This window comes from Xenopus laevis, chromosome 2L (assembly GCF_017654675.1).
Source record: "Xenopus laevis strain J_2021 chromosome 2L, Xenopus_laevis_v10.1, whole genome shotgun sequence".
Classification (NCBI taxonomy): domain Eukaryota; kingdom Metazoa; phylum Chordata; class Amphibia; order Anura; family Pipidae; genus Xenopus; species Xenopus laevis.
In genome coordinates, this window is record NC_054373.1 from 114,599,710 (window position 1) to 114,671,798 (window position 72,089).

The window sequence follows — 72,089 nt, forward strand, 5'->3', positions numbered from 1 at the left end:
GAAGTTAGTGAGGAATTGAATATATGAGTAAGTACTGGAGTGAGGACAGGAGCACACTGTAGAGGTGATGGGATAGGATCAAGTGAGCGAGTTGTTGATGGAGAGGATAGGAGACGTTTAGAGACTTCGGGCTTAGATATACAATCAAAAGAGTTGAAAATGGAAGTAGAAGCTTTAGGGGGAATGAGAAGGGGAGGGGGGAGGGAAAATTGTCTTGTGGGGTATGTTCAGGTGTTAGAGCAGTGATCCCCAACCAGTAGCTCGTGAGCAACATGTTACTCTCCAACTCCTTGGATGTTGCTCCCAGTGGCCTCAAAGCAGGAGCTCATTTTTGAATTTCAGGCTTGGAGGCAAGTTTTGGTTTCATAAAAACCAAGTGCACTGCCAAACAGAGTCTCAATGTAGTTTGACAATCCACATAGGGACTACCATATGGCCAATCACAGCACTTATTTGGCATCCCAAGAACATTTTTCATGCTAGTGTTGCTCCCCAACTCCTTTCACTTCTCAATGTTGCTCACAGCTTCAAAAGGGATCCCTGTGTTAGAGTATCATTTGTAGAGGGATGAAGTAGCGAGTTGAATATTGAAAACAAGCGTTGTGGGTTGGATTTGTTGTTATTTATGAGTGAATTGTAGTGAAATTTTTTCCAGTGTCTTATACTTTATTTGTTGTTATTTATGAGTGTATTGTAGTGAAATGTTTCCAGTGTCTTATACTTTATAACCCCCTTCAAAAGTTTGCCCACATATAGAGGCACAATTATCAATGGTCGAATTTCAAATTCATGTTTCATGAATTAATTTGAAATTCAACTTGGGGAAACTTATTGATAAAATCTAATTTTTTAAACGAAAAAAAAACGTAATTGTCAGGAAGGCTGCAAACATCTCCAAATTGATCCCTGGACCACTTCCATTGACTTAAACAGTAATTTGGCAGGTTTTAGATGTTGAATAGTCAGATTCTTAAAGGGCTAGAGTATGATAAATCTCAAAAATATAATTAAATTTTTTTTAAAATCACATTGAGTTTGGATAATTCCCTATTCGAATTTGAGAGTTTTGACCATTAAAACAATTCGAATTTTCAATTTGACCCTTAATAAATCTGCCCCATAGATTTCAGGATGAGAATGACATCCCTATGTCACCACTTTAGCAATTCACCACCCTTTTGGCACCAAGCCAGATATCAGAGAATCCTGGAAAATTAAGTAAAGCAGTTTGGCAATCACAGCACTGAGCTCTTTTAGTACTTTGGGGTAAATGCTGTTTGTTTATTTTTGTAAGTAGACAGGTGCACAGTACCATGTGCTTACTGACTGTTATAACAGCTGCAAAGGACAGGGATGTCTCGCATGGGTTCAGTGTGGTCAGAACGATCGTAACTTTTACAACAGTTTGCACCCCATCAATAACTAGAAAATGTTACTGGATTGTGCTGGTCAGTCATTTCACTCTGAAATCTTCCCATGTAGGGCCACCTTTACCCTTCTAATTTGGCACAAGGCGCAGATGGTGGCAAGAACCCAGGTGTAATTGCTTTTTGAATTAACAGGGCACACTTTAAATCTTTAATAACACAAATTTATAGTTTGTATGAAAGGGTTAACTGGAATGATATGATTAGGTAGTTACCATCTCCTGTTAAGTCTCTGCACTCATGGGTTCTTGCCACCATCTGCGCCTTGCGCCTTGAACCTCTTTTAACTCTTTTGATACAGTGAACTGGACTATCTACATACAGCTTCCTCCTTGGTCCTAACTACCTACCATACATCAGCTGCTGGGCTCTGAAAACTATTCAAGTAAAATTATGGGGCCGATTCATCAAGGGTCGAATATCGAGGGTTAATTAACCCTCGATATTCGACTAGGAATTTAAATCCTTCGACTTCAAATATCGAAGTCGAAGGATTTAGCGCAAATTCTGCGATCGTACGATTGTAAATCTGACTCTGCATAAGTTCATGCTGTTCCAGACCTGAAACTGTAAACAATATCTCTTTGAGGATGCCTTTCATTCGTTTATTCACCTTCCTGCCCTGGTGCTTTGCCTGTTTCTAGACTTCAGCCACTGTCATTAGTTTATGCAAAGATAAAAGGGCAATTTATGAATGCAGTGCAATATACAAAGTGCAACATTTTGACCTGCAACACACAATTGGATATAGTCAGCCGTCACACATTAATGTCCCATATATGTACTCACTAGGTATCATGCATATAACTAGCTGTATGTCAATGGCTTTATGATTTTTTTGAGCATCCTAAGTTTGTTAAATGGCTAATGAAATCTGCTAGTAGCCTGGAGTCAGGACATTGTATTTTAATATTACATGTATGTAATTTAAAAAAAAAATGTATACAGAGGTAAATTAATATAAACTGTAAAAATATTGTACCGTCATTTCTATGCCCGAGATATGTATTATTGTCTGTTCATCAATGTTTTATAAAAGACATCTGCTAGTAGACCTATTGCAAAAAACTGTTCAGTAATTGGTGGATTGATGTATCCATCCTTCTATATGCGGATGTTACCCTAACTCATTGTTTGTAGTCCAACAATGGTAGCAAGCAGTGGGGGGGGGGGTTGGCACCGGCGAGTGACAAAACCTCCAGAGTAGCCCACTGAAAATCCATTGAATTGCCACTGAACCCATTTAACAAACATCTTGCTTACTCATCTGTGTGTACATGGTAGCCCACTGATCCTGTGCAATAATCATGTACTATGGATATTGGTTTGTTAGGGATTGGGAAAAGTTTGAATATTTTTTTCTGCTTATGCACCATGTCGACCAGTTCATACAATTAATTGATTAGTATTTTGAAATTAATGATTATTTATCTAAGCCTCTATTTTATAAGAAAGACAATTTTGTTTTATTCAGAAATGTTAAACTTTATATGGGAATGTTAAAACCTCCTAACATGAAAAATTACTGCCAAACCTTTTCCCCACCAAAAATATTGACCACTGTAAGAGATGTGTTTGAAAAGGGCACAGTTTTGTGTATATATCACTAGTATTTGGTGAATATAAAACTCCAGGGAAATATGTATAGCATTGCAGCAAGCATGGCTGTATTTGTGTACCGGCTCAGAAAAAGCCGGATGAATAGGTCCCTGAAGTTAATGAGAGCAGGGTGGGCCCATTCCATACTCCATTTATGGTTTTTCAGCTGCGCAACCAGAGGTAGCTATCTGATAAGGCTGCAGGTGAGCTGCAGACAAAAAGATGCGTGGGACTACACCTCAGCGCACCCTGGATACCTCCATGTGCTGGAGGGAGGTGTGTGTGAGTAGCTGGGAAGGAATCTGTGTTTATTCCCATGCTGAGCTGAAGTGTTGGTGACTGGAGAGAGGAACCAAACACCCCCCAAGAGACTGCGTTAAGTCACAAGTTCCAGAGGATTCTGGGACTTGTGATGTCCAAGGCTGTACACCAATGTGGGTGTTGAATTGGGACTGCTAGTCCTATGTGAAGCAAGTATTCTGAATCAGTTGAGTTTGTTCCTAATAAAAGCCAGCCAAGCTGCATTAAACTTTTATAGGCGTTGTCAGACTCCATTTTGCGCTAAAATTGTGCTGTGGCTATCATCTCAGCCTTAATGTCACACTACCAAGAATGTTCCAGCAATAATATTTATTTTTCAACAGATTACTTAGTAGAGTTTACCAGAATCTGCCATATTATTAAACAATTCTTCCTGTATTATATACTGTATATGGCGACTCTAAATTAAATGACATACTGTGAACTCGCTCAATTTGTTTCTCGTAAAGCACCCACTTTGGCCAATAAACTTGCCCCGAGTATGGTAAATTCACCCTCCGGCCAATTGCAGTCTAACTGGCCACAAAAGGTTGAAACATATCCATGTAGATTGAGTACATGCAAAACATGTGAAGTTATATCAAAAGGTGCAGATTTCAAGTCCAATGTCACGCAAAAGCAATACAGACATTATGGAAATTGTAATATACGTAGGGATTAGTATATTAGTATATACTAATAAGGGGCAGATTTATCACTGGTCAAATTTCGGAGTAATGGGAGGTTTTTTTTTAACTCCCATAACTATGAAATTCGAATTAAAAAAGACCAACTGAAAATTATTTATTTTTTCTGCGGGTGAATAGACTGTATTCGAATCGTTCAAATTGAAGTAAGATCATATTCGATTGAATTAAATTCAAGTATCTTCAAAAAATACGTTGATTTTTCAAAGTCCTCCAATTTACTCTAAATAGGTTCTAGGAGGTCCCCCATAGGCTTAAACAGCAATTCGGCAGGTTTTAGATGGTGAATGGTCGAAGTTTTAAAGAAACAGTACATGATAAATTTAGATATTCAAATTTTCTAATTCGATTCAAATTTGGACTATTCCCTAGTCGAAGTACACTAAAATAGCTCAAACTTTTGACCCTTGATAAATCTGGAACTAAGGGATTAGTATATTTATTTGAATGTCTAAATTGCCATTAACAATATGTAGGTCGCACTACACGTTCCTTAAATAATAGAATAAGAAAACGTATTTACTCTCTTGATAAGGAAAGTTCTAATTCCCCTACCGGTAAACTTTTCAAAAGTTGTACTTCGAGAGGCTCATAGGACTTAAAAGTCCAAATAATATATAAGGTGACAATTTCCTAAGACCTTTGAATTCTAGAAAAGCCTTCTGGATACTTGAGTTAAATACATGTGCCCCTTTGGGTCTGAACTCTAGATGGGATATTTCTTATATTATTTGATATGCAATGTATAATTTGATTTTTTGATTGCATGAGCCCCCCTTTTTGCTGCTGTTTTTACTTTTAGGGGATATTTGACACATATAAATGGACAAGCTGTGCACAATTGTCTTTACATATACGTAATTTTACATAGTCCCCTTTTTTCCACCTCTGTCACTGAATATGTATATGTTTTTAACGCAATGGTGTATTTCATATCAGGTTGTGCTCCGTTTATTGTTTTTAATACTACTGTCCAGTAGAGGGCACTGTTACTAAGTGTATAAATGAACGTCTTGATGTCATCTTGTTTAGCCTATGATTAATGGGTGTTTCCGAAATGCGTTAGGCGTCCATTCCACAGCAGCCACCTGTGTTTTTTTTAATGTAACAAATAAACGGGTTTTTATTTTATGAAGAGGTGTGCTCTACATTTTTTTCTTCCTTTTTTTTGTCCTGCATTAACAAACAATACTGGCCCGTGTAGAGGGTCCTCCTACAAGCCTGTTGGATAGATATCTGGTTGAAAATCATGCAGCTATCCATAGGGTGGGCTAGGAAATCCTGATGAATGAGGATTGATGCGACCCTCTCCCAACAGGTCTATATAAGATTCTATATTAGGATCTGTGGACCTCGCCAAATGGGAGTATCTACTGTGTCTGGCCATCTAAGGGACACACTGATTGAAATCCCTCATCGAAAACCTATTGGGTCAGAGGGCCTTGGCAGCCATCTACAAATGAATCCTTAGAGGTCTAGGAATGGTTTTCATCTTATATTCCTTTATATTACTTTGGTATCTGAAATTTTGGCACTAGAATGTTGTCTTATTTTCCCATTTCCTTCTATCTTTTTTAGTCTTGTGTATTTTATCTTTGAGATGACAACTTATTTTTCTATTTATTTAGAAGATATACAAAATATAACAAACAAAAATGTAGCAATTATTCAAAAAAATATGTTCTGTTTTTGCTTCTGTTTTTACTCTGAACAGCATAAAATACTATATAGCAAGACTAAGAATATTCACAGTCTTATTCTTGCTAGTTCCTAGTTGAAAAAAAAATACATTTCACTCACTCCAAGCTAGAGGCCCAATTCAGATCTCATGAAATAGGTCAAGCAGAACTACATTTCTGTTATTTATAATGAGACTAGGGTTAACAGGATGCACATAACAAGCGCCTCAGGAGGATAACCACATGAACTTAGATCACATAATATTACTGCACGACTCCAGTAGCTTTGGGCTCTGACTAAATGGCATCCCAGTGTGCTCTATCACGCATGAAAACAGCTTGAGAACTGTTTCAATACGATCTCTCCTCAGCTGACTTCATGTGACTTCATAACCAAAGATTTTTACTACACAGAATATCATCCCTGCATGAACACACCTGTAGATTAAAATGGGTAGGAATTAATTTTATATCTACTGACACTGTAAAGGAATAACGACTCAATACAAAAGGAATCTTGATGAAGTAAAATGTTAGGACACAGTATGGTCAGTATTACAGTATAAATAAAACTTGGACTGAATTGCAGCATCCTTTATCACCAGTTTAGCCAGAAGGCAAATCTCTTCCTTGGGATGCAAAAGGACAGTGCAGTGGATAGGACCCAAAAATCGGTCTGTTTCATTTTTTTCACAAAGTATTTAGTATAATTAATACACAGTATAGCTATGGTGCTGTCAGGAGCGCCTGTTGGTGCTCCCGTCTCCGGTGGCATCCTTCCCAAAATGGCGGCACCCATGATCCACGTGGACCGACGCCGGCGTGATGACGTCACACGCACGGCGTGAACTTTGAAAATAAAAGAACTTCCAGGTCACGGGTTTGTTGCCCGATTATAGGAATTGCTGAATCGTGTTCCTGGGTTTCCTGAATTCTTGGTTCCTGGCTTCCTGACCCTCGGCTTGACCCTGATTCTGATTCTTGCTGTCTTGCCTGAACTTGACTATGTTTAGGCCTGACCCCTTTTAGATACCGCAAACTTGGACTTTAACCCTAAGCTTCCTCCTTGGTCCGGACTTCTCCCGCTGGGAGCCGATAGGCCCCTGACAGGTACCGATCAGAGGGTGTTAAAGTGGTTGTTCACCTTAGCCAAAAAATGTTTGAGGACTTACTCAATGGTAACAGTTTGTATTGACTGTCGCCACCCTGCAGTCCTCCAGTTAACCAGTTCAGGTGTTTTCAGAAATACACAAGTAACTAAAATTCCATTTTTATTTCACTCATTTTAAAAAAGCAGACCACGCTGCCAACTACACACCACACAACACTGAAAATCCATTTCAGGGAAGCTGGACCATGTCCATAAAATACACACACTTAAAAACATAGAATGGACGTCTGGGGATATTCCAGCACAAATAATGTATCAACCTCAGACTTCCAAAGTGAAGTACCAATAGGTCCAAATGACTGCCAGCCAAGTTTAAATTAAAGAGTTTAGAGTTGCCTATTTTCAGCCATTCTTGTGGCTCTGAGATTGCTATAAACCCCACACCTCCCTTCCGTAATTTTCCCAAGAACACTACCTGGCTACGTAGGGAGCGTGTAGGGGCTGGTCCCCTAACGTCCACCTATGCCTCCCGACGCGTTTCACCGGTTACCCGGCTTCTTCAGGGGCATAAGTGAGTTGCGCGTGTCCAAATCTGGTTTAAATAGGGTTCCGGTTTCTTTGTTGGGCTGGATGCGTCTCCATTTCCGCATACGTCACCAAGTAACGTTGAATCTCCGCCCACCGCATGAGACAGCGCTGCTCCCCATGGAATGTGCATGCGCGGCGCTGCCTACAGATCAGCGTCGCTTCTGTGTCAGATGCGCATGCGTTCAGACAACTCTTCATGAGATATCAAGCCGCTTCATTATAGGTGCGCATGCGTTACCTTGTATGCCTCAGAATGAGCACCCCTGCGTTCCTAACAGTCTCGCTGCTGTCCCAGATGCGCATGCGCCATCTAACTAAATAATACAATTATATGTAATTGAAAGGTGGGCGTTTTGCCTAATGTAAATAGATAAAGCGATAAAGGAGGGAATATCGTTATCCAGGATAGACACCTGTACGTACAAGAATGCCTACGGCAACTAAAGGACACCAGTTGCTATACACTTTTATCCGGAGATCCCACTAAAACATTTCTAATAGATTTAGCATCAATCTTACAAAATGCAAGGGATATGCAATTAATAAGCAAGGATGAATTTGAGTTCATGAAAGTAAAGACACCAATAATTCCCACATTTTACACCATACCAAAGGTTCATAAAAATCCCAATTCACCTCCTGGCCGTCCCATAGTATCGGGTATAGGCAGTCTATCTGAACCCAGTAGCATTTATCTAGATAAAATTTTACAACCTTTTGTAACAAGCCTACCATCATTCATACAAGACTCCATGGATGCACTGAGACATTTGGAAGGTATCACCCTTCAGGAGGATCAATTTTTAGCATGTCTGGATGTTGAATCCCTCTATACAAGCATCATACATGATGTCGGTCTGAGAGCAATAAGTGACACTCTCAAACAAAGAGGCCAACAGTATAGTAAACACAACCAGTTCGTATTAGAACTATTAGAATTCATTCTCAAACATAATTACTTCACTTTCAGTGGGAAATACTACCACCAAGTAAGGGGGACCGCCATGGGGAGTACCTGCGCCCCCACTTATGCTAATCTATATCTGGGATGGTGGGAAAGTAATTTTGTCTTTAGTGATGACCTAATTGAATATTCACAATACATCACGCTCTGGCTGCGCTACATAGACGATGTAGTGTTCATTTGGAGCGGAACCACTGTTAAATTTAATGAATTCGTTCAAAAACTTAACATTAATAAAATCAATCTACGAGTCACGTCAGAAATTAGCCACGACTCAGTAAATTTTCTGGATATCCATATATATCGAGATGAACACAATAACTTACAAACCTCGGTCTATAGGAAAAACACCGCTACCAACAACTTACTACACGCCAAAAGCCAACATCCGAGCAATCTAATCAAAGGAATACCCACGGGACAATATCTCCGTATTAGAAGGATATGCAGCACCTTAGACAGTTTCAAAATAGAAGCAAAAAAACTTTATGATAGGTTTAAACAGAGGATATAGCCACAATTGTTTAAAAAGAGCGTACAAAAGAGCTCTTGAATCTGACCGTAGCAACCTACTCATCCCTAAAAAATACAATACCACTAAAAAAACTAAAAAATCAGAAGAGGGGTTAAATGGTAAACAACAAATAAGACTGATAGGTGACTACAGCAGTCAACAAAAAGAAATTTTCAGTATTTTACAGAAACATTGGTATATCCTTGAACAAGATGCTGATCTCAAAGAGGTCATTGGTAACCATCCCCAAATTACTTATAGACGGAGCAAAAATTTAAATGACAGACTTATACGTAGCCATTACAGCAATCCGGTACAATCCACTTGGCTTACACACAATACTAAGGGATGCTACAGATGCGGACATTGTTTAGCATGCCCTTTTATATGCAAAAGCACTAAGGTCACTGGCAGACTTGATAATAATGAATACACTTTAAAACAATTTATGAACTGTAAGACCACGGGAGTCATATACATAATGGAATGTGTATGTGGTAAGAAATACGTTGGAAAGACAAAAAGAGAGTTCAGGAGACGCATATTAGAACACGTGGGCGATGTACGTAACAAAAGAAACACATCGGTTGCTAACCACGTAAACCTATACCACAATGGAGATCTTGCAGCAATGAAATTTACTGCTGTAGAACATATTAAGTCCACCGCCAGAGTTGGAGACTTAGATAACAAACTTCTTCAACGAGAAGCGGAATGGATTTATTGGTTGAACACCAAGGCACCGCAAGGTCTAAATGAGGGCTTCACGTTTAGCCCCTTTCTATGATACCTCCTCAAAAAATAACTTTTTCCCCAAAAATGTTCCTTAAAAATCATTTGATCTTTTTCTTTTTCCTGTATTTACTATTTGTTATCTACTTTCATTTCATTTTTTGTAAATTTCTTTAGTTTATTCACTTCTGTAATTCTGTAGATTTAATAACTTAAATGGGATCCGGTCCTCTATTTACATTAGGCAAAACGCCCACCTTTCAATTACATATAATTGTATTATTTAGTTAGATGGCGCATGCGCATCTGGGACAGCAGCGAGACTGTTAGGAACGCAGGGGTGCTCATTCTGAGGCATACAAGGTAACGCATGCGCACCTATAATGAAGCGGCTTGATATCTCATGAAGAGTTGTCTGAACGCATGCGCATCTGACACAGAAGCGACGCTGATCTGTAGGCAGCGCCGCGCATGCGCATTCCATGGGGAGCCGCGCTGTCTCATGCGGTGGGCGGAGATTCAACTTTACTTGGTGACGTATGTGGAAATGGAGACACATCCAGCCCAACAAAGAAACCGGAACCCTATTTAAACCAGATTTGGACACGCGCAACTCACTTATGCCCCTGAAGAAGCCGGGTAACCGGTGAAACGCGTCGGGAGGCATAGGTGGACGTTAGGGGACCAGCCCCTACACGCTCCCTACGTAGCCAGGTAGTGTTCTTGGGAAAATTACGGAAGGGAGGTGTGGGGTTTATAGCAATCTCAGAGCCACAAGAATGGCTGAAAATAGGCAACTCAAAACTCTTTAATTTAAACTTGGCTGGCAGTCATTTGGACCTATTGGTACTTCACTTTGGAAGTCTGAGGTTGATACATTATTTGTGCTGGAATATCCCCAGACGTCCATTCTATGTTTTTAAGTGTGTGTATTTTATTGACATGGAGAATGCTTGATAAAAGGCCACATGGCCTGAAACGTCGCGGGGGATGCCCACAAGAGCACAAATAAAGGCTTTTTAAACCACATCCAAATCGATGGTGCTGTTCATTTTCTACATTATTTTATTGACATGGTCCAGCTTCCCTGAAATGGATTTTCAGTGTTGTGTGGTGTATAGTTGGCAGCGTGGTCTGCTTTTTTAAAATGAGTGAAATAAAAATGGAATTTTAGTTACTTGTGTATTTCTGAAAACACCTGAACTGGTTAACTGGAGGACTGCAGGGTGGCGACAGTCAATACAAACTGTTACCATTGAGTAAGTCCTCAAACATTTTTTGGCTATTGATACATTATTTAACCTGCGGGTGTGTTGATACTTTGTAGTATTTGACTTCAGTTACTCAATTGAATCAATCATTTGGTTGTTCACCTTCCAACACTCTTTTCTGTCTAGTTGGTTTCAGATAGTTCACCAGAAATAAAACCATTTTCCAATTAATTTCTATTTTCAATGTGGGACTGTTTTTCTAATATTGAAGTGTAAAGTGCAATTTTTCACCTTCTAAAGCAGCTGTGGGAGGGGTGTTTGCCTTCCCAGTAAACTGTTCTAAATTGATACACTTAGTTGATTTTTTATCTTTGTCCCTGCTGAGCAGAATCCCTGGGTTTCATTAAAGGCAGCTTTTAGAATTGATTCAATAGTTGCTAATACTCCAGAGATGCTGCTGAGAAATGTATCAACTAAATGTTGCAAAATTGTAACAGTTTAGAGTCTGAACCTGAATTACTGAACTGCCAGACAAAAACCATAGACAGGGACATTAAACTTTAAACTTAGATTTTGGAAAAACGGTAAAAGATAAAAAATGGAAAGTATTTGAAAAAAGTCTTTATTTCTGGTGAACAATCTGAAAACATCTCAACTTAAAAAGTGTTTGGAAGCTGAACAATCCCTTTAATTTTAATTTATAGCTGCATTTATAGCACCTTTCATATGCAATATTTATATTTCATATGTACATTTAATATATTACATATTTTATATTTGTATGATGTCAACAAAATGTTAGCTTTACCTATTAAACCACCTTGGTCTCTAAAAATACTTTTGGCGTGGCCTCTGTATTGTTTCAATTGAGTCAATCCAAGATCATTAGTTTAACTTCAAACACTGACTATTTCATATGTCAGTTTACAATACTAGAGCTTCTTCATAACATTATTTGGTCTAGGCTTGCAATTTAAATTTCAGCTAAAATATCACACAGGACTTGAGACTACATGTAGCTTCTACATACTCTTGCCATGGCACACAAGGTTTATACCTGAGACACAAGTTTTGGATAATCTTGACCACGGATACCAATAGCAGACATTGTGGACTTCCTGATATAATCAGGAAGAATTATTGTGTATGGATGGTCACTAATTATGCATGGGCTGCCATACACCACATGTGATAATAAAGAACCATTTCATGTGAAGGCACAGACCTGTCAGAGTGACAATAACTTTATTTTACTGGGCTACCAGCAAAAATAAAAATTGGGCCCCCATTCTGCATACCACCGTCACTTGCTTTCAGCGTTATGCAGATCCTTTATTACTAAGCAATGACGGATCACTTTGGAAAAGCATCATCAAGAAGGCAGATTTTACAGTGTTCAGTTGTTTCCATGGACACTATAGATGGTTATATAAAATTTTGTGTATATTTAACACCATGGTAACATTAGACGTCAGAGCATGATAGTACACATGCAAATTATCATGTCAAAAGAAAGAGCTTCAGATGGGTCTGATGTTTTTGATGTTTATTACTTTCAGAGCAACATTGCTCACTGATATATGTCATTTGAATTCAATCTCTAGCCATACATTTATCTTCCACTTTTTGCCTTTAAAAAACTTAAAGGGCATGTCAACCCAACAAAATTTTATTTTATTTTAATTTATTATTTTTTGCCTAATAAAAGACAACAAACACTTCTTTCACTAACAATACAAATATACTGAAAAACCAAAGAAAATGTGTAATGAATATATATTGCAACCTTGCTTAGAATTGTTTTCATTTATTTAGCAAAAATAATTTTTTGGATTGACATGTCTTTTAAGGGTATGTCCCATGAACTTCAAGAGAGAAAAGTCTCCCTTTTCCCATATACACCTATTATCTGGTTTTCAGATGTATTTTCTTGAAAAGCATTCATTACGAAGCAGTTAAGGAAACCATTTCCAATTTGCCCAGCTCAAATGCTGATATTTTAACACAAATTAGAAACAATAATGGAAAATATAATGCTTTATCCAGTGGCAGAACATACTCTATAACAGAGAAAAGACAGATTTTAATAGCTGGCTTCTCTATTCCCTGTACAAGGCTAGCTAAATAGAAACAAACATTTTATCTTTTCTTTTACGCTTTATAGGAACGCAGGTTCTATTGCCTAAGCTCAGAGGTTACATCAACAGCAGGGACAAGTGTCAGCACTAATGCTTCCTCACTGTGCATTCATTAATTAAGACAATAGAAATTTGTAGTAACGGTTATGGGTTTACAGTTTATAATGTGTATCATTTATAGGTTTATCCACAGAAGAGTTTTGGCAGAGAGAAGAGAATGAATCCTGATGTCAAAGCTGTAAATTATATGTTCTGTAAATAACCGTGCGTAATCTACATATTATTTTTATTAAAACGACTTTTGTAAATGTTAAAAAAAAATCAGAATCATCATCTTAAAGTAATACAATTTCCCTGATATATTTTATGCTATTCAGTTGACAATGATAGCCCACTTGTACATGTGATTTCCCGTGTTGTTTACAAAATTGCCCCCATTTGCAATGTGTAGTAGATAATAAGAAAGAACCAAAGTTAAACACTTTAAAAACCAGACTGTCCAGTAAGGCAAATTCTATTTTGGGCCCCAAAAACATTGGTAAGTTTACCTATTCTACCAAGAATTGAAATTGATAATAACTTAGGGCTTTACTGGGCCCCTCTGCACTACTGTAGGTGAGGGAATGAAGTTATGTGGGTCACAGAAGGTAATGGCATAGTACAATAAACTCAGAAGTCCCCTGCCTTTCTCTGTTGGCCACAGGCAAGTTGAGGAAGCCCAAACCTTTTATACCTATAAGATAGTGATGTGTGGGTTGGGATTTCCCCAATCCACGCCCTCCCTTAGCCCGCACCCGCCACCATCTGACTTCCGGGTACCTTTTATAGACCTGTGCCGACACGCCCGGTCATCGAGCAGGCGCAGCATCTATAAAAGAAGAACCCGGAAGTCGGAATTTGACGGTGGCGGGCGGGGAGAGCAGGATTTGAAAATCTCAACCCGCACCCACCCGCCACCCGTGAAGAAGAGTGCAAGGTTGGCCCAAACCCGCCGACCCGCAGGTAAATCCTCAGGTCGTTTGGCAGGACACCTGGTTTTTATGCACCCCAAATTTGCCTCCAAACTAGGATTTTCAAAATGCACCTGCTTAAAGGCCACTGGGAGCAACACAGGAGCGGTTGGTGAGTAACATGTTCCTCAGCAGCCACTGTATGTGGATCACTGGCCTATAGCCTCTCCATATCTCTGATCATGTAACAGATAAGGGAGTGAGCAGGTGCCAGTGCTTCTTGTGGTATTTAGAGCAATGACAAGCTATTCAGTCCTGCTGCTTGGCTTTTTGTGACAGCAATTATTGTATGACTACGAACTCAGGCAATGGCCTTGTAATAAAACATTTAGCTTAAAAAATAAAAGTCCTTGAGAAACCTCCCAACATTTGCTGTGTTTCGCCTACTTGGATCAGCGCCTGGCTCCTCCCTCTCAGCACAGGAAAAAAAAGGTCACGTCTGTTTGAAGAATATGTAGGTCAGTGGAACATTTCCTGCACTTATTCTGAGGAGACCGGAGCTGTCTGGCTTCTATCCCAACCCAAGCAACACCCACCTACACTTTACTTCCCATTGCTTCCCCTGCTCCGTGCCATACTGGCATACGTGCCAACTATCAACCTGCCTCCAGCCACATACCCCTCCCCCACGCACCCAGCACCAACAGCCCCAACAGCCCAGAATAACAGAGTCAGGAGTTGTGATTGGGTCCCACCAGCTGAGCCCTTTTCTTGTCTCCGTACAACGACATGATGCCAGTCTGAACGTCCTAATGCGCTGCAGCTGTTTCTTGTAAGATGCCAACAGACCACTGTGTCACCGAGGAACTGCGTCTCAATCGGGCAACTCTCTCCCCTGAATGCGGTGCCCACTCGCACCATGAGAAAAGGAGGCAACAGAAAACCTCAGGGGCTTCCAGCCGGCTGCATTGTCTCTAACAAAACTTTGTCACCGGACGAGCCCAGCAGGAGCTGTAGTTCAGGGGTGGCCCAAGCCCCGCGCACCCAGCTCGCCTCAGCGGACAGCAGCACTCAGCGCTGGGAATACAGCCCGAATACTGGAAATCAACTTGGACAACCCACTCCCCCTCATCGCAGCAGGTAAGTTACATCGTTACTCTGCCCACCAGGTTAGACTACTACTGGCCATTCACCAGCCGCTCTTTACATAACAATGGCCGGGATTTTCATTGCTATACACATTCCTGCTGTTCTCAAACTTCCCTCACATTTCCACACTCACAGAACAATACAAATAGGTATTATTATTATTATTATTATTATTATTATTATTATTGTGGGGCCATTGCGTGACTGGACTATGTTTCAACTACTTGTGAGTGCACAACTGGAATTGTGTTTTAACCAGGGTATATCTTAAGAGACATATTGTTTCATAAGCTGACTGGAAGTAAATGTATATTGTAAATAGTTTTAGCCTCAACCCTGAGTGGTATTGATACCAGTACTCTGAACTCATTTTCATTCACATTGTTTTTCCATTGAATAATTACTATTGGTGGACCAATGAAGGACTGCAATTGGTATAGGTATTACATACACACATGCAGTTATTTATATATATTTATATATATATATATATATATATATATATATATATATATATATATATATATATATATAAATATATATATATATATATATATATAATAGGGATGCACCGAATCCAGGATTCAGTTTGGGATTCGGCCAGGATTCAGCCTTTTTCAACAGGATTCGGCCGAATCCTTCTGCCCTGCCGAACTGAATCCTAATCCTAATTTGTATATGCAAATTAGTGACGGAAAGGCAAATCGCGTGACTTTTTATCACAATACAGGGAAGTAAAAAATTTTTCCCCTTCCCAAATTTGCACAGGCAAATTAGGATTCAGTTCTGTGTTCAGCCGAATCTTTCGCAAAGGATTCTTGGGTTCGGCCGTATCCAAAATAGTGGATTGTGCTCATAGAAATAGGGAATGGCCATAAAGAGGTCAAAAGTTTAGCAGCATGAGGGTCCACTGACCCCTGGGCCCACTGGGAGTTTTCCTGGTATCCTGGTGGGCCAGTCTGACACTGTATATATATATATATATAATAATCAAACCCCCAACATTAATTTCTAAATATAATAGAAATCAGAGGAGTACCTTTAATGTAGAGTATTTACACATTTTACAAAGCAGTAGGGTGTATATTATTCAATCATAATTTACAGATATGAGGGGTCCGGGGGAGATTTCTATCCCCAATTCTCAACCAGCACAAGACCTGTGATCATGTGGTGCAGGTATGGGACAATGGACAGGAGGACCCAATGAGTGGTTTCACAAGAGTTTTGGGTTAGAGTGTCTCTCTTAGAAGCCTCCCACTGGCCCAATAGATAGTGACCATCTTTGACATCTTGGAGAAGCCTCTTGGGCATTTGCCAGATGCTACAGATTGCTGGACTAGGCTAGCAACAAGTTTTGAAAAGGATTTTTTCATGGAAGGCTTTTGTTTAGTGAGGAGCATGATCATCAGAATGTTTTATGCAAGAGTCCTCTTCATGACCAAGGTCTTCCAGTGGGCATTGCAGAAAATAATTTGGAGTCCATAATCTTTGCACCTTTTATTCTTGTGTACTGGACCTTTTTGTAGCAAAAGTATGTACTGTCTATGGATACTGTGTGAGTCTGATTTTGGTCTGTTCTTCTTGTGCATCTGGCAGGGTTGTTTTTCTTAAAAAAACTGGTCTTCCTATGTTTTTATCTGGCCCGGAATTAATAACATTGCCATTAAGTATACTTTTTACTGGCAATGCCATCCAGGTGGCAGCCATAGCATCTGGGCTGCTGCCTCCTGAGGAGCAGAAATGCAATTTCCACAGACCCTCCTGAAAATGAATTCGGTTTTTTGTATTAGACAAACACAGTTGCTGTGTGGGGATCCCTTTTAACTTTAAGTTAACATCTGACTTTCTGTATAAGATATACAGTAGACTGCTCTGTGTTTGTTGTCAAATGGTAGTCATATAATTAAAAAAAAGGCTGAGAAAACATATGCTACTGTGACATTTTTTGTTTTATTTATTTTTTTTAGACCTTACCATGAACTTTTTTAGTCAAAGTCAGTGAAAGATAAAGGGCCTACAAATGAAATGTTTTGTAGCCTCAGAACATTTAAAGGACAAGGCAAGCCCAATGTACTTGTTTCTTTATATTAAAAAACTTGCTTAATAACTTTAGCAGTGCTCTGTATTGCCCTCAAACAGGAGTAATTTTCATGCAGCACTGTCACATTTAAATAAAAAAAAACACTGACTTGTTTCTGCTCAATATCCTATGAAGGTGTGGTCTGAAAGCAAGACCAAAATTCTGCACAGAGTGTCTCCAAGTGAAGTGGAATATGCACAGAACTGGTCAAGTAGCAGAGTAGAGCAGATGGCTTGATTAACCTACACAAATTCCCCTGCTGCCAATAGCAAACTTTTCGTCTGGTTGCCATGGTGACACGTTGGTTCAAATGAAAGAACTCCACTTATCTGTAAGCTTTCCACAGCAGAGATTGATGATTGTTCTTCCCTTGGCTGCCTCCCTACCTGCCAGCACTTGGGGCATTACCATTATACTACAGTAATATCAGGTCTGAAACAATTATAGCAGGTCAGGGGAAAGAGATAAAAATGGAGCATGCTCACAGGTGGTGCATACACCATCTTGAAATGTCATGGAATGTAGCATGGCGGCGCAGAAAGCTAACATTTCAGCTTAATGCAAGTAAAGGTAGCACTTTCAGCAATATAAAGTTAGCAATTCGGTGCTTAACTGATGATCAAAAAACAGTACTAAAGGCTTGCCTTGTCCTTAAAGAAAATTTTGTTCATAGTGTCCATTTTGGAAATGTAGAGTTATGTAAAATACACAGGTGACCTCACTAACATTCAGTTTTTTTTACCGTAGCAACAATTTTTTGCTTAAATATTTACAGGTATAGAGAAAATATATCTCCCTTTTTGACTTAAGCTCATTCAGTTGGGCTAATGTAGAAAAGGTACATTATTCGATCATTCGATCGTAGGATTTGCGCTAAAATCTTTCTAATTAGATATTCGAATTCAAAGGATTTACTTTGAGGGTCGAATTCGAGGGTTTATTAACCCTCGATATTCGACCCTTAGTAAATGTGCCCCTTAAAGTGCTGCAGGGAAGTGACAAAATAGGAAATCAGAATGCTGAAGTTTACAAATGAAGAAAAGATGGCTGCAGACTCTGTTAGTACAATGCAAATATAGATGAGAGTTGAAGGCTCCAGCCATCTATACAGCCAGATGCTCACTTTGCTGTTTTCCAGTGAGAAATTGCTTACATAACATAAAATACAATTTTTGGCACATAATGGTTCAACTGATTACAAGTGTCATGGTCAGTTCAATTCCTTTTAATTCCTTTAGTAACTTTGCATTTTGAATTAATATTGTTGGTGACAATAGCATCAATATCATGCAGAGTTAAAATCATCAAATGTAGCATTTGAATGTATACCAAACAGTTTTCTTGATCAAATATATATTTCAATGTTAAATAGTTCCATCATTGAAAGATAAAGGTTGTTTTACTAACAGATACATTTGTGTACATTTCCCATCTTTGTGTATATGTTTTTATTTATTTATTTATGCGACTTGTATATGCTGTGCTGTGCAGTAAAACAATACATTATTAGAACAAAAAAGGGGTCCATACAATAGTAATATTTAAATAAATATAAAATACGGTCTACAGTGTAATCAAGTTCCTATCTTTTTAAGAACCTGCACAAAGACATATTTTAATAACTCTCTGTTTTACTATAGCTAGAACATTCTGCTGGAAAGGAAGTGAAAGGAGAAAGGAACATTACTTATTGCTAAATATTAAATTAGTTTACACTCTTTTGTCCTTATTTATAAAACTCTAAACATGACTTTAAGAAATGTTGTGTTGGGCGGGGAATTCATATGAAATAACTAAGAGGCCTGAGATGACTGATAGAAGACTATTGCTGTCACATCATTGTGCAACAATGTTGTTGATCTGACCTACTTTTTATTATATGCTGAGAGCTGGCTAATCCAGTATATCATGATTGAAAGTTGGGCAAAACTCCGAATTAACGTTACTGTATTTAACATTTTCCCACATGTTACGCCTTTTTTTTTTTTCAGCCACACCAATTTCAGTGTATCCCTATGGGTGCTATTCCCAGGTTTTACGTTTTAGTTTCACAGTAACTGTAAAGTGTAAATCCGACACACAGAAACACTGTTTGGTCCTCCGTTAAAACTACTGTAGAGTAATGGGTGCATATTCTGTTTAAAAGGGGTTGGATTTTTGTGTCTGCAGTAGTACTTGTGTTAAAAATTATTCCTGTACTTATTTCCTCTAAATAAGTGACCTTTAAAGGACAAGGAAACCCATCTTTTCAAGAACACATAATATGATTGGTCTCCCATTCTCCTCCTAGATTGGTTCCCAGTTTAAAGAGGATGGGCATAGCTGTGTACTTAAATGTGAGCAATCCTGCTCACATAGGAGAAAGGGAGCACACAATGATTATTAACTGAGCATACACCTCTTTAGAAGACTTTCTACTATGAATGTGTTAGGTCTTGGGGAAACAGCATTGCATTTTTTTACCTAAACCATACCTCCCAACTGTCCTGATTTGGACAGCTCAGCCCGTAGTCCCGGGTTTGTTATTGAAATGTCCCGACTTTCTCTTTGATCTCCTGCATTGAACAGCCAGAAAAAATACAAAGTTTCTAACTTAATTGGCTTTTGGCAGAGAGCCCAGAATAGATACCAGAATAGCAGGTCTCTTGGGTGAACTGAGACTTCCCTTTAATAAACTTTTTTATTTTTATCCTCAAGTTGTTTTCTCTTCAAATCCTGTGAGTACCATCACCTCCTACCTGTTATGTATTTATTTGCATGAGCACCCAGGTATTATCTCTGATCAGGGTGTGCGGCCCATATTTGCTGCTTTTTGTGTGTTTTGCTTTGTTGTGCTAGTCAGTGAATTCCACATAGATGTATCTTAAAATGTGTCTGAAATATTTACAAATGGTTTTAAAATCATGATACACAATTGCTTGATATACTTGTATTTTAGGGAACACAGAGAACCTGTACAGATTGTCTCTAACTATTTTTGGGTAGCCAGTTAGCCAGTTAGATGATTACCCTGTTGGCTAACTGTTTAGAGAGCTAGGGTTCTTGATTGGCAGATGATGAGATAACAGCACAATCAGGTTGTTAGCAGAGATTGGGACAGATTCAATTTGATAATAAAAACTATCCCATGGTTTATTACATGAAAACTCCGTCTATTGAATTAGGATATGCTTTTCTATCAAATTGAATCTAGCCTATTATACTCAATGAAATGTAAAATATTGACATCAACAGGGGAGTGTAACTATTATTTTGCAAATGTAAGGCAGTATATCAGTACAGGTATGGGACCTGTTATCCAGAATGCTCGGGACCTGGGGTTTTCCGGATAACGGATCTTTCCGTAATGTCTTACGGAAAAAAAAAGAAATTAATTTAAACATAAAATAAACCCAGTAGGCTGGTTTTGAATCCATATTGGTGGCAAACCAATCTTCTCGGGTTTATTTAATATTTATTTAAAGTTTTAATGTTTTGGAGTAGACTTTTGAAGATGCAAATTAAGTATAGATCCCTTATCCGTCAAACTTCAGGTCCCGAGCATTCCGGATAATGCATCCTATACCTGGATTGCTTTATACTTAAATAAGGTCTTCAGCTCCCAGTATTATATATGATGTCAGATATATAAGAACCCCCCCCATACACAACACACACACCAACGCAAAAAAAATACAAGCTACCTATTATATATGGATATGATCTGGGATACACTTTTATAAAGTAAACGTTAACATTTTCCGGCTTTATTCAAACACACATCAGAAAATACAAGAGGCAGCGTATATTCAAAGTGCTTACAAGTTTTGTGCCTTATTAACCTGCCCGTTTGGCAAATTTAATTTATTAAGTCTCTTGAACCCCTCCTAGCTAGCACAGCAGGAATAAGCAATCCATTACCTTACAAAACATATGCATTAAATACTTAAAATAATATCTATACATATAGATAATATCTATACATACTATACATCACTATAGGGGTGACATTAAACAATCAGTAAAATATTTATAAAGCTTAAAAAAACTAGACCAACCTGCAAATCTAAAAACATTTAGCAAATGAACCCCACAGTTTCTAAAGTGGTTATCCATTTTGCTTCAGCACTCTGAAGTGCCTTTACTCCATCACCACTTCATGCTGTAATTTTAATTACTTCCAGAACTTGCCATTTTAGTTCTGTACAGCAGTGTCTGAGCTCATTTTTACATTTCTGCCATAATTGGAAACTGTGGTCTCTTCTTTTTAGGGAAAGCTACATAGAAATACAAATGGATGAGGATGAGAAAGGCCAGGCAAGGAGGTGAGTACAGTAACCTTTACGTTTGTATCCAGTGTCTGTATTTGGTACCGACAGTTTTTTCCATGAGCTCACAACTGAATAAGTAGAATTTACATTTACTGTTAAAAGGAAAATATACACCCCTTTTTGACATGAACTCATTCAGTTAAGTTTATGTAGAAAATGAGCAAAGTAAGAGAGGGGTTGTATTACACTCAGCCTAAGGGGATTGGGTTGGCAATTGGTTATTACAGATAACATGGTATGTCCGTGTAAAAAAACATTTGTTAAACACTTTTGCTACATATGAGTGAGCTTATGTCTACAACACGGATGTATTTTTCTTTAAAGGGCATGTAAAGGCAAAAAAATAAAATCCAATTTTACTTTCTTTAATGAAAAAGATACTTTAATTTAAAAATGTGTACCGTTTTTATAAGAAACCTGACTGTATGCAGTGAAATTCTCCCTTCATTCACTACTGTGGATAGGAATTGTCAGACGGTCCCTAACTGCGGAGCAGGGAAACATACTTATAAACAGCAGGGGGAGCTCCCGCCTTACTTCCCAGCCATGTAGAACTCAAGCAGCTTTGTTTGTTTCCCTGTAGAGCAGTCGACGACTGTGTAGAGATTTGTATTGGATTTTATTTTGGCTTTACGACCCCTTTACTGTTTCCAAATCCAGCTGCAGAGACAAAGACAAATATGGTGCCAGATTTAAACAGATACACTGGGATTCTATTTGGAGGATTATTTTGCTGCAGCCACTGGTTCTGTAGAGTTGGAAAAAGTTTGTATTTAACAATACAAAAACTATAAAATCCACATTAGATTACATGACAACACAGGACCCAGTGCAGTCTGCATATTCTGATTATTAATCAGTTGTTGCTGTATCTGCTTCTGGCAGATATTATTTGACTTGTGCTGTTTTGATAATTTATGAAGATCCCTAAGCAACTCAGACCACACTGAGCATGTGCACAGTCTTGGTCTTGCAAAGATGTTTAACATAGTTACAAGATGGTGACCGCCAACTTTGAAAGCATAAATTATTTGTTTGATTAGGTTTTATGTTTAGTATAAAAAATACAGCATTTCTAGCCTTATTCTATTTTAGACTTTATTTCCCCTTTAAGGCAACTTTATTCAGCCATATACATACTTTCTACTTATATCTACATTATATTTAAATGATTATTAAACACTTGCATAAACCAGCTTGTCCTCCCAATATGTATGCTCAGTTACTGCAGTCACAATGGAGACAATTTAGCAGCAGAATATGGCACATGTTAACCCTGCTGTGCTACACTGCTACTTAATGTGTAAAATGAACTGGGGCATTATTGGGTATGGTTTGGATGGGCGCTCTCTCCAGGGACACTACCTTTAATGTAAGGCTTTAATTTTCCTGTGTAAAAAAAATATTTGTGGAAGGAAATTCTGCACAGCAATGATCAATCCACTGCAGTACTGTGAAAATGAAGAAGCTTTTTTATATCTTGTCAGGGCTTCCCGTAGCAGGTCAGAGAAGAAAAGGCGCAATCAATTAAATGTGCTCATCAAAGAACTTTGCACAATGCTACCAGGAAACACGCGTAGAATACCTAAAACCAATGTACTGGAGGAAGTGATTGGTTATCTACAAAAATCTGGTAAGTTAGTAATCAGGGATATAACGATAGGAAAACAGGGAATGGCCATGAATAGGCCGAATTATTAGATATCAGAGGGCCCACTAACACCTGGGAATTCTCGTGGTATCCTTGTGGGCCAGTCCAACACTGCGGAGTCTATTTATGAAGCTTCGATTTTTTCTGGTCGAGTTTTTTAGGAGGAAAACTCAATTTTTTTAGAGGAAAAAACTCTAACTTGTGATTTCTGAATTTATGATGCTCCAAAGCTGCTAAAAATCCAAATCTGAAAATACTCCAGCTAAAACTTGTTGTCATATAAAAGTCAATGGCAGAGGTCCTTTTTACAATCTGAATCTGATCTTTGAGGGTTTCAGGATGGTTTTCGTCCAACAATCTGAAAATGTTTTTCGGCATCAAATCAAAAAAGTTTCATGATTTGTTTTGACTGCACTGACTTTTTCCAACTGATTTTTTGTTAAATTAGGTAAATTCGTGGATGGGAGTTAGGTCAACTTTGTTTTCAATAAAAAAATTGGAGTCATAGTAAATACTCCCCTGTGTGTTATTTACAGACAGTGTCCCAGATTCTGAAATTAAATAGGTCAGTGACACCCACACATCCCTGCTGAGAACAGGGATTGACTCACTTGTATCCTTTCTCCTTCTAACAACTTTGTACAATTAATAATTTAACTGATGTTCTCTGTAATTACGCAGTGTTCCTTAATATATCATTGACTTCAGAATTCCAAAGCCCCTAAGTATTACTAATACAGTAAGTTATTTATGGATTGCTGGGGAAAAATAATTCACAAATTCCCCATAGAAATTACATTCTAAATTTAAAATTTCTATCATTGCACTTCACTCTCATAAAGTAAGAAATAGCCTGGAAACGCATTTTCACTAAAAGCCCAATTCTGCCTCTCTCTGTAATGATAAATAATATGCCATGTTATATTTATTTTATCAGAAATTGCTGCTGAAGCAAACATTTGTGATACCCAGCAGGACTGGAAGCCTTCATTCCTTAGCAACGAGGAGTTCACGCAGCTCATGCTTGAGGTATAAAGAGTAACTGACCAGAAAGAATAAGATAGTAAAAATATTTAACATGAGAAGGAACTCATTTTCACTATAATATATGTCTTGTAGTACATGATTAAATATGTACTTCTTAGTCACACTTTTATGTAAATGCAAGGATCTAGCATCATTTTGACTTTGGTGTAATTTGCCAGTAACCTGTTTCAGTGGATTACAGGATATGAAAAACAGATGTTCTTTGAGAAAAAAAATGGTTGCTATACTGACTTTCCCCCTGTATTTGGCTTGATGGCACCCCCAATTGTTTAATTTTTTCTTTGTTTGTCTTTTCTATCTTAAGGCCCTTGATGGATTCATTATAGCAGTCACAACAGAAGGAAGAATAATATTTGTTTCAGATAGTATAACGCCATTACTTGGGCATTTACCAGTAAGTAAGCTGAATTTTTACTTTGTATTGACTTTGTCGTCTTACTTCTCCTGTTTTTTTTTATTCTGCTTTAGGGCCCTGTCACACAGGGTGCTTCATCACTTGGAGGGAAATCTCCTCTTCCATGGGAAATGAAATGCCTGACAATACCTGCCCCTTCACATAAATTGGAATCCTGGGTAAGCCCCATATATGCAGATGGCCGCATGAAGGTGATTCCAACTAATGTGAAGGGGCTGGCATTGTCAGGCACTTCTTTGCCCATGGGAGAGGAAATTTCCGGCTATGAAGTACACTTAAAGGAAAACCCCTCAAACAATGTAGTATATTGCATAAAACAGCTCATATGTAAAACCCTACTTCATGTAAATAAACCATTTTCAAAATAATATACTTTTTAGTATTATGTGCCACTGGGTAATCATAAATAGAAAATTGACATTTTAAAAATCCCCCTGGGATCATATGATTTACTGTGCACACAAACATACCAAACAAACTATACTTGTTAGCTCACATGAGCCAATAAACATACATAATTCTGTCTTTTGCTTCCACACTTCTTCCTGTTACAGTTAGAGTTGTAGTATTTCTGGTCAGGTGATCTCTGAGGCAGCACAGAGACCATCACAACATGGTGGTTCAAGGCAAGAGATGTAAAAGGGCAATATTTACTTAAATATATATATGCCACTTAATTTGATATAAACTATCTGTTGCTCAAGTATTCATTGTGGGGGTATAGTTTTCCTTTAAGGGGAATGTTTTCACTGTGTTCAAATACATATCACTATTTATTCATATGTTCCCCAACTTATTTGTGAAAAAGAATTATTAAGCATCTACTGCAATTCAAAGGCATATTTTTGGAAACATGAAAACGTTTTAAATGTTAAGTTTTCAAATAATATATTCTTATTTATGTAAGAGGGTCTATGAGGTAAATGCACACAATGGTGTCATAATGTCTGTAGAGAGAAAACACCCTGAAAAGACTCCCAGAAATGACAATTAAAATGAGTGCTAATTCCACACAAGCCCTCAATTTAGATCACAGTATGCATCAGTGGATAGTGATGAGGTTCTGAGTAAAAAAATTCTATTTAACACTGTATACTGTTGATTAGACTTAAATAATAGGATCAGACAGATAGAGTTTCTATGGAAACCAGCAATGCTATCTCTTCATTGGCTGTTAGACTAGAGGGGGTGTTTAGTAATCTGAGCCGAGAAGAACTGAACATGCTCATTAGCCAACAACCAAAGTAAATTCCTGAGGGAGGGGGCAGAGTGGGTTAGAGGAGGAGAAGGATTTCTAAGTGATTACTGTTAACCTTTTAACAACCAGAGTGGTAGGTATCTAAAGATTTCAAAGGGGTTGTTCACTGTTTACATTTTTGTGGGGAGGGTATACATGTCCTATAAAGGAGAACTAAAGCCTAACTAAAGAAGCAGGCTAGAAATATTGCACATTATGTTTTGGGTTTCTGTACCAGCCCAAGGCAACCACAGCCTTTAGCAATGAAGAGCTGCACCTTCAAAGATGCCCCAGTAGCTCCCCATCTTCTCTTTGGCTGATTCTCTGCATGTGCTACATTCAGTTACTGAGCTTAGGGGCCGAGTCACAATATACTGGATATGCAGAATAGAAATGTCACAATATAAGGAAGATTAGCACTTAATACAGATAATTACTACATATCAGCTCAGAAACCAGTCAATTAGTATCAGTGTTTAATAATCAGCCTTGTAGCATCATCTTATATTACAGACAAACCTAATTTTCTGTTTTTAAATTTGCAACAACCTAAGCTTAGATTCTCAACAGCTGCTCAGAGCCCACAGAGCATGTAAGTGTTGCACTTTCCAAGATGGTGACCTCCCTGTGACAAGTTTGAAATCCTGGATCATTGCTGCTATTAAGATGCTAAAACTTTAGGCTGGTACAAAAAGTTCAATATGTCAAATATGTTAAGTCATATTCATTTTTACAGTTTAGTTCTACTTTAAAAGTTTCCCAAGCTAATGTATTTTTTAATGCTAGTTGCAATTCGTGTATTTTGCTGTGAGACACTGCCAACCATCCCACTCATAGCTCATCCTCCCGCAAGATTGGTCTCCTGTATAATAGTTAGCTCAAGTTAGTTTCTTTTTAAGGGAAGTTTACCTTTTAATTAGCATTTAGGACCCCATTTAAGAACGCTCAAGCCTTCAGCAGTCGGCTAGAAAACCACGTGGTTTCCTCATGTGAATACTTTGGCTTCCTGATGATCATTTTTTTCCCTGAACATTTTAAAAATGAAAGGCTCATCACCTAAAACCTGACAAGCTTTTTATTTTGTGAGGGAAAAAAAAAAGATTGTCAGAAAGCTGAGGTATTCGAATGAGGAAACCACACAAGAGTTTAGGAACTCCTGTGTATTTTTACTAGCTGAATGCTTGAGCCTGAAGTCTTAAACGTTCTTAAATGGGGACCTATATATTTTTCAATAGGGCCTTTTAAAGGGTTGGTAAAGCTCCTTTTATTCTTTCTTAAAACCCCATAAAGAGACAAGAGCATATGCAGTGTTAATAGTTGCCTGTGGCTAAGAGAAATAAGACTGAGATGAAACAGTTATTTGTTAAAACTTTTAATGTCTGAGAATACATACATAAACCCTACAAATATTTATTTTTTTCACAAAATACAGTCTGAAATTATGGGTCAAAATCTGTTGAACTTTCTACCAGAGCAAGAACATTCGGACATCTATAAAATATTATCTTCCCATATGCTTGAAACTGATCCTGCAACTTTAAATTCTTTCAACTGTAAGTTTCATTGATTTTCATATGTATACCTTTTTATATATGACATAAAATAGCCCTATTGTACCTATTGTATACTAAAAGAACAATACAACTCATCAAAATGGTAACCAAATAATAAGTACACAGTGATTTACAATATCTAATGTATAGTAGGGGATACATTATTGCCTACAACAAAATTGATGTTAGGTGGAGAACTGTAGGAGTTAAAGAATAAACAAACCCTTAATAAAAAAAAACCCTACCCCCCTACCCTACAGAGACCCCCTTCCCTCCCCCCCCAGCCTAAGTGTTACCCCGGGCAAATGCCCCTAACATTTTACTTACCCCTCCGTGCAGATTCTGTCCAGCGGAGTTCACGGGCGCCACCTTCTTCTCTTCTGTAATCTTCAGAATGAAACCAACGAAGTGGTGCATGCACAGTTGGAGCAATTTTCTGACTTGCGACAACTGCGCATGTGCCGAAACTCACGAAAAGGATGGGAGCAGAAGCTTAGGGGGTCATTTACTAAACTCAAATTTTTCTGATCAAGTTTGTTTTGGCAAAAACTCTACTTTTTCATGGAAAAACAAAACCAATTTTTTTTTAGGATTTATTATACCCTGATGCTTCAAAAAGCCAGAATCCGAAAATCTGCCATCTCAGACCTGTCAAGGTCCTGTATAAGTCAATGGAAGAGGAACGTATCCCAAATTGAAGTTATGGTCTGCACTGGTTTAGCCTGAAAATCCGACCATTTTTGTGTTTTCGGGCAAGAACTCGAAAAAATCAATTCGTTTTCGGAAAAAAAAAATTGTGCAATTTGAGTTTCTGCTCAATTTTATCAGTTTTTTTTTCACAATCCCGTTAATTCAAGTTAGTTTATTAATAAATAAGCTAAAATCGGCATTGGAAATTAGGTTGAGCTTTTTTTTTTAGGTTACTGATTAACTTAAGCAATATTTTCTGGAACATAAAATTTGTACTTGAATAGTGAATTGGCTGAAGGATAAACTACAAATAAAAACATTACAAATGTAAAATGTTCTATTTGGATCAGTGTTGTTTGTGGAGTACCACATAGGTCTATACCTGTTCTTTTGCTTTATATTTTTTTACTTATGACTTTGAGGTTGGCAGTTTACTGTACTGTTTCTATCTTTGCTGATGATACTAAATTGTGCAATTCTGTAAGTTCCATGCAGGATGCTGCCACTTTGCAGAAAATTAAAGAACTGGGCTGCAAACTGGCAAAGGCAGTGTGATGTTCATAAGTGCAAGGTTATGCACTTTGGTAGAAATAACATAAATGTGAGTTATATACTAAATTAAGGTGTGATGGGGGTATTCTTAATTGAGAAGAATTTGGGGATTTTGTGGATAACAAGTTGTATAACTCCAGGCAGTGTCACTCAGTGACTACTAAAGCAAACAAATTGCTGTCTTGCAGAAGAAAGTTGAAGCTTATTCTTCAAACTCACATTTTTGGATTAAAAAACACTGAAATTTTTCGAGTTTTTTGAAAAAAATTTTTTCAAGAATTATTATACCTCGACACCGGAAATAGCTTGAATTCGAAAAACTTGTCGAGGTCATATAGGAGTCAATGGCAGAGGCCCCTTGAACCCTTTGAAGATGTTAATAGCCCATGAGTTTTTTGGGAGGGTTTTGCCTGATCAATTTGAGTGATTCGACTTTTTTCCTGTGGAAAACTCAATTAATTCAAGTTTTCAGGTTTTGCTACTCGAATTTGCTGAATCGCGTTTTTTCTCAAATAAGAAACCGTTCGAGTTGTAAGTTTATTTAAGTTCATTTGAGGTATATGAAAACTCTGACATTCGACCTTTGATAAATAACCCCCTAATTTTAAGTTAAAAATAAAGAATAATAATAATGAAAGACAACGTGTAAGTAATTGCAGATGAAACTGATGTATGTGAAACTGCATACATATATTATTAGGTATATTTCATAAATGTACATGTATTTTTATTTCTGTATTTTAGCTAACAACGACATAGAGTTTTGCTGTCATCTTCTAAGAGGAACACTAAACACAAAGGAATGTCCTATGTACGAATACATTAAATTTGTAGGAAACTTTTGGTCTTGCAGTAATGGTAAGCAAAACCCATTTTCTTGCTGCTAATTGTGGGTGAATTTATTTATGGTTCAGAAATAAATAGTCCAATAACAGTTTTGCAATCCAAACTGAGGCAGAATGTTTGGGAATTATGCCTTCCGCCATTAATTATGTAAGAGTAAGAATGGGCAAAAGTGGTGAAATGTTTCTATATACCTATACTCTGAAAGTCAATAGGGCGTGGACGTTTTTTGTTTTTTTTAATGAGAACAATAAATTTGAGACCTTTGTTTGTATTTTTTAGATTAGAGAAGAGGGATGCCATATATATGGAAGAGAACATGGGTGTCCGCAAATGGGAGCAAGGGGGAGCAATTGCCCCCCCATTGGAATTTGGCCCTTAAACAGTGCCAGTGGTTTAACTACCAGGAGTGTGAGGGGGAGAATAGGGGGCATCAAAATAATGCAATCTTCTGTGTACCCCAAGCAGTACTATTCATTTTATTATCAGTACATTTTAGAAGACATACTGCTGAAGAGGCAGGCTCTATCCAGGGAAGTAACTCTAGCAATCCACAGTTAGACGGCGTCATCTTTTACATGACATTTACACACAGGAGTGATATCTGTACTGTCTGTAGTTCTACATAACTCTGACTGGCTACCACTTTCCCAGTACTACTTGACTATTATGTGCGGAAGAGAAGCACAGGGTAGGGCAATTCTTCATGCACAGAGAGTAGTTTAAGGAAAGGAATATTAGACCCCCAGTTATGCTTTTAGTATTGAAAATGATTAAAAAGTGTTTATTTATTGTCAGTGCAGCAGTATTATTGCACCATACTTCTATAGGGCTGTCTGCATACCTTCCTATTCAGAGCTGCCATACTACACAGAATTTGAATGTACTGTGAGTGTGTTTTGCCCCAGCCTCCGCCCAGCAGGCTAATATGGCACAGAAGCCACAGAAACCAATCTGCTCCCAACACATTGCTGAAGGATGGACACAAAGTCAAATGGAACCAGACTAATTTGCAGAGTGTCCAGAGGTTAGCAGAAATAGCAGTTCGCTATAAGATTCACAATCAATTTGCTTCTTTGTGTTCTGGAGACCCTAAGGGCTCTTACACACGGCCGTTCCGACCTGCGCTCCCCTGCGTTCCGTTTTTTGGCGTTCAGCCGCAGGGGAGCGCAGGAATAGACGCAAGTAATGATTTGAAATGGGGCTGTACTCACTCAGGCGCGTGTAGGCGCCGAACGCAGGAAAAATGCAGCATGTTGCGTCTGAACCTGCGTTCGGCGCCTACACGCGCCTGAGTGAGTACAGCCCCATTTCAAATCATTACTTGCGTCTATTCCTGCGCTTCCCTGCGGCTGAACGCCAAAAAACGGAACGCAGGGGAGCGCAGGTCGGAACGGCCGTGTGTAAGAGCCCTAAAAGTGAAGTTGGCACTTTATACTGCTCTGTGTTTTTGGTGCAAACATTTTGTGTTAAAACCACAAAGAGCTCAATCAGGACACATGTCCTGTGAATATTTAGCATGACCTCTTCCTTTATTACTGTTTCATTTTGAGTTATATGCATAGAATTGCTTTTATTTCAGCTTCTTGGGCATTATGCCCCTAAAATTAGTAAGGAGTTGTGGACTTAAAATTAGGTGGTTTTAGTGTGAGCGGTCAAAAATTGGGCATAGTGAACTAAAAAAAAATTAGAGCAATATTCACAGCACAATGCACCTTAAGGGGCAGATTTATTAAGGGTCGAATTTCGAAGTGGAAATTCGACCATTGAATTGCATACTTCGATATTCAAAGTAGAATTTGAATGATTTTTAACACCTCAGATCATACTCCGATCGTAGTACGATCGTCCAATCATACTTCGAATCGAATGATTTAATCGTACGATCGCATGATTATACTTCGACTTCTAAAAACGTAGCCAAATGTTGGCTATATGTTCTAGGAGGTCCCTATAGGCTAACATAGCAATTCAGCAGGTTTAAGGTGGCGAAGTATCGAAGTCGAAGTTTTTTAAAGAGACAGTACTTTGATTATTGAATGGTTGAATAGTCAAAGTATTTTCACTTCGAGTCGAAGTCGAATTTAGGTCTATTCAATTGTCGAAGTACCCAAAAAATAGTTAGAAATTCTAAATTTTTAACTTGAGGCCCCTAAGTGTGACCTGAATTTCATTTAAAAAAACTGGGAACCTTACTTTAGGGGGGCCCAGTTACGTCATGTTATGCCCCTTCAGTAGCTGCCCTACTTGACAGCTGACAAGAAAACTCTCTTTTCTTAGGTGATAAAAAACTTTTTAAAGATGGTTGTTTTTGATTGATAAATTTGATTGATACGTTTTCTGCAGACAACCAAGGAAGACAACACTTTTTAGAAGGCAATGGCAAAGAATAGGGCAAACAATATAAAACTGCAAAAGAAAAACTGAAATATAAAAAACAAATTTTGCAGTGATAATTGCGGTTTCACCAGCAGTGAACTTTTTTTGTTCACACTAGAACTTCTCCATGCAGTGTTTCTCCAGAAAAAGTCTTCCAGTATAATGTACAGTACATGACAATATACTAAACGTGCTAACAATCTGTGCAATTAAATACTGTATTAAGTGATCTGCTGTGCCTCCAAGCAGATACAGTAGGCCTATTGGGTTTAAAGCTTTTTGGAGACCATTTGCTCAAGGACAGTAAAGATTTAAAGATTGAAGATATACAATATGTTCTGTGAATGAAACATCCCTTATTTATGTTATTGTATTTTTAAATTTGGCTAGCAGCTCTGTATTTCTTGACTTCCTGTCGCAAATACATTACATGGTTCTGTCTAACTTCCAAAGGAAGTTAACAAGCAAAAACATACTTTAAATTGTGAGCATTGTACTTGCCTATGATGATCTATTAAAGAATATAGCAATTTATCTGCTATTGATCTTTTAAAATGCTGTCATCTGTAGGAATTGTGCGTTTTGGAAAGCACACCACAATTCTTTTTATTCCTTCTAGGCTGAAGGCGTTTATGGATGTGTCACTAAGTGCCCTTATTTCACCCCAGACGTTTATTTCTTTTGGAACATGTAATTAACAATTCAGGTTGGGTTACAAATTTCAACACTAAACGCTGTAGCCTAGCTTGTCTCATGATATGTTCTATAGCAGGGAACATTTAGTTTGAACTGCAACTTTGATACACCCTTGTAATATATGTATGTTTATTTAACCTCATTCTGCATTTTCTTACAGAAAGGCATCATTCCATGGTAAAAGGAACAGTAACACCAAAAAATGGACGGTAAGTGTTTTAAAGTAATGAAAATATCATATACTGTTGCCCTGCACTGGTAAAACTGATGTGTTTGCTTCAGAAACACTACTATAGTTCATATAAACAAGCTGCTGTGGAGCAATGGCGGAAATTGAAAAACGGCAATATGGCACAGGTTAACTAATGGATAACAGATAACACCATTAGACAGACAGAGTTTATTTGCTATCTGCTGTGTAACCTGAGCCTTTTCTCCTTTGAATGGCTGCCCCCATTGCTACACAGCAGCTTATTTATATAAACAGTAGTAGAGTTTCTTAAGCAAACACAGCAATTTTATCGGTGCAGGGCAACACTGCATTATATTTTCATTACTTTAAAACACTTTTATTTTTTGACGTTACTGTTCCTTTAATGTTTAAGTGAAAAACCTTTAAGGCAAGACAAGTACTTCTAAAGACAGGCCTTCTTAAGGTGTAAAAGCTCTAGAGGACCCTATATGGGATTTAAGCTCCTTCAAAGTCCAGCGATATGGACCTAACATTGTGCATGGGGTTATTATCCTGCTGAAACAGGAAAGAGCCTTCCCCAAACTGTTACCACAAAGCAAGATGATCAGATTTGTCAATTGTATATTGAAGTGGCGCTTGTGATGTTTGACCCAGGTAGCCAATTACAATAATTATAAGACTTTTGACAGACTTATTTACATAAATGCTACATTTACCTATTTCCATAGGTATTTTATAGTTGCAATACCATATAAAGCATATTAAGGCATTGTCATTATAGGCATAACCACTCTGGAGGCATTATAACACATCTCAGTTGCTCCTATTAGGTCATAATTTTGCTACTTGACTAGCAGGCCATGGCAGCAAATCAGTGGGTAACATTTTCTGGTCAGCTGATTGAAACCAAATATCAGCTAGAGGGGTAGGCTCAATGGGCTGCATAGATGTTTATTTCAGTGTTGATACTGGAAAGTCAATCTACATAAACATCTTGAAGTGATACAGACATACCAGATGACATGCACTTATTAGTCAACTGACAGTTAATAGTTAAGCTGCTTTTTAAAATGTATCTAATTATTTTGGTAATGCCCTATCTCAGTTTCATTTTGAGTTGAAGAGACCATTGATGGTTGTTGTCTGTGAGACATGCTAGAGTGACTTGTATATGTTTAAGTACACACCCTGCCTAACATGTCTTGCACTCGAGAAACTTTTAAGCCATATAAGGGATCCTTTGTGCTTTTACACTGTGAGAGTGCTTGTGTTTGCGAGTACCTTGTTCCTTGTGTTTGCAAGTACCTTGTCTTATGGGTATTTCATGTGAGTGATAAATCTTTGCATGTCACCATTCTAATGTTTAATTCCCTATTTTGTACACTCCATGTTTGGGATACTTACTAGTAAATGTATTAAGAGTTGTACTTTCTTTGTATGTGTTTTGAATGCCTGCAATTTCATTTTTTGCAGCGCCCAGTACCTCTTGTAATGGATTTGAAGGTCCTGTTTCAATGACTTATCAATCTCAACTTGGTAAACAGATGTATTTTGTTGCTACAGTTAGACTTGCAACACCTACATTTTTAAAGGTAGGTGATCTATGTGGAGTTGGTACAGGTACCAAAGTACATAATACAATTTAACAGCATTGGTATTAATGCAATATGGAACTGTTTGCAGAAAACAGAAGGTGTGGAAGGGGGTTAGACGTATTCACTATTATTTTGACATTTGGCTCTATATATATATATATATATATATATATATATATATATATATATATATATATATATATATATATATATATGTATATCTATATATATATATATATATATATATATATATATATATATATAATGCATATAATATCAGTACTCCTGATTAGAAGCTTCTCTTTGCCTGGGTGACAGGCACCAACTGTGCCCACGATATTCCCATGAAGAAGCTGCACTCTCAAGTCTTAAAAAATATAGGATTTTTATTGTAAACATGCACTGAGAAAGACTGGGACACAGCCGAAACGTTAGTGCATGTTTATAAAATCCTGTGTGTGTGTGTGTTTGTGTGTGTGTGTATATATATATATATATATATATATATATATATATATATATATATATATATATATATATATATCCACAGACCAGTATTTGGTCTGTTTTTCATTGAAAGGGTTGCCATACTGTAGCCAACCCATTAAGCTATGCAGTCAGTTGGCTTATGGGCCAGACTGAGTACAGCTACACATAAAGAATGTAAACTGGAGCTACTGATATACAAACTTACTCAGCTGCCAGTTCACCATACAGCTAACAACAAGGTGCATTGGTAGGTGAATTTTCCTAGCTTTGAGAGATTAACTGTGATCAGGAAGGATCACAGGATGGTCGATTGAAAATCCTGAGCTAATATATATGACAAGTTAGGTGGTATGCTCAAAATGACTCAAACGTCCAACATACTGTATAAGACATTTTTTAAATTGTAAAACTAAAATGCTAGTATGGTGAGCTGAAAGTCAACTGGTCAGTGTATCAGGAAAACTGTATATATAATATATAAAAGTGCAAAAATTTGAATTTGAATATTTCTCTGTGGAAGGAAATGTGCATAGTTGAGGAATGCCTTGAAGAATTTACCTCAAGACACAGCCTGGAATGGAAGTTCTTGTTTCTAGATCACCGGTTAGTACTTTCTCCCGCTTGCTGCAGTTATAGAAATGTTGAAAAAAATTCCATAAACATAGTTAACATATCAATATGTATTCATTTCAGTACACTGTTTTGTTCAAATTAGTACACTCCACCACTAATAGCTACTCTTCTTATTTTATTTCACAAATTAAAAAATTTAGATGTTTATACAGGTACTAATTGTTTTTAATTTGTTATAGAGCACCACCTATAATTGGTTATTTGCCTATTGAAGTTCTTGGTACATCTGGGTATGATTATTATCACGTAGATGACCTTGACATATTGGCTAAGTGCCATGAACAGTGTAAGTACCATTTGAAATTGTTATGATTAGTGTATACACTTTGTTTAAAAATGTGCATTTTGTTGAAAAACTACTTAGGTTTATTTTAATTGAATTTTTTTTAATCTATTTTCAATTCAACCCCCATCTACCAAGTGAAAAGCGTATTATGGAGAGCAATTGAATCAGAACTAAAAACAAAACAGCATTTCCGTATAAATGTTGACCTCTTATCGCAAACCACCCTTGCTATTAAAGTACAAACTTCATAATCTGTATAATGACAAGTGAGGGTACCTCAAACCCATTCTGTATTATATATGTAAAATCTTGGGATTTATGTGATGTCAGTACAGATAGACTTCTAGATTAAATAAAGCCTATGGCAAATACAGTGAATTTCAAGTGCTTTATCTGTCATGGTTCTGCAGATGTCAAAAAAGTGCCCGAAATTGCCCCTTCTGCTCCCCAAAAGTTAAATGGCTTGACAGGAAGCAGGAGTTGATGTTTATGCACTTTGGCGCCTCATCAAAAATGACTGAACTTATTTATTGTTACAAGCATCTAATACATCCTTCATCAATTACACTTATGCTTTTCAGCAGTTTCTAATGCTGGTAGCCTAGGGTTAATATGCCTGTTACCCATTTTCTGTAGTAAGTATACTGGTATGTCTAGGGTTAATATGCTGATTACTAATTTTCTGTAGTAATTATACTGGCACGTCTGGGGTTAATATGCCTGTTAACCACTTTCCTTATGGATTATAGTGCTACGCCTAGGGCTAATATGCTCATTGTCCATTTTCTGTAGTAAATATACTGGCATGTCTGGGTTACGTTTTGGTAAAATAGGAGTAACATTTAAGGATGTGGCCAAAAAGTGGGCATGGTGTAAAATGTTGCTGCACTGCACTCTGACAACCTGATATGCAATATACCATTTGTTAATTTAAATTCTGGACAGATAACATTTACAAACTTCTGTGTATTTCCTGTTATCAGTACTTCAGTGTGGAAAAGGAAAGTCATGCTGCTATCGATTTCTTACCAAAGGACAGCAATGGATCTGGCTTCAGACTCAATACTACATTACATATCATCAGTGGAATTCCAAACCAGAATTTATTGTATGTACACACAGTGTTCTAAGGTATGTTCTTTTGCTTTGATTGGAAATTAATCATATCCCATTAGCTTTATGGAATGAAAAGCCTGGAGAAAGAGGAATGGTTAATGAGAAGTGGAGGGGATTTTCTGTCACCGTTGTATTTATTAGACCTATAATACAGCCAAGTAGCTACAACATATAAATAAAGAGTAGAACAACCATTGCAGCAATCAGTGTGTTAAAAAAACACCATATTTGTACAAATGTTAATGCACAATAGCTAACTGGCATGTGCTAACATTGCATATGCTTTCACTTCTGCAGTGATAAACAGTATTTTTGCAGCCTCACTAGGCCTTTATAGCCATCAGGAGAGGTCACCTGTTCACAAACACAGAGCTTAATAGAACCTTTGATGAGTAGAGGGAAGAGTATATCTGCATAGTTCACATAAGCGTCACAGTTTTTATAATGTTTATGAATGTTAAATCATATAACATTAACAGATTAGACTTGCCACTGCATGCCCCATAAGACTAAAAAAAACAAAAAAAAAACGCAAGCCAATGCCGTAGAGACTCTGACCCCAGAGTCAGAGCCTGCAAAGATTCTGTCAATGTGTATACACTCCAGTATTACCAGTAAAAATACAATGTGTGAGTATGTGACACTGGGAAGAGGTCTAAAATGCAATTGTAAGGTAAACTCCATTTGTGCAGAACCTTCCATCCTGCATCTTTGTAAACTGGACTTCTAGGCTTAACACCAAGCAGCCCAGTGTGATGGTATTTTGTGTGGTCATGGGCAGACTATGTGGGGCACCCCAATTTACAAACAACATTTATTATACTAAAAATTCTTGGGTGCAGAAAGAAAATTGTGTCTCCAGCCCAGTCATCTCAAACTGTATTTTTCATTAGTTATGCAGATGTAAGAGTGGACAGAAGACAAGAATTAAGTTTGGAAGAAGATTCATCAGAAACTGGTGTTTCACCAAAAATACAGGTACAACCTTTTCTGTTAAATAAACTCCACACACTGCCTCAAATAGATTTCATTGTATCCAAATAATCCAAATCTTTAAAAAGAATTTCCTTTTTCTATATAGTAATAAAACAGGACCTTGTACTTGATCTAAACTAAGATATACTTAATCCTTATTGGAAGCAGAACCAGCCTATTGAGTTTCTTTAATGTTTACATGATTTTCTAGTAGACTTAAGTTATGAAGATCCAAATTACAAAAAGATCCCTTTTCCGGAAAACCCCAGGTCCAGAGCATTCGGGATAACATGTGTATAAAAGTTGGATTTAAGGTGGTTATAGTCAGGATGACATACACCAAAGCAGGGTGGGTACTCACAAATGTTTAGATAAATATTTTGCTTTCAATTGAAACATCTCCCTCCTGTAGTTTGTCTGCTGTAATCTCTAGGAACAAATGCGCTATAGATAGTATAAAATCCTTTTTTTAAAATTTTCTAATAAGTTTAAATTGCACTCACATAAATACGATAAAAAGTGCTTATCAGTCAGTCCATACCTGTATAAAAGTTGGATTTAAGGTGGTTATAGTCAGGATGACGTTAGGAACATCTTTGAAAAAATTTTGCAATAACTGTAAAAAATAATTCTACTAGAAATCAATGAGGAGTTTTATCACCATATAACTGCATGATTCCATAGTATCCCAGTACCACTGTTAAATGTTGGTCATTTTTGGCCCAAGCTGTTCAGGTTATTCAAATAAGGCTTTTGCACCTCAATTTTAAAATAGTTCCACGAGTTTTCATGGGCCATTGTAGGGCATTCACATATTTGGATCCACTCCAGGGTTTCTTTGGCCTTGTGTTTGGAATAAATAGTTCTACTGAAAGATAAACTTTGACCCGAGGTTTAGTTTCTTTTTAGCAAACTTAAAGGAAAAGTAACACCAAAAAATGAAAGTGTTGTAAAGTAAGAAAACATACTGTACAACTGATGTATTTGCTGATGTATTTGCTTCAGAAACGTTGTTATAGTTTATACAAACAAGCTGCTGTGTAGCCATGGGGGCATCCATTCAAAGCCAAAAAAGGAGAACAGGCACAGGATACACAACAGATAACAGATAAGATCTGTGGTATACAATAGGATTCTTTAGAACTTATCTTTTATCTATTGAGTATCCGGTGCTTGAATGGCTGCCCCCATGGCTATACAGCAGCTTGTTTATATAAATTATAGCAGTCTTTCTGAAGCAAATACACCAGTTCTACCAGTGCAGGACAACAGTACATTTTATTTTCATTATTTTAAAACACTTTCACTTTTTTGTGTTACTGTTCCTTTAGGGTAGGGACACACTGGGCGATTTGGGGAGATTTAGTCGCCTGGCGACTAATCGCAGCGACTTTTCTCCCCGAAAAAGTCGCCGGCGCTAATCACACACGGCGATTCGTTTTCCGAAGACTTCGGAAAACGAATCGCCTCGTGTGATTAGCGCAGGCGATTTTTTCATTTTAGCCAGGCACAGAGCGAGGGGTGGCATTCGATGAAGATTGGTCGTGGAAAGTCGCGGCGATTAGTCGCCAGGCGACTAAATCTCCCCAAATCGCCCAGTGTGTCCCAGCCCTTAAGGACCTAAACTGACTTCGGAAAACGAATCGCCGCGTGTGATTAGCGCAGGCGATTTTTCATTTTAGCCAGGCGCAGAGCGAGGGGAGGCATTCGGGGAAGATTGGCTCCCTAAATCGCCCAGTGTGTCCCAGCCCTTAAGGACCTAAACTGGTAAAGATTGCCCTACACCACTATAATTTATATACATAATCTACTATATAGATAGGGCAACTGTTCAAGTTGAATAGGGAAATTTTACAAAGCAGATAGCAGATAAGATGTAGGGAATACAATGGTTTTAGTTGTTACACAGGAAGATAAAAGAGGTCAGTGCCATGCATGGCTCTCTGCAGGAGAAAGCCTCAACACCTGGCTCATAAAAAATGGACACACACACATATATAATAAAACCTTTTTGATTTTAATTTTAGATGCCCAGCTCATGCTGACTATTAAAAGCAGCCCCACAGCATGATGTGCCACCAAACTATAAACTATATTTATGGGGTCAATCAAATCAAGAACTCTGTAGAACACTGCCTATATGATCAAATGGCACAAAAGACGCGTACACTAGAAAAAAACCATATGAAATAATGGGCTAGAATCATTTATGGCCTAATTCAGTTCCAAATTTTTATTTAGACTTAAATCAGGGGTGTCCAAACTATATGCAACGAGGGCCAGATTTGGTGAGGTGAAAACGTGTGGGGGCCGACCATTCAGCCTGACATTCTTTGAACCATTAACATCATTTAACTTATTTAAATAAGGAATCACGTAGCCATAGCAATAATATTTAGGCACATTAGTGAAACGATCTGCCACTTGGTCTATGCTGCTGCCTGTGTGCTGAAGCTGTTAGCAATAGACACGTACTGGCAAGTAGTGACGAGCATAATTCTTTAGTTTACTGTACTGGCACATAAGTACGTCTATTGCACCTTCAGCCCTGAAGAAGTATGTGAGAGAGGCGCATCACTCCGTGCCAGTACGTGTCTATTGGTAACACCTTCAGCACACAGGCAGCAGTATAGACCAAGTGGCAGATCATTTCACTAATGTGTCCAAATATTACGACTACATGATTCCTGATTGCACTGTGCTGGAGGGCCACATTATTATTGATTTCATGATTGAGGCTGAGGGCCAGTGTAAATTTGAAAATGGGCCTCAATTGGCCCCCAGGCCGGACTTTGGACATGCCTGACTTAAATGAAACCATGGGATAGGTTTATATAGTGAAGTGTAACATCACTTGAAACATCTGCAACAAGAGGAAATGTTCTGTGGTGAGATAAGACCAAGTTTGAGATTTTTACAAAATAATGTGTCACAAAACGAATACTTGAACACACCTTGTAACCACTGTACCTGCAGCAGGGAAATATGGTCGTAGTAGCATCATATATCATGTTCACATAAAAGTTAAAATGAATGGTACAATATAAGGGTAAATAGCTCAAGATATATTGTTTAAGTATGCTAAAAATCAAGAATGGCTCAAGAATATAAAGGCAAATGCCATATAAATGCCAAGTCAATTCCCTGTCCTTATTCTAATTAAGAGGTGCACAAGTGTCATCTGACTAACGTCAACAAAAGTGTACACATATAGAACACAAGTCTATGTAAAATATAGAGGTATAGTGGCCCTTTAATCAAATAATTATGTGTATGTTCAGTATGGTGCCCCTGTAACTACAACTCAAGGCTTGTTCGCTTACAAGCAACCATTTTTTTATGCTTGTTAGTACAAGTTGGAGTCTGAAGCAATTTTGGGTATCTGGAGTTGGAGTTGTAAGCAATTTTGGGTAGCTGAAGTCGGAGTTGCAAAAACGTACCGACTCCTAATAACTTTAAATACAAACACTGAGAATAATGAAAGCTGATTTAAAAGCTTCTATGAAGGAGGATATAGCAGAAGTAATTATTTTTCTAAGAACAATACTTTAGTTATTTTGGATTGTATTCTACAGCTATATGCCAGGTTCAATTAATATATATTTTTAGGTTTTTCAATTGTTTTTGGTTTATGTAGTTTAACTTTGATTTTGGATTTTGAATTACTAAAAGATGTGATTTATATTTTTGAGCTTTGGCAAAAAAATGCTTTGTATGTTTTGTACTTTCAATCGTCTTTCAATCAACATGGAAAAAGCTGTGTGTTTGCTTTAGAAAGACTACTATAGTTTATATAAACAAGCTGCTGTGTAGTCATGTGGGCAGCCATTCAAGCTGAAAAAAGGAGAAAAGGCACAGGATGCATAGCAGGTAACAGATAAGCCCTGTCCAATACAATGGTGTTGTTTCTGTTATCTGCTGCCCCCATGGCTTCACAGCAGCTTGTTTATATCAACTATACATAGTAATCTTTCTGAAGCAAACGCACCAGTTTTACCAGTGCAGAACAACAGTACATTATATTTGAATTACTTTGAGTTTTGAGTGTTCCTTTAAAAACAGAGGAGTCGAAGGTACCATAAACTGAGGAGTTGGAATCAAAGGATTTATGTACCTTGATACTAATATTGCAGATAGATTTGTCACTGTGGCACTATATTGTGCATAACTAACATAAACATTATTTTGCATGTCCCTTGTTTACATTTTTAGACATCTTTTGAACAAATATTAGTCACAGAGCTTTTAGTCAGTGTTTGGATATTAGAAGTCTTTGCTATGCCCACTGTATACATTTTATCATCTACCCTTCCCCAGCCCTCCTTATATTCTTAAACGTCCTCTATCCCCCTTCAACCTCATCCTTCAGCTTTTGTCCCTAATCCATCCAACCTCTGCTGTCAGTTATCCCTTTTATCCCTCTCCTGATTGCCCTCAGCTCTCCTCCTTCTCTTCTTCATTGGCAGTGCTCAGCTGTTCAAAATAGTAGAAGGGTTGATAATGATCTGGGATGGCTGATGAAGCAAGGTGGATGAAGAATAGAGGATGGTAACAGTGAACAGAATAGAATGGATGGAGAAGGGCAAAGAAGCCTGGAAGCTAAACTGAAAGCTAAAAAAAATGACTTATGGCCAAGAAAGGAGGGTTGGAGTGAGGGCAAGTGGAATGCCAGTTGATGTATTTATGGGAGCATGTAACACTATGCACAGTGTATGCCTGCAACTAGCACTGAGTAGATCCCCAGCATGTAGGTGTGGAACAGGTTTAAGTAGAGAATACAAAAATGACAATGTGATACAAATGAGGGTGTTTAACAAATTTCTGTTGTTGTAGAGTGAGCATAGAATAAGAAAACACAATGCAACCTTACATATCATTAAGAGTTTCTGTGGTGTACTCTGAAGAATAGGGTTGTTCTGTTAATGGCCAAGGGCCCAATATTGAGAAGCCACAAAATGTGTGACCAACCACTAACAAAAATAATTTCAATCTGTTCTTGTTATACACCCCTCCCACACTTGACAAAGGGCCTATTAGGCTCAATACATGTGCAAATAAACACCTGGATTTTTTTTCCCTAAAAAGGCCCAATATGGCTCCCCAAGGAGTTAGTGACCACAAAGCTGTCTAAGAAGTTGACATATTTTTTGACAATTGTTTTAAAATTATTAAATAGAACAGTTACAGTATCCAATAATACAGTTTATTTGTAGCTCTTTTACCAGAACCTCTATGTGTGTTTATAACGACATTTTCAATTTTGTGCAGCCATCAGTACAGCCATCAGCACCATATGAGCCATATGATATTCAGTCAGAAATATTACAGCAAAACCAATCCAGTCAAACAACACAGGTAGATATGCAACTTTGTTTCCAATTAATAATCTTAGATGTAATTCTTTATATAGAATACCTGTACTTAATTTTATCATGTCAGAAAAAAATGCTATAACCTGCAGTTAATTTGCATGGTGCAGGATTTGCCTTGGTGCAAAAGTTCAGAAAATGTAAACTCACCTAGAAGTAATATCAACGTATATTTTCTGCATGCAAGCATAAAAAAAGACTTATACAGGTATGGGACCCGTTATACAGAATGCTTGGAACCTGAAGTTTTACAGATAAGAGATCTTTCCATAATTTGGATCTCCATACTTTGTCTACTAAAAAATAATTTAAGGTGGAATTTTTATGTGAATTATTTTACTCAAATAGCTACAAATGTACTCACAGCTTGAATGGGAGGTTATTTAAGAAAAAAGGAGAATGTCTAATATTCAATCGAAAAGTCCCGACCCGAAAATCGAATTCTAATTGCGTTTTTTTCCTCCAAAAATAACTTGAATGTCAGAAATGCAATTAACATATTCAAATGGTTCAACAGACCTCTGCCATTAACTTTAGGTGGTGAATATTCGAATTAGAACTGTTTCCATGGTTGAGATGTGATAAATCTCACATTCATATTTACATTAGAATTGGGGGATTAGAATTCGAATGTGACGCCTGCATTTTTGCACAGCGTGTCGGATCATGCCGGGATCATCTGTGGAGTCCTGCCCTTAGACCATAGACAGCATTTACTACATTTAGTATGTATAGCCCAGCACTGTTTTCATATTATATTGAAGGATATTATTTAATGTGCAGATTTTTCTAATAAAAGCATTTTCCTATTCTTATAAGCTGCCTGTCCAGGATAGTATCCAAGTCATACAAAGCCAGCTTCAGCAGAGAACCCAGATTCTCCAGGCTAGTATACAATGGCAACAGGAAGAACTTAAAAAGATCCAGGAACAGCTTAATATGGTCCAGGAATCTAACATACAGGTGAGTGATGAATGCAATTATTCATTAAATATAGGGGACTCATTAACTCTTAGATATCTCTAGATATCCCTTCGCTTTTACAACATGCATCCCTTTATACTGTTCTATGCTAAAGCCTAAAGGATTTGAAGGGTGTCTTTACTGTTTAGCAGACAGACTAAAATGCTGATCTTCCTTCAGATGTTTTGTCAGCCCCAAACACCTGCTCAAAACTTCAACAACCTGCACCAAACGGACACAGAATATCATCCAATCCAACATAGATCCAGCATAGGACCTCAGCAGCTACAGCAGCAAATGCTGAGCCTTCCAAATCAAAGTCAGACTACTTCTAAACTGATTCCAGGCCAGCATGTGATTTCATCTCAGCAAGTGCTCAGGGATTCCACTATACTATCAAGTAAGGTAAAGAAAAACATGATTTATTTCTAGAATTTTGATCATTTCACGTTAAACAGTTTCATGCTCCTACTAACACTAATCATTACAGATGCATCTTAAACTGATATCTAGTATATGTAGTCTATGGGAATATTTTATATGCTACAGGAACTAACTGCAGCTGTAGCTCCCAGCACTCTTTCCTGCAATAAGTGCAGCACACATAGGTATAGAATTTATGAAGTACACTTTCTGTAATGTGGATCACCATTCCTAAAGGCTACTAAAAAACATTTAAAGGGATCCTGTCATCGGAAAACATGTTTTTTTCAAAATGCATCAGTTTTCTCAAAAGAGCAAACATTTTTTTTTATATTCAATTTTGAAATCTGACATGGGGCTAGACATTTTGTCAATTTCCCAGCTGCCCCCAGTCATGTGACTTGTGCCTGCACTTTAGGAGAGAAATGCTTTCTGGCAGGCTGCTGTTTTTCCTTCTCAATGTAACTGAATGTGTCTCAGTGGGACATGGGTTTTTACTATTGAGTGCTGTTCTTAGATCTACCAGACAGCTGTTATCTTGTGTTAGCGAGCTGCTATCTAGTTACCTTCCCATTGTTCTTTTGTTTGGCTGCTGGGGGGAAAAAGCGAGGGGGTGATATCACTCCAACTTGCAGTACAGCAGTAAAGAGTGATTGAAGTTTATCAGAGCACAAGTCACATGACTCGGGCAGCTGGGAAATTGACAATATGTCTAGCCCCATGTCAGATTTCAAAATTGAATATAAAAAAATCTGTTTGCTCTTTTGAGAAATGGATTTCAGTGCAGAATTCTGCTGGAGCAGCACTATTAACTGATTCATTGCGAAAAAATTTTTTTTCCCATGACAGTATCCCCTTAAAGACTACTTAAACCTATTAGAATTGCTTTACCGCCAATATGGATTTATGCTAAATACGTCCACAATCACAGTTACACTCCTGCACTTTCCCCCACAGTGAGTTGTATATAAAACCACCTTCATTAAAGGTATTTGTGTCAAAATGTTCATTGTTGGCTAAAATGCAATATCCAGTTGAAATAATCGTGCACTGTAACAAATGAAAAATCTGTTATTTCTGTATAAAGCAGGCAGTATCATTGTATACTGCTGTCGATATACAGTCAAGCTTTTTATTTCTCAAGAACATTGATTTAATTAATTAATTAATTAATTAATTAATTAATTTAAGCTGCATCAACAGTTTTGGCCCAAAACATTACTTGTGGGACTCTGGTTTTCAAAGGCTTTCACAGTAAACAGTAATATGGATTTCTGCAACCCTACAATATTTTGAAGGCTAATTATTATTGCTACTTATTATTGCCTTACAGTAGTGAGAGCAAAGTTTAAGCATAAAGATTTCTGCATTGTGTACCACCTCTGTGAAGTGTTAGGCATAACATGCTAATAGTACAGAGCTTTAGATTTCCCACAGGCTTAACAAGAGGCTATGAACTAATTGGACAATATATCATAGTGTGCAAGTACATGCTATGGATTAACAGTACAGAATATTTATTCTAGGGACAAAAATCAATGAGAAGCCTGCAAGGAACATCAGTCAGTACTGTTCAGTCGTCTACCAGAAATACTACATCTCAGCTCGGTGACCAGGCAAAAGTGATACAAAGTCTGGACATAGCTTCATCATCATCTGATTCACACCAGGAAAGCATCCAGCGTTCCACAGAAGCAGACTTCAGCCGTAACAGGCAGCTAAGGTCAACTCCTATCTACTTACCAGAAGAACAAAAGCAAACCTTTAGATTTATGTTTACCACAAACCGATGTATAGCATAGTTTTATAAATAGGAGTTCCACTATTTTTGATAAAAAAATGGCATTGAGAACCATTTTCACTCACTTAGTGAATACTACATCTTTTTGGCAGCCACTGGATTTAAGAAGATTTATAAAGCCTATTAAATATTTATTGACAATTCTCACTCATGAATCTCTATGGAAAGATTAAAAATCAAATCACTCTGAAATGTGTGGCATTAGCAAACTATTTTGTATGGCAAACTCAGTTGTGCTTCTGAATTTAAAAAATGTAGCATGTTCTTTTCTGCAGCTTGAGAAGGACAAAAAAAGTACATTCCTACATATTGTCACTGGTAGTCTTCTTAGACTGCATTTCAAACTTAAAATTACTTATTTCAAAATGTGAGATTAAGGGAGCATATTGAAAATTCAAATTTTCAAATTCTTTTATGGTCAAAACTGTCAAATTCAACTAGGGAGTTATTCAAATTCAATTGGAGTTTATTAAAAAAAATCTATTTAGATTTTCGAGATTCGAGAACTCATATTCGACTATTCGCCACCTAAAACCTGCCGAATTGCAGTTTAAGTCATTGGGAGAGGTCCAGGGATCAATTTGGAGTTTTTTGCAGCCTTCCTGACTTTCTAGTTTTTTCAGAGTAAAAACTCGAATAGAGTTTTTAAATTCGAATCAAATTTAATTCAAATTCGATTTGAGTTTTTGGGTCGATTTAATTCATGATTTAATTCATTATTTTCTAAGAATGTTACATGTATGAACACCTGTAACGGCAACAACAATCTTCAAGACTCACAGTGTACTAAGTCTAAATGTGTTTGTTTTTTTCTAGGCTGTTGCTCAGTCAACCAATCCAGCCAATGATGCCAGGCACGTGTAATAAAAGGTAGGCTTTAGATACTGGATGTCAGCCTAAGTAGGTACTACATTTGCGGTAAACAGTGGTTTGTCCTCCGTGATAAGCAGTGAATCATTTAGATGACTATAAAGTAAAACATAAACCATACCTACAGTATGTCAGTGTATATAAAATAAATTGATAACCAGTGCTAACAGCCATGGTTAGAAATCCCAGAGAGAAAATTGGTCTTGAACCAAGGTGACTCATGGGAATTTTATAGTAGTATAGTATAGGGCAGTGATTCCCAATCAGTGGCTCGTGAATAACATGTTGTTCACATACCCATTTGATGTTGCTCCCAGGCACCTCAAAGCAGATGCTCATTTTTGAATTTCTAGCTTGGAGGCAAGTTTTGTTTGCATAAAAACCATTTGCACTACCAAACAGAGCCTCCTGTAGCCTGCCAGTCCACTTGTTTCTACCAAATAGCCAATCAGTGCACTTATTTTGCAACCCTATTTTTCTTGCTTGTGTTGCTCCCCAATTCTTTTTAAATCTGGCTCACCGGTAAAAAAGAGTTGGGGAACCCTGGAATGGGAAGACACCTTTGTAAGCCCTAATATAAATTGTACAGCATTTGCACCGGTTCTTATGCGCTAATGTATGTAATTTCAAAACTAAGCTTGGCTGCTTTACACAACTGCTTGTAAGTGTGTTAATGTGTAGTATTATTTACCTAATATAGTCGAGTGCATTAATGAATAGAATATTTTTTATCAAAAAGACCCAAGAAATTTTTTCGTCAAATGAATGAATATATTTTGCATCTAAATTTTTTATGAATCTGATCACTAGATTAAAAATACATCTAATCCACACATTTAAGCCCACCAACAACCTGACTGTCAATTGAACCATGTATTTTATGAAATAAATTAGAAGCTGGTCTAATTACAGTATTGTATATTAATCTTAAAGATAGTAAAGTACCACTTCCTCAACAAAACTCAGATTATATAGGTGCATGGTGTAAATTGCAGGTCCACATACATTAGTAAGGGTTATTGATGAAATTCAATGCCTTTTCAACAATTTTGTGGTAAAACTGTGTATGTTAACCGCTTAAAATTGCATTCTAGCAATGATACCCTTTTGGGCAATTATTACATTGATTCATATATAACATGGACACAATTAAAGTGCTTTTTCTTTTTTTTAATAGGTATTCACAAAATTCACAAATATCTAGAAATTTAGAGGTGCAGACTTCTGGCACGAGTGCCCCTATTGTCATAATGGGGCAAGCAATCGTACATCCAGTCTTCCCTGCAACTCTTCCATCCCAGCAGCAAAACCTACACAACATGCAACTACAGCAGCAGCAATATGTACAGGTAAAAGAGCAGTGAAGCTTTTACACATTGTTTGATAGAATATACTGTATATTCAGACACATTTCTAAGTATAGATAAGTAAACCCCTAGACCCTTCTACTAAGTTAACGGTAATGTATCCATCTACTGTGGCTAATCTCCTATGCCCAAATAAGCAGAATTTCACAGGAATTGTTATAAATATGCTACACAATTATTCTGTTTTTCTCCATGTGTCTTCTTTCTTGTTTACTGTGATCATTTCTTGACAGGATATTTGCATTATTTGTTATTGTGTTTTATTTGGGTTTTCCCCTCTGCTTACATTCACATAAGGTGATGCAAGATATTCATATATAAATGTGTGGCATATCATTGACAAAAAACATTACTGCTATTCAGCTACATGGAGGAAACATTTTCTAGTCAGTAAGTTCAGAAAGGTCAAAACTCCTGAAACTGTTATCCAGAATGCTTAGGACCTGGGGGTCTCCATACTTTAAGGGGGTGATTTATAAACTCACATGTTTCCGATTGAGCTTTTATTTGCAAAAAATCTTGATTTTTTGTTTTTATTTATTATACCCAAATGTTGCAAAAAGCCAGAATCCGAAAATCCACCATCTCAGACCTGTTGAGGTTCTGTATAGGTCATTGGGAGAGGCACCTATCCCGATTTGAAGTGATTGTGGTCTGTGCTGGGTTTAGCTTGAAAATCAGTCATTTTCAGGCTAAACCCAGCACAGGCGATTCGTGAAAAAATCTCGAAAAAAATAGTACAATTCAGGTTTTTGCTCAATTTTATTGGGGTTTTTCATGATTCTATGAAATCTAGTTTTTTTTAATAATAAGTAAGCTAAATTTGGGCATGAGAGTTTGGTCAAGCTTTTTTTATTAATATTATGAGATAAATTCAGATTTTAGTAAATAACCCCCTTAATCTTATAAAGAATCATTTAAACATTAAGGGGCAGATTTATCAAGGGTCGAATATCGAAATCGAAGTATTTATCGAAGTAAAATCGTTTGAATCGAACGATTTTAGCGTATGATCGAAGGATTTTACTTCGATGTGTAAAGACTAGAGATGTCGCGAACTGTTCGCCGGCGAACTTGTTCGCGCGAACATCGGGTGTTCGCGCTCGCCGGAAGTTCGCGAACGTCGCGCGACGTTCGCCATTTTGGGTTCGCCATTGTTGGCGCTTTTTTTTGCCCTCTCACCCCAGACCAGCAGGTACATGGCAGCCAATCAGGAAGCTCTCCCCTGGACCACTCCCCTTCCCTATAAAAACCGAAGCCCTGCAGCGTTTTTTCACTCTGCCTGTGTGTGCTGAAGAGATAGTGTAGGGAGAGAGCTGCTGCCTGTTAGTGATTTCAGGGACAGTTGAAAGTTTGCTGGCTAGTAATCGTTTTGATACTGCTCTGTTATTGGAGGGACAGAAGTCTGCAGGGGTTTGAGGGACATTTAAGCTTAGGTAGCTTTGCTGGCTAGTAATCTACCTTCTACTGCAGTGCTCTGTATGTAGCTGCAGTGGGCAGCTGTCCTGCTTCTGATCTCATCTGCTGACTGCTGCAATAACAGTAGTCCTTGTAAGGACTGCTTTTATTTATTTTTTTGTTGTTTTACTACTACTACTACTACTACTACTATAAGAGCCCAGTGCTATTAGTCTAGCAGTGTTGGGGAGTGGGACTGGTGTGCTAATCTGCTGCTCCTAGTAGTTCAGCAGCACCAACTTTAATTTTTTTTTTTTAATATTCATTTTTTTTTATTTTACTTTTTTTTATTTTACTACCGCTGTAGTAGTGTATAAGTTGACCTTTTAGGCATTATTTGCCCTGTAGGCATTATTTGCACACTGTTTTCTTCAACCCGCCATCGAGCTGTGTGACCTTGTTCCCATTCTGTCTAAATATCCATAATATTACCGTCTCCAGAAAAAACACCGGAGTCACTTTTTTCAAGCAGCCATAATATATTTTACGTAATCCGTATCCACCGCTGTAGTAGTGTATACGTTGGCCTTGTAGGCATTATTTGCACACTGTTTTCTTCAACCCGCCATCGAGCTGTGTGACCTTGTTCCCATTCTGTCTAAATATCCATAATATTACCGTCTCCAGAAAAAACACCGGAGTCACTTTTTTCAAGCAGCCATAATATATTTTACGTAATCCGTATCCACCGCTGTAGTAGTGTATACGTTGGCCTTGTAGGCATTATTTGCACACTGTTTTCTTCAACCCGCCATCGAGCTGTGTGACCTTGTTCCCATTCTGTCTAAATATCCATAATATTACCGTCTCCAGAAAAAACACCGGAGTCACTTTTTTCAAGCAGCATTCATATATTTTACGTAATCCGTATCCACCGCTGTAGTAGTGTATACGTTGGCCTTGTAGGCATTATTTGCACACTGTTTTCTTCAACCCGCCATCGAGCTGTGTGACCTTGTTCCCATTCTGTCTAAATATCCATAATATTACCGTCTCCAGAAAAAACACCGGAGTCACTTTTTTCAAGCAGCATTCATATATTTTACGTAATCCGTATCCACCGCTGTAGTAGTGTATACGTTGGCCTTGTAGGCATTATTTGCACACTGTTTTCTTCAACCCGCCATCGAGCTGTGTGAGCTTGTTCACATTTTGTCTAAATATTGATAATATTATCGTCTCTAGAAAAACCACTTGAGTTACTTTTTTTCAAGCAGCATTCATATATTTTACGTAATCCGTATCCACCGCTGTAGTAGTGTATACGTTGACCTTGTAGGCATTATTTGCACACTGTTTTCTTCAACCCGCCATCGAGCTGTGTGACCTTGTTCCCATTCTGTCTAAATATCCATAATATTACCGTCTCCAGAAAAAACACCGGAGTCACTTTTTTCAAGCAGCATTCATATATTTTACGTAATCCGTATCCACCGCTGTAGTAGTGTATACGTTGGCCTTGTAGGCATTATTTGCACACTGTTTTCTTCAACCCGCCATCGAGCTGTGTGACCTTGTTCCCATTCTGTCTAAATATCCATAATATTACCGTCTCCAGAAAAACACCGGAGTCACTTTTTTCAAGCAGCATTCATATATTTTACGTAATCCGTATCCACCGCTGTAGTAGTGTATACGTTGGCCTTGTAGGCATTATTTGCACAGTGTTTTCTTCAACCCGCCATCGAGCTGTGTGAGCTTGTTCACATTTTGTCTAAATATTGATAATATTATCGTCTCTAGAAAAACCACTTGAGTTACTTTTTTTCAAGCAGCATTCATATATTTTACGTAATCCGTATCCACCGCTGTAGTAGTGTATACGTTGACCTTGTAGGCATTATTTGCACACTGTTTTCTTCAACCCGCCATCGAGCTGTGTGACCTTGTTCCCATTCTGTCTAAATATCCATAATATTACCGTCTCCAGAAAAAACACCGGAGTCACTTTTTCAAGCAGCATTCATATATTTTACGTAATCCGTATCCACCGCTGTAGTAGTGTATACGTTGGCCTTGTAGGCATTATTTGCACACTGTTTTCTTCAACCCGCCATCGAGCTGTGTGACCTTGTTCCCATTCTGTCTAAATATCCATAATATTACCGTCTCCAGAAAAAACACCGGAGTCACTTTTTTCAAGCAGCATTCATATATTTTACGTAATCCGTATCCACCGCTGTAGTAGTGTATACGTTGGCCTTGTAGGCATTATTTGCACACTGTTTTCTTCAACCCGCCATCGAGCTGTGTGACCTTGTTCCCATTCTGTCTAAATATCCATAATATTACCGTCTCCAGAAAAAACACCGGAGTCACTTTTTTCAAGCAGCATTCATATATTTTACGTAATCCGTATCCACCGCTGTAGTAGTGTATACGTTGGCCTTGTAGGCATTATTTGCACACTGTTTTCTTCAACCCGCCATCGAGCTGTTTGACCTTGTTCCCATTCTGTCTAAATATCCATAATATTACCGTCTCTAGAAAAAACACCGGAGTCACTTTTTTCAAGCAGCATTCATATATTTTACGTAATCCGTATCCACCGCTGTAGTAGTGTATACGTTGACCTTGTAGGCATTATTTGCACACTGTTTTCTTCAACCCGCCATCGAGCTGTGTGAGCTTGTTCACATTTTGTCTAAATATTGATAATATTATCGTCTCTAGAAAAACCACTTGAGTTACTTTTTTTCAAGCAGCATTCAGATATTTTACGTAATCCGTATCCACCGCTGTAGTAGTGTATACGTTGACCTTGTAGGCATTATTTGCACACTGTTTTCTTCAACCCGCCATCGAGCTGTGTGAGCTTGTTCACATTTTGTCTAAATATTGATAATATTATCGTCTCTAGAAAAACCACTTGAGTTACTTTTTTTCAAGCAGCATTCATATATTTTACGTAATCCGTATCCACCGCTGTAGTAGTGTATACGTTGACTTTGTAGGCATTATTTGCACAGTGTTTTCTTCAACCCGCCATCTAGCTGTGTGTATTATCGTTTCCAGAAAAACCAACTGAGTTTTTGTTGTTGTTGTTGTTTTTTTAAAAATAATGCCAGGCAAAGGCAGGCCGCCACGCAGAGGCCGTGCTAGGGGCCGTGCTGCTATGCAATCCTGTGGCCCTAGCAAATTGCCCAGTTTTAAAAAGCCAATGACCCTGAACTCCCAAAATGCTGAAGAGGTAGTTGACTGGCTTACACAGCACACCCCATCCTCTACCGTTTCTAACTTTACCACAACATCCTCCTCATCCTCCACTGCTATGGCCACCCCACGTAACACTTCCTCCACCACCGGTGCCCCTTCTTCACTGGGGTCAGAGGAGTTATTTTCCAATGAGTTTCTTGAACTGAGTAATGCGCAACCATTATTGCCAGAAGAAGATGAAGGAGATGAGGACCTTACACCAGATTTAATTCTGGCAGAGAACACGATAGAGATGGACATAATGAGTGATGAGGAGGAGGTCCCCGCTGCTGCTTCCTTCTGTGATGTGTCAGAAGAAATTGATGCATCTGAGGAGAATGATGATGAGGAGATTGATGTTTTGTGGGTGCCTAGTAGAAGAGAGCAAGAGGAGGGTAGTTCAGATGGAGAGACGGAGAGTCAGAGAGGCAGTAGGAGAATAAGACTTAGAAGAAGCAGGGAGGACAGCCCGCAGGGATCAGCAGGGCAACAACATGTATCGGCACCTGTGTTCAGCCGGCCAACGCACCCGCCATTGCCGCCAATACCGCCAACTCCGCCAACTTCTACTGTTACCGCCAGATCGCACACTTCCAAAAAGTCAGCAGTGTGGGATTTTTTTAATGTGTGTGCCTCTGACAAAAGCATTGTAATTTGCAATGAGTGCAGTCAGAAACCGAGCCTTGGTAAGCCCAACAGCCACATAGGTACAACTTCTATGCGAAGGCACATGAGCGGCAAGCACAAAGCACTTTGGGAGCAACACCTCAAAGGCAACAGGCAAACTAAAAGCCACACTCCTTCTGGTCCAGCATCTTACTGCTCTACCTCTGCTCTCCTTGACCCGTCTGAACCACCCTCCACTCCGCCTTCCACCTTGACCACCTGTTCCCATTCCCAGTCATCTGCCACCAGCCAAGTTTCTGTGAAGGCCATGTTTGAGCGTAAGAAGCCAATGTCTGACTGTCACCCCCTTGCCCGGCGTCTGACAGCTGGCTTGTCTGCACTCTTAGCCCGCCAGCTTTTACCATACCAGCTGGTGGACTCTGAGGCCTTCCGCAAATTTGTAGCAATTGGGACACCGCAGTGGAAGGTACCCAGCCGCAATTTTTTTTCTAAAAAGGGAATACCACACCTGTACCAACATGTGCAGAGCCAAGTTACCGCATCTCTGTCACTTAGTGTTGGGCCAAAGGTCCATATGACTACTGACGCATGGTCCTCCAAGCATGGTCAGGGCAGGTATGTCACCTACACTGCCCACTGGGTGAACTTGGTAATGGCTGGGAAGCAGGGAATGGGTAGCTCAACAACAACAGTGGAGTTGGTGTCACCGCCACGGATTGCACGCGGTTCTGCCACCACCTCTACTCCTCCATCGCTCTCTACCTCGTCTTCTTCTTCTTCTTACTCTGCTGCTGGGTCCTCCTTCTCCTCCTCCACACCTGTGCACCCCCAGCTCCCCCTAGGCTATTCGACGTGCCAGGTACGCCGTTGTCACGCTGTCTTGGGGATGACGTGCCTGGAAAGCAAAAACCATACCGGATCTGTACTCCTGTCATCTCTGCAGTCACAGGCCGATCGGTGGCTGACCCCACACCAACTGCAGATCGGAAAAGTGGTGTGTGACAATGGAAGCAATCTGTTGGCAGCGTTGAGACTAGGCAATTTAACACATGTGCCCTGCATGGCACATGTGTTAAATTTAATAGTCCAACGTTTTGTCTCCAAGTACCCAGGATTCCAGGACGTTCTCACCCAGTCCAGAAAGGTGTCGGCCCATTTCAGACGTTCCTACACAGCCATGGCACGCCTTGCTGACATTCAGCAGCGCTACAACATGCCAGTCAGGCGTTTGATTTCTGACAGCCAGACTCGCTGGAATTCAACGCTCCTTATGTTGGAACGTCTGCTGCAACAACAAAGGGCCGTCAACGAGTACCTTTTTGAACTGGGTGGTAGGACTGGATCTGCACAGCTGGGGATTTTTTTCCCCCGTTACTGGGTGCTTATGCGCGATGCCTGCAGGCTCATGCGACCTTTTGAAGAGGTGACAAATATGGTCAGTCGCACCGAAGGCACCATCAGCGACCTAATACCCTTCGCTTTCTTCCTGGAGCGTGCCGTGCGACGAGTGACAGATGAGGCTGTAGACCAGCGTGACGAGGAGCTGGAAGCGCACGATTTCTGGTCGGAATCACCAGAACGAACCCAGGCACCTGCTGCAACGCAGGGAGAGGTGCCAGAAGTGGAGTCAGAGGAGGAAGGTGGCTTTGTGGAGGAGGAGGAGGAGGAGGACCAACAGGAGCAGGCTTCCCAGGGGGCTAGTGGTGACCTTTTGGGGACCCCTGGTCTTGTACGTGGCTGGGGGGAGGAGACCGTGGATGATGCAGTCCTTGATAATGAGGAAGCGGAGATGGATAGCTCTGCATCCAACCTTGTGAGAATGGGGTCTTTCATGCTGTCATGCCTGTTGAAGGACCCCCGTATCAAGAGGCTTAAGGAGAAGGACCTGTACTGGGTCGCAACGCTACTAGACCCTCGGTACAAGCATAAAGTGTCAGAAATGTTACCAACATACCACAAGTCCGAAAAGATGCGGCATTTACAAACCAGCCTGCAAAACATGTTGTACAATGCTTTTAAGGGTGATGTCACTTCAGGAACTCATCAACATTCCAGGGGCAGAGGTGCCAGTAATCCTGCCACGAGCACACCTGCAAGGACAAAGCCCTTTGGCCAGTCTGTAACGTCAGACATGCAAATGTTTTTCTGTCCAAGGCAGCGCCACAACCCTTCTGGATCCACCCTCAAAGAACGCCTCGACCGGCAGGTAGCGGACTACCTGGCATTAACTGCAGATATCGACACTCTGAGGAGCGATGAACCCCTGGACTACTGGGTGCGCAGGCTTGATCTGTGGCCAGAGCTGTCACAATTTGCCATGAACCTCTTGTCTTGCCCAGCCTCAAGTGTGCTCTCAGAAAGGACCTTCAGTGCAGCAGGAGGGATTGTAACTGAGAAGAGAACTCGCCTAGGTCACAAAAGTGTCGATTACCTGACCTTTATTAAAATGAATGAGGGGTGGATCTCGGAGGGTTACTGCACGCCGGAAGACTTGTTCTGACTTCTATGCAGCTGTCCTTCTCTTCAAGCCTCATGACTCCACACACAGCTGTCCTTTAGCGTCCTCCTCCTCCCTCCGCCACCGTTACAAACTAGGGTGCAAACCCTACTGGTTTAATTTTTTCTGGCCTCTGTGCTTCAGTGGCTGCAACCAAAAAAACTGGGCAAACAATGTCTACAAGGTCAACGTATGGCAAAAATGACTATTTTCAGCATTTATATGGCATATTTTTTCTGGCAACTGTGCTTCAGTGGCTGCATCCAAAAAAATGCATATTTTCTGCATTTATATGGCATAATTTTTCTGGCCTCTGTGCTTCAGTGGCTGCAACCAAAAAAATGCATATTTTCTGCATTTATATGGCATAATTTTTCTGGCCTCTGTGCTTCAGTGGCTGCAACCAAAAAAATTTATGTTTTCAGCATTTATATGGCATAATTTTTCTGGCAACTGTGCTTCAGTGGCTGCGACCAAAAAAATGACTATTTTCAGCATTTATATGGCATATTTTTTCTGGCCTCTGTGCTTCAGTGGCTGCGGCCAAAAAAACTGGGCAAACAATGCCTACAAGGTCAACGACGTTGACCTTGTAGGCATTGTTTGCCCAGTTTTTTTGGCCGCAGCCACTGAAGCACAGAGGCCAGAAAAAATATGCCATATAAATGCTGAAAATAGTCATTTTTTGCCATACGTTGACTCAACGTATATGGCAAAAAATGACTATTTTCAGCATTTATATGGCATATTTTTTCTGGCAACTGTGCTTCAGTGGCTGCGACCAAAAAAATGCATATTTTCTGCATTTATATGGCATAATTTTTCTGGCCTCTGTGCTTCAGTGGCTGCAACCAAAAAAATTTATATTTTCAGCATTTATATGGCATAATTTTTCTGTCAACTGTGCTTCAGTGGCTGCGACCAAAAAAATGCATGTTTTCTGCATTTATATGGCATAATTTTTCTGGCCTCTGTGCTTCAGTGGCTGCAACCAAAAAAGTTTATATTTTCAGCATTTATATGGCATAATTTTTCTGTCAACTGTGCTTCAGTGGCTGCGACCAAAAAAATGCATATTTTCTGCATTTATATGGCATAATTTTTCTGGCCTCTGTGCTTCAGTGGCTGCAACCAAAAAAATTTATATTTTCAGCATTTATATGGCATAATTTTTCTGGCAACTGTGCTTCAGTGGCTGCGTCCAAAAAAACTGGGCAAACAATGTCTACAAGGTCAACGTATGGCGAAAAATGACTATTTTCAGCATTTATATGGCATATTTTTTCTGGCAACTGTGCTTCAGTGGCTGCGTCCAAAAAAACTGGGCAAACAATGCCTACAAGGTCAACGTATGGCAGTTGTTTAAAGAGAACAGTAGATTACTAGCCAGCAAAGCTACCTAAGCTAAAATGTCCCTCAAATCCCTGCAGACTTCTGTCCCTCCAATACAGAGCAGTATCAAGCAGATTACTAGCCAGCAAACTTACTATCATCTGTCCCTGAAATCACTAACAGCTCTCCCCCTACACTATCTCTTCCAAGCACACACAGGCAGATTTTTCAGATACATTTTTGCCCTTGATCCCCCTCTGGCATGCCACTGTCCAGGTCGTTGCACCCTTTAAACAACTTTAAAATCATTTTTCTGGCCAGAAATGTCTTTTCTAGATGTTAAAGTTCGCCTTCCCATTGAAGTCTATGGGGTTCGCGAACCGTTCGCGAACCGCTCGCGTTTTTGCGCAAGTTCGCGAATATGTTCGCGAACTTTTTTTCCGACGTTCGCTACATCCCTAGTAAAGACTTAGAAAATGGATGTAGACGGTCCCCATAGACTAACATAGCACTTCGGCAGGTTTAATTTGGCTAAGTATTGAAGTCGAAGTTTTTTTAAAGAGACAGTACTTCGATTATCGAATGGTCGAATATTCGAACGATTTTACTTCGAAACGTATTCGAAGTCGAAGTAGTAGTAGCCTATTCGATGGTATCCAAAAAATTACTTCGAATTTCAAATTTTTTTACTTCTAAAATTCCCTCGAATTCACTTCGACCCTTGATAAATCTGTCCCTAAATAAACCCAATGGGATTATTCTGACTAAAAATTAATCTGATCTTCGCTGGGATCAAGGACAAGGTACTGTTTTATTATTACAGAGAAAGGGAATTATTTCTTTGAATTATTTGTTTATATAACAGATCCTGTATCTGTATTTTATTCATGCAACAAGTTAACTTTGCCTTGCGAAAAACTTCTATATTCTTATTACTCTCTTCTGTTTGTTGTATCCATTAGAGCCCAAGTTCCTTGCAAAATGCAGAGCCAGAATTGTTGATATTGAGTGCTAATGCTCAGCAGCAAGGCTCAATAGGATTTCACCAGAAGCAGCAGCAGCTAACACCAAGCAGGACTAACAGCCTATCGAAGAAATCACGTATACTTTAGCATGCTTGCTATCAGTTTTGTTTTTTTACAGGTACTAGTTCAGTGCATATCTACCAGAATCTGGATTGCCTTACTGGCGTTTTAACAAAATACATGGGAAATGTGCTGGTACAGATGCAGGCAGGATCGTGCTTCAGACAAAGAATTTTATGTTGTCTGTAATTACAGTTTGTGAATTTATATTAACTATACAAACTTTGAAGCCATAATTCTGCTTTCAAAAAATTACAACGAATCGCAGCACTTTTCACTTTATGTCAGTTCACTTTTCAATCTTTATTTAATGGAAAAAAGGTGAATTTAGAAGTATTATAGGCAGAATATGTATATTTAATAATTGTGGGAAGAAAGAATGCCTTTATGTTTGTTCGTTCTTGAGTTACATACACCTGACTTACATACAACTCACATGTACAGACGGGGGCTGTTACAGTATCATACTATAGTTTGCTCGGCTTTTATTAGCATTTAGATTTAATAAACCTGCCCCAATCCTCTCTGGCATGTGTTGTCTACTGTGGAGCACAGAAAGTTAAAAATAAATACAATGTTAAGACAGACATCTGTCTAAGTTGCATTTAATAAGTAAATGTATATGTTTCAACTTACATACAAATTTAACTTAAAGGGGGTTGCTCACCTTTGAGATAACTTTTAGTATGATGTAGAGAGGGGAAATTCTGAGACAATTTGCAATTTGTTTTCATTCTTATTATTGAAGGTTTTTGAGTTATTTAGCTTTTTATTCAGCAGCTCTTCAATTAACATATTAACCAATCTGGTAACTAGGGTCCAAATTACTCTAGCAACCATGCATTGATTTACATAAGAGACTGGAATATGAATAGGAGAGGCCTGAATAGAAGGCTCAGTAATAAAAAGTAACAATAACAATACATTTGTAGCCTTACAGAGCATTTGTTTTTTAGAAGGGAGTCAGCGACGCCCATTTGAAAGCTGCAAAGAATCAGAAGAAAAAGGCAAATAACCATAAAGCTTTAAAAAAAACCCAATGAAAACCAATTGAAAAGTTGCTTAGAATTGGCCGTTTTATAACATAATAAATTTACCTTAAAGGTGAACCACCCCTTTAAGAACAAACCGACAGACCCTATCTCATACATAACCCGGAGACTGCCTGTATAGTAAACATGAACAGATTAAAAATAAAATCTGCCACCCCTCCCCAATCTACCCCACTCCATACCCGCCAGGCCCTCTGAAAACCCATTATAAAATGAATTGTACTTTACCAGAAAGCAAACATGAGAAATATGGCATGCAATGCCAATAACTGTACCATTGTTAATCAAAAAGACAATAAGCAAATAATAAGGGGAGAGAAATACTTATAGTTCACCCCAGTCCTACTGGGGCACTTACTCATAGGCAAATGAGCACACCCCTGAACATCTCTTTTAAAGGGGTTGTGACCAATCGCAAACAGTGTATACCTCAACCAATTACAATTGAAGGACAATTAAAGGACCAGTAACACTAAATTTTTTCCCCCAAAATTCGTTAGTATAGAACGAAAAATAAACACCAAGGCAAATAAAACTTTTAAATTGCAAAGCCTTTATTAAGAGATAACTTACCAAAACTCCACTTCCTGTCCTCTTCTAAAACGGCGAAAGGGCGACCATCCATGCAGCGGCGTTCAACTTCTCCTCCCTGGCTATTCTAGTGACAGTATGTGAAGAGGAGGCAGTGGTCCGCTCTGCAGCGCTTCCCCTATTCCCAGCAGTCAGACTTTGACTCCAGCCTTTCCTCCTCCGACGAGGAAGAAGAAGAGGAGGAGGGCAGCCTCTGCCTCTCCAGCGGCAACCAGTCACTCGCTCACACGGGGGGTTGTAGGATGGGTCGGTACAAGAGGTCGGGAGCTGGGGGTGTACAATGTACTTCTCGAATCACATGGGACAAACTCCTCGCCTGCTGGAGCTCGATACAAGTGTGACCGACCTCATTCCCTCCAGTCTGCGCTAACTTGCGTCTGACCCCGACCCGGGGTATTTATTAAGCATTCAAAAGATACAAGTTTTCATGGCTTACTGAGACAGCAGAGTCAATGCTGCCCCCTCAAACTCTCAGTGATGTGCTAAATGATTTTAAAAATGAAATTTGTCTCTTATGTTACCAGGGAGATGTTTTCCTACCCCAGGTAGACTGAGGCCAGGCTCTTGCCATTCAGTTTAGACCATTCCATTTATCTATTTACTTAGTCTTTACATAATATTCCCATACACCAAAGATATGATAATTCACATGTACCTATTAAATGGGTCCGTTTTTGCTAGTATTCACAAATAGAGCAGCATAATATGCATTAAATTTTGGGGTATGAGAAAGTGTTTGAGATGCCTTTCAAATTGTGCCTGTTTATTTTACTGATAAAAGAAAAGTATTTTTAAAATAACTATAAATATCTCATGTGTATGTAGGAAAAAAAGTATGTTGAACTGGCTTGCACCCAAAACTACATGTTTAGATGATGATGGTTCATTAAAGAGGAATCGTACCTTCTTATTTTAACTACTGACTCCTCCACTGCACTCCCTGCTCCTCCCCAACTTCATCAACCAAACAAATTGACAAGCAGAGATGCACATCGAGCAGCGATTTGTGGGTAGGCTACAAAGGCCCGGCCTAGAGCTGCAGGTTTTTAGGGGTGCATGCCACCCAGCCGCAAGCACTGGGGACGCACAGGAGATTTGATTGTTTATAAAATGTGGCGTGCACCAATCCCCAGTGCTCCCTGACAAAGGGAATTTGCACATGAGGATAAGTTTTTTTTTTTTTTAAAATGGAAATTCTGTTCCACTAGTGCAGAGAGCGCTATAACACTCATTTCACTAGTGACTCGATCCAACGCTAAAGTTTTAAGTGCAGAACGGGAGGGGGGGGGCAGCAGCCCCAGGATTGCCCCTGTATACACCAGGTATGGGGGAACTGTTCACTTTCTTGCAGCTTTCCCTTGCAAAGGATTATGCTACAGGCCGCTTAGCAAATGGTGCACATTATACATTCTCTCGTGTTCATAAAAAGGTCTTGTAAGTGCACTTTTCTATTTTTTGTATGATTTGTTGACATTTATAGAACAAACTTCTATATGTAACCAGAGTAAAGTATTGTACAGTTATTTTAATAATTAATTATTTCTATTTAAAATAAATAAAACAGAAACAAAAAACGCATTTCTTATTTGTTGCACATTATTATTATAATTTATCAATTTCTTATTGATTACTTTTGAAATCGATGTCTGAATCCACACACTGGTTTAGCAGGGCATAGTTAAACATGAAATACAGAAGAAGAACATGAAAATGATTGCTATACTCACCTCATAGATCTCGCATAAATCATGCTGAATTGATCACACTTTTCTTACAAGTATTCAGTGTCGGAGTGGGATGCCAGGGGCCCACCAGAAAACCTTAGACTGTGGGCCCACTTTCCAAACTATTATTCCTACTCTCTCAACCTCTTTATTCTCCTAGTCTTTTATCTTTACATACTATTCTCTTTTCTTCCATTATTAAGCCTCTTTTGTCCCATAAAGAAATAGGGAATGAACATGAAATAGGCCAAATGTTTAGAAGCAGGAGTGCCCACTGACACCTGGGCCCACTGGGATACCAGGAAAACTCCCAGTCAGACACTGCAAGTATTAAACTAAATAACTGCAGGACTTAAAGTTGATTGTTTAGGTCCATGTCACATAAGAAGGAATATTGTCTTTCAGCCTACTAAGTCAGCAAAATGTTATGTGGTAGGACTCTAAGGGCAAAGTCACATGAACCAAACAAATACACTGGCACACGTGGCAATTCAGGTGCCGGGTTACCCCGTGCTCTTTATTGTGCGGACGTGCAACGTTTCGGGGTGACAACCCCTTTATCAAGCATGATGCTTGATAAAGGGGTTGTCACCCCGAAACGTTGCACGTCCGCACAATAAAGAGCACGGGGTAACCCGGCACCTGAATTGCCACGTGTGCCAGTGTATTTGTTTGGTTAAGTACGTATTTCTGAGGGTTGCCGTGCCCTCTACATTGTGCACCGGGCTTAAACTATTAAACTGTGAGGAGAGGAGTGTGCGCTGCTTCATCCGAGTTCCTGCAAAGTCACATGAAGACATTTGTCACCCAATAAAAATCTGCACTAAGTGCAGGGTAGTGATGTGTGGGTCAAGTTTTTCTCAACCCGCACCCAACTGCCCCCTTCCATTTATAGACCTGGGCAGACCTGCACTGCCAATGATGTCACAAAAGGGGAGGGGCATGCCCAACTCTATAAAACAGGAAGCTGGCAAGATGAGCAGCACGGTTGGCCCGAACCCTCCCGACCCACAGGTAACCCTTCAGGTCCCGCGGGTATCAGGCCGCCATGCACATCACTACTGCAGGGACAATTGTCCTGAAAATGCTTTTATCTATACCAGCATGCCCTTCTGAATATGAACATCCCCTTTAATAATACCAAAATATTTACAGGTATACCAACCTTAAATTAGTGTAAGTATGTAATGGGGTTTTTGGGCTATTTTAGACCAAAGCTATTGGAATAGAGCATGTGACATTTGTCGCCAACACAATAGGCTATGCCAGGCCCAGACTGGCAATCTGTGGGTTCTGGCAAATACCAGACGGGCTGCTCTAAGGTGCCATAGAAACTCAGTATTTAGTGGGCTGGTGGGGGCTGATTGGGCCTCTGTGTCCAGACCTGGGCTGGGCCTTCGCTAACTGGAAGAAATGAAGGTATGGTGAAGAGCAACTACAACTTTCTTATGCCACTGTGTATGAAAAACGAAATACAAGGGCGTCTGGAGATTCTTGTAACAAAAATAGAACAGTTTATTTGTCCAAGACAAATGATCCACAGGTTTTGTACTTACAATCCACAGAGGTCCCAGCAGATAATCATGACATGACTACAACATGTCACTCAGAGACAGCACAGTGTATGGAGATCCAAATTCCAGGTCCCGAGCATTCTGGATACCAGGTCCCATCCCAAAGCCTTTTCAAAGTATAAGCAGCCTACCTGTCCTGTTTGATTTCCCAGTTTCCTACTAACTGTAGTAAAGAACAAGTGAGTTTCAACTATAGTATTTGAGGGAGTCATTCTATCAAGCAACTAGTGCTTTCCTTATCCTGTAACTCTCATTACTGTCTGGTTTTCTGCTGTAAAAATAAATGATACTGAGAAAATATATACAACAAAAGGTGTGTGTGTGTGTTAAACATAGGGCTTACATACAAATACATGCAGCTACTTACTGCAGGGAATCCTAATGAAACCCCAGCCGCATTCTTACATTCCCTGGCAGAACATCCAAAGATTTGCCCCTGTAGCCAGACAACCAAGAAGGGGTTTCAGGAAAATAAACTACAAAGCACCAAGAAGAACTTCCTGTGGAGACAAACTAACAGGATGCTGACAACCTCACATTGGGGGAAAAAGTTATAGCAGGTGGAGGGGAGGTAATTCCTTTAATAGGATCCTATTTAAATGCTGAATTATCCCGCCGGAATTATTTGTTCTGTACTGGAAAGTCACTGGAAGGTTTATATTCCTAGTACAGAAAAAGAATATATTATTGAGCTACAAAACACTGTTGCGCAATGAAGTAAATTAAAACCAATAATTATATGTAATTAACTGCATCATTAATCAAAGAGAAACAGTAATTAGTCCCTTTAAAACATCTGCTGATACACAGGTATGTGACTTGCAACTTTGAGTGTGTAGATGTAGTGTGTTACTTCCATTCCTGGGGCTGGTCAGGTGCATGGCCTTGCATACACATGGCTTTTCTTGGGGGGAGGGGACATTCTAATTGTTGGCATCCCTACTGCCCACCGACCCATGTTACCAGGGAGCTAATATTTGGGGCCCTATGAGGGGATGGCCCTGCTAATTTAAGGGCAATGACAGATGAGAAGATTAGTATCCTGCTTTCAATTTCCTTTTCTGTGGGTGACTGAGCTCTTCCAAATGTTTTCCCACTGGCAGTCGCCCATAGTAAATCTCCTCTTATACGTGTGACTAAATTGCAAGAGATGTAAAACTGGCATCTGCTAAAGAGATCTCACCAGCTATGCAGTTACATTAGACTGTGTGTGCATAATTATAACAGTGAGTATATCAATATAACCATCAGGCAAGGTTTATTCTTGAATTTACACAAGAATTAATCTGTATTCTTGAATGAACCACAAGGGGGCAATATACATGCAAAGTAATGCAAAAGCTAATGTCATTATTAGCGCTAATACAGGGGAATGTAATAAAAGTCGCAAAGAGCAAAACAATTCGCACCAATAAGACTAAAAATCCACATCTCGCAATGTAATATTGTTCCTTAAACTGTTTTTGCATTGCGAATTATAATTGCGCATTGCGAATTTTAATTGCGCAGTCATAAGAAGTGCTTGAAGGTGTCGTAATCTTTTGGAGCAAACATAACGACTTTTTCAGTAAGAAGTTTTATTACATTGACTGCGCATTGGCGCAAACTATAAAATTCGCAAACGGTCTTTCACTGTCGGAAGTGGTCGCTAAACAGTTTCTGGGCTCGCAAAAGCTATATTAAATTCGCACAAAGCAAAATTTGTTCGCGCAAAGGCATAACTTTTCGCATTGCGAATAGTTTTTCCGTTAGCGATTTTTATTACATTCCCCCGTTATTCTTTTAAAAATGCAGTAAGTGTACTTAAGTTGGAAATGTGTAGAACGTGATAATCATCTTTTATATATATATATATATATATATATATATATATATATATATATATATATATATATATATATATATATATATATATATATATATATATATAGTGCCAGCAAGTTACTCAGCACTTTACAATAATGTATAAACAAACGGTCAAAAAATAATAGAATAAAAATGGCATTAGAGGGTCCTGCTTACAATCTAAATAATAACAACAATTACAAACTGGACTACTAATAATGTGAGTGTAATATGTCAATGTGACCCCCTTTTAAATTTGGTAGTAGACAGTGCATTTTGCTACAATGGAATAGTAGCTGTTTTTTATTCAGTCACTTTATCACTTATGAATAGAAAATGGTTTTTCAAACTACAGCTCTGGGATCTGTTATTCAGAAACCAATTATTCTGTTATTCAGAAAGCTCTGAATTACGGAAAAGCCGTCTCTTATAGACTGTTATAATACACAAAAGCCATGAATATCCTGTAAATTATATCCTTATAAACGGCCTCGTGTTTTTATATGGTCATGAAACTCCTCGGTAACTTATAATATCCTTATATTTTACAAAAGGGGGTACTTTATTCACTATATAATCAAATAATCCAAGATTTTTTTAAATTGTTTCCTTTTTCTCAGTATTAATAAAACAATACCTTGTACTTGACCCAAACTAAGATATAATTAAGCTTTAATGGAAGCAACACCCGACTATTGAGTTATTTAATGTTCATATGATTTTCTAGTAGATTTATGGTACGAAGATCCAAATTATGGAAAGATGAGTTATCTGGAAAACCCCAGGTCCCAGCATTCTGGATAACAGGTCCCATACCCAGGGTCAGACTAGGGAGCCCAGGGCCCACCGGGACTACTGTCCAGGGCCCCCTCCGACCCCCTACTCTGACGCGCCGAGCGCGCATGCGTGAAGTAGCTGCTTGGCGCGTCTGCGTGTCGGCCCTTCTCAGTCAATTTTTTTTTGTCGGGAGAGGGGACTGGCCCGACGGGGGCCCATTAAGGGTCGGGGCCCACCGGGTTTTTTCCCGGTATCCCGCCGTGCCAGTCCGACACTGCCCATACCTGTACATAGAATTATTCATTTCAAAGTTAACACACATAGTAATGCTCTGAATCCAATAGAATATAACAAGGTTAGCAAGAAAGTTAGGAGCAGCAACTGTTCAGGAGTGCCACTCACATAATACTTTCCATTGTTAATATGCAGTAAGTATGTTGTTCTGTTCCAGGAATAAGCATTTGGACCTGTCCAGGGGTGTAACTATAGAGGAAGCAGGCCCTGCAGTGCAGGGGGGCCCAGGAGGTATAGGGGACCTATATGAGGCCCTAATTCATATAAAATTTCAATAAATATTGGTAAAACAGGTCAACTTCTAGCAGTGTCGGACTGGGACACCAGGGGCCCACCCAAAAATCTTAGACCAGGGACCCACCAAAAGACCTTAGATCAGGGGCCCACTCTCAGTACTATTATAATTCCTCTCCTCATGCAACCTCTATTCTGCTAGTCTCTTTTCTTTACATACTATAATCTCTTATTCAATCTATTTAGTCTCTTTGTTCTCATAGAAATAGGTAATGGCCATGAAATAGGCCAAATGTTTTGAAGCAGGAGGGCCCACTGACACCTGGGCCCACCGGGAGTTTTCCTGGTATCCCTGTGGGCCAGTCCAACACTGACTTCTAGACATTTTGGGGGCCTGAAAAAGAATTTGCTGTGAGGCCCAGTAATATGTAGATATGCCATTGGACCTGTCTACATCTCATTTTTAGCACAGACCAGAATGGATCAATGAATTAAAGGGGTTGTTCACCTTCAAACAACTAGTTGTTATCAGATAGATCACCAGAAATAACGACTTTTTCCAATGACTTTCTATTTTCTATGTGTCACGGTTTTTCTAATATTGAAGTATAAAGTGTCATTTCTCTCCTTCTGAAGCAGCTCTGGGAGGGGGGGTCGCCGATCCTGTAAACTGTTCTAAATTGATACATTTAGTTGATACATTTCTTATCTTTGTCCCTGCTGAGCAGAATCTCTGGGTTTCATTACAGGCAGCTGTTAGAATTGATACAATTGTTGCTAATACTCCAGAGATGCTGCTGAGAAATGGATCAACTAAATGTTGCAAAATTGTAACAGTTTAGAGTCTGCACCTGAATTACTGAGCTGTCAGACTCAAACACCAGAGACAGGAACATTCAACTTTAAACTTAGATTTTGGAAAAAACGTAAAAAATAAATAATGGAAAGTAATTGGAAAAAGTCATTATTTCTAGGGAACAATCTAAAAACAACTAAATTGAAAAAAGTGTTTGGAAGGTGAACAACCCCTTTAAGGAAAAAGATACCCTCCTTTTGACACAAGCTTACAGAAATGAATAGAAATGTATTTTTTATTATCTGCAGGGACAGCACGTGCAGACTTAGGACCAGAGTATTAGCACCACTGTTCTCAGCCTGTTTTTCTGCAGACTAAGAGAGAGGATCCGCTCCCTTCCCCAGCTCTGTTGGTCTGCACTGTAAAGTACAGCTTCCCCTTTAGTGCAGGCACACAGAGCAGAGCGGAGATAGGCCCAAAAGCATGAAAGTAGGCATTTTCAGGCCGACCTCTGCTCCACATGATTGTTATACACAAGTAGAAACCTACAACCCTACTTACCGTGTTCCATTATGAAGTGATTCTTTCTATAGAGGGTGGTACACAGAGTCTATAGAGGGTGGTACACAGAGTCTATAGAGGGTGGTACACAGAGTCTATAGAGGGTGGTACACAGAGTCTATAGAGGGTGGTACACAGAGTCTATAGAGGGTGGTACACAGAGTCTATAGAGGGTGGTACACAGAGTTTATAGAGGGTGGTACACAGAGTCTATAGAGGGTGGTACACAGAGTCTATAGAGGGTGGTACACAGAGTCTATAGAGGGTGGTACACAGATACTCTGGAAAGCAAAGGGACTTTAAATGCCAGAATGAATCCCTTCACAATGTCACAAGATGAGAATTGCCTTGTATGACAGTGTTATTCTAAGGGAGCGTTCAGAAATTATTCTTGTTAAATGTAATAATTATTCTTATTAAAATTGATTCCTTTCAATCTGTATAATCTGGTATGTCTATGTAAAAAAATATATTTTGGGCATCTCAGATAGTGTTTATGCACCTTTTTTTTTACATAACACCAACTGAAAAAAATGATATCATTACCTACAAAGGACATTGAACGCAAAAATCACTGTGGCAGTTTTCATTGCATTTTTAAAAACATGAAGTCAAGGGTAAATACGCACACAATGAATCCCTATTGAAAAAAATGGTAAAATACTAAAATACGTATTTATGGTGTTGTATGTTGGTGAAGTTATTACATTGCGTATTGACAATCAGTACTGCTACATTTTGCATGTAAATTACTTTTCAGCTTGATTGTTTCACAAAAGTTTACCAAAACTCTTCCCTATTTCTGGGGAACGAGAAAAAACAGAAATGCATGCTGGGAAAAGAAAACTACAGGCTGAATAATATTATCATGCGTGTGTGGTTTCATTTGGGTATGTACACTCGACCACGTATGATTAAGCACCTCACCATGACGTAAGTCACTGACCTTCTACCCCAGGCCATGTTTTAGCTTTAGAAACACACTGGCCATAATGCAACATATTATACGGCGTCTGCCAGTATCTCTGGACTAGGGATGCACCGAATCCAGGATTTGGCCTTTTTCAGCAGGATCTTTCTGCCCAGCGGAACAAAATCCTAATTTGCATATGCAAATTAGGGGTGGGAAATTGTGTGACTTTTGTCACAAAACAAGGAAGTAAAAAATGTTCTCCCTTTCCTACCCTTAATTTTCATATGCAAGTTCAGATTTGGTATTCAGCCGAATCTTTCATGAAGGATTTGGGGGTTCGGGCGAATCCAAAATAATGGATTCAGTGCGTCCCTACTCTGGATAGATATCTATTACCCCAGGGAGAGCCTTAAGGTGGCGATGTTGCCAAACGAGTGGATCTTTCCCCGATATGCCATTAACAGGCATGGCTATATCGGGGGTAATCTGATCGTTCGGCCGTATGACCGAACGATCAGATTACGATGTGCCATGAGCTCCGGCGGGATCAGTCGGGTCAAAATCAAACCTGACCGATCGACCAAACGACTGATCTCCGCCGGACGAAAGATGTCGGCACACGCCACACACGGTCCGAAAATCGTACGAATCCTCAATTCGTACGAATCCTCAATTCGTACGATCGGATCTGTGTGTCTATGGCCACCTTTAAGCTGGCCATAGACGCAAAGCTCTGATTGTGCGAATCGTGGATTCGTACGATTTTCAGACCGTGTGTGGAGAGTCCCGACATTTTTCGCCCGGCGGAGATCGGTCGTTTGGTCGATCGAACAGGTTAAAAGATTTCTGTCGGCTGCCGATAATATCTCTGCGTGTATTGCCGATCGTACGATTTTCAGTGGGAGACTGTCACTAGCTTTGGTTGGACATAGATATTGTACGATTGCTGTCAGGGGCAGAACATTGCTGATCTGTTCTTTTACTACTTTATTTGATCTGAATGGTTAGTGGCAGGTCGAAGTCCGATCGTTGGAATCTTTGCATCTATAGCCAGCTTTATAATACCTTCTTGGGTTCTTTTCACTGTGCCCTTTTCACGCGCCCAGATACCTGAAAAACGACTATAAGCCCAGGCTACATATTTATTACAGACTGTATGATAAGGACAATTTATTAGAAACCGCACATCCCCTATAATTGGAACCAAAATGTAGTGTAAGTGACTGAGCCATTAGAGATATTATGACTAAGTCGCATGATACACCTAAGCGGTTGTGCATTAACGTTAAGCAATAAAAGCTCCATCACGGGACCATAGCACCATCTTTCCACACTCGTCTCTTTTTATTTTATCGCTGTTACGGACGCTTAAACCACGTAGCCCAAGAAACAGCTCGTAACTATGGCAACATCTTTTCCGCGTACGATATTCAGGACGTAATAGGCGTCTGGACGTCGACCCGGAAACGCATTCGCGGCGTTTGAGGTTACTTCACTCCCACAATCCTTTTCTACTTCCTTTCTGCCATAGTCCTTGATTGAGTGAGTATGGACTAATGTAACTGCTCTAATTCTATCTGTAACCATCCTCGCTCTGTGTTCTTCGGACACCTTCATTTCTACCCGGGCTTGTGTGTTGGATTTGAGGCACCAACTCGGTGTCATTATTTGAGGCTTGATAGAAAATAGATCGCTCTTTTTTACTATTTAAGCCGAGGCGGAAGGCCGCAATACAGATGTTAGCGATACGAGGCAATATGGCATTGCATTAAAGTCGTCAAGTAAAGCCATGTTATTACAGTGCCACTGATCCACTCCACTGGCATCTTATTTCATGTTTCCCTTTAGAGTGAGGGGGGATAAGAAATCCAGGACTGGATCATTAGCCCTCTAGTGACATGGGGTTGCTTGATGTGTCTGATGACTTGTACTGTGTATTCTTCTGGCTGCTGCAGGGAATAAACCTTAAATGTGGCGTCAGGGGATTATTGTAGCAGCAGTTCCCATTCAGTTATACTATAAGAATGTGTCCTTGTCAAACTGTATTGGCTACAAAGTGTTGTCCTTTAGGCTCCTATTGATTTAAATCCTTTTATTCCCCCGAATCCAAAAGAATCTCCCACTTGATCCCGTCTCATACTTTGTCCTTGCTCTGGAAAGCAGAAGCTACATTTCAGTGTCACTTTTCTCACGACTGTCATTTTCCTCTTTTCAGACAAATGGCGCCAGCAAAGAAGGGTGGTGAGAAGAAAAAGGGCCGCTCTGCCATCAATGAGGTGGTGACTAGGGAATACACCATCAATATTCATAAAAGGATCCATGGAATGTGAGTGTTTATTTGCTTTCTATTAAAACCGTGTGCATGGATATAGCGGCTCACTGTTTGGGCCATCAACATTACCAGCATTGGGTTCACGCTGACTGCCACATACATTTGTCTAAGGACAGAGACACGTGTGAAGATTCGGGGAGCGTCAAATTGCGACTCATCTCCCCAAACTGCCTTCCCACTGACTAGAATCTAAATCGCCGGCAGAGTGGAACTTGGAGAAACTACGAGCGACGTAGCACAACGAAGCGCTCTGACTGCCATCCCGCCGTCGATTTAGATTCTAACTGGCGGGAAGGCAGTTCGGGGAGATTAGTCGCCCGAAGATGAGGCAATTTGTCGCCAGACGACTAATCTCCCAGAATCTCCACGTGTGTCTCTGCCCTAAAGGTTTTGACACCTCAACAGATCACTTATAGCATGTCAATATTATATCATTCAAGTTCTTAAATATTTTCTTGTAAGTTTATTTTTTTTATGGCTTTTTTTTTCTACACCATGATAGGTTATCATTTACAAATAAGCTTTGTTTCTAGCTAAATAAAATATACACTTATTTGGACAGGGCATTTGTTATTTCTGTCAGCAAACATTCTCCAC

At 39.0% G+C, this 72,089-nt stretch overlaps 2 protein-coding genes across 4 annotated transcripts in view; both read left to right on the forward strand.

Annotated features, from left to right (window-relative positions):
• Nucleotides 1-14,109: 14,109 nt before the first annotated feature.
• npas2.L (neuronal PAS domain protein 2 L homeolog) lies at nt 14,110-59,373 on the forward strand. Of its 2 annotated transcripts, XM_018247059.2 has the most exons (19): nt 14,110-15,060; nt 21,403-21,456; nt 22,950-23,095; nt 24,051-24,142; nt 24,465-24,554; nt 27,245-27,365; nt 29,352-29,465; nt 34,192-34,310; nt 35,323-35,405; nt 35,615-35,721; nt 36,705-36,852; nt 37,731-37,815; nt 43,081-43,167; nt 44,001-44,144; nt 44,325-44,549; nt 46,094-46,290; nt 47,185-47,238; nt 48,416-48,587; nt 58,677-59,373. In XM_018247059.2, exons 1-19 carry the CDS (start codon nt 14,840-14,842, stop codon nt 58,824-58,826), a joined length of 2,409 nt encoding a protein of 802 aa, XP_018102548.1. In that variant the 5' UTR covers nt 14,110-14,839; the 3' UTR covers nt 58,827-59,373. The 2 variants fall into 2 exon arrangements, with proteins under 2 accessions (XP_018102548.1, XP_041438293.1); XM_041582359.1 differs by lacking the exon at nt 43,081-43,167.
• Nucleotides 59,374-70,668: 11,295 nt separating this feature from the next.
• Nucleotides 70,669-72,089, forward strand: part of rpl31.L (ribosomal protein L31 L homeolog) — a 4,851-nt gene continuing 3,430 nt past the window's right edge. The window contains exons 1-2 of one of the 2 annotated variants that reach the window (XM_018247060.2): nt 70,669-70,702; nt 71,376-71,486. In XM_018247060.2, the coding sequence (XP_018102549.1) occupies nt 71,380-71,486 (107 nt within the window). In that variant the 5' untranslated portion in view covers nt 70,669-70,702; nt 71,376-71,379. Of the gene's footprint in view, nt 70,703-70,730; nt 70,792-71,375; nt 71,487-72,089 lie in introns of those variants that run through there. The other variant, XM_018247061.2, reaches the window with a different exon arrangement.

Coding starts and splice junctions, on each gene's coding strand:
- npas2.L (XM_018247059.2), top strand. CDS start 14,840: ATGAGAAAAGGAGGCAACAGAAAACCTCAGGGGCTTCCAGCCGGCTGC. Junction 24,143..24,464: donor TCACGCAGCTCATGCTTGAG/GTATAAAGAGTA, acceptor TTCTATCTTAAG/GCCCTTGATGGATTCATTAT. Junction 36,853..37,730: donor TGTACACACAGTGTTCTAAG/GTATGTTCTTTT, acceptor ATTTTTCATTAG/TTATGCAGATGTAAGAGTGG.